We start from the raw sequence: 56,447 nt of genomic DNA, 5'->3' as shown, positions 1-56,447 counted from the left end.
TTCTCCTATCTTTCATTAATTTGACAGTTTTGGCCCGTCAAAAAAAAAATGTGACAACGAAAAATTCGACGTTAATTCGATCTCTTGGTCCGTCGAATTTTATGAAATTTGACAGCCCAAGGCCATCAAAATTGAGCTTTTTTCACATTGTGTGGTCAAGAGGCAATGTCATCAACAAAAACTGAAGGGGGTGTGGGGGAAAACTATGGTTAGTTGTATAGTTGAAGAATTTGAAGATGAGATGAATGATTTTAAGGAGAAATTCATAGGGTTTTTTTTATTAGAAATTGAAGAAAATGATATTTAGATCATTTTCAATTAGTATATGAGAAGGCCGGATTAAGAGGCAATGTCATCAACAAAAATTGAACGGCTTGTGGGGGTCAAACTATGGTTAGTTGTATAGTTGAAGAACTTGAAGATGAGATGGATGATTTTAGGGAGAGTTTTTTTTTATTAGAAGTTGAAGAAAAGGATATTTAGATCATTTCAATTACCATATGAGAAGGCCCGGTCAAGAGGCAATGTCATCAACAAAAATTAAAGTGGGTGTGGGGTAAACTATGGTTAATTGTATAGCTGAAGAACTTGAAGATGAGATGAATGATTTTAGGGAGAGGTTTTTTTTTTATTAGAAGTTGAAGAAAAGTATATTTAGATCATTTTCAATTAGTATATGAGAAGGCCCGGTCAAGAGGCAATGTCATCAACAAAAATTGAAAGAGGTGTGAGGGCAAACTATAGTTAGTTGTATAATTGAAGAACTTGAAGATGAGATGAATGATTTTAGGGAGAAATTCAGAGGTTTTTTATTAGAAATTGAAGAAAATGATATTTAGATCATTTTCAATTAGTATATGAGAAGGCCCGGTCTAGAGGCAATGTCATCAACAAAAATTGAACGGGGTGTGGAGGCAAACTATGGTTAGATGTATAGTTGAAGAACTTGAAAATGAGATGAATGGTTTTAGGGAGAGGTTTTTTAATTTGATGTTGAAGAAAAGTATATTTAGATCATTTTCAATTAGTTTATGAGAAGGCCCGGACAAGAGGCAATGTCATCAACAAAAATTGAAGGGGGGTGTGGGGGCAAAAATTGGAAGGAGGTGAGAGTGTGGGGGCAAATGGGGAGAGAAGTGAGGGAGTGGGGACAAATGGGGATGTAATTAGTTGAAAATACAAGGGTGTCTCAAAGTTTTGTGGGGGCAAGTGCCCCTATTAGCTCCGCCCCTGACCTGAGGTCACTTCAGTATTATTCTATAATATAAAAAAAGGGACAATGATCCCAAAGACTTATTTTTTAAAAATATGTATCAAAAAGTCTCTTCGGAAAAAATATGAACTCTTTAATACTCATTTTATCAAATATTAGTGTAAACAGGATTTTTGAAATGAAAATGCCGAAATTACCCTTTCAACAAATTTTGAGATTTAAAGAAATGTGTTTATTTGAGAATATTTGAAGTAATCCTATGTTTTAAAATTAATGACATATCTTTAACTAAGGTTATCTCTCATATAACAATGAAAAAAAAAAATCATTGTTTTCTCTATCCAAAACTAGTGGTTTTTAACTCACGTAGATAACGATGATGGAGATATGTATGGTTATCATCAACATCTAATTAATTTGATCTATGTATATTAGGTTTACTAAAAAAAATATAAATAATTAAAATATTATTTTAAAACTCGACTTGAATGTTCATCGAATTGGTTTAACTAAAAAAATAGCAAGTCTACTTACATGAGTCAAATAAAAGTAAATTGAATTTATACATAGATTTTAATAAATAAAAATATATTTGCTTATTTTTCACAAAAATATTAATAACCAAATAAATTGGTCAATTTTTTTATTTGATTCGGTATATTTTTAGATTAAATCACTTTGTAAAGTAGGGGTGCAACTTAATTCAGTTCAAACCGAGAACCGAACCAAACCGTGGAATTTGGATTGGTTTGATTCGGTTTAGATTTATATCGGTTCGATTTCGGATTTTAAAAATAAAAAATCGATGAATTCGGTTCAGACAATATAAAAAATCGAATCAAACCAAACTAAACAAAAAATCAAACCAATATTTATTTAAAATAAAATATTAATTTAATATATATTTGATTTTTTTTTTATAAATAAAAAACCGAACCCTCTGTCGTTTCTCTCATCTCTCTCTTTGTCAGTCTCTCTCGTTTCTGCGATTAGCTGCCAGCGGATGCCACTAGCTAAAAGCCTAAAACCCCTCATCTCTCTCTCGTCTCTCTCTTTCATCTGTGCGAGCAACAAACCCTCATCTCTCTATCATCTCTGCAACCGACTGCCAGCGACTAATCCTCTCTCTCTTTTTGCGGTTGCGACCTACAACAGGTTCCTCTCTCTCTCACTTTCTCTCTCTTTCTCTCTCTCTCTACGGCTAAGGCTGCGATTTACGACCAAACCATGGAACCGAACCGAACCAAAACGAAGTAAGGTCGGTTTGGGTTGGTTCAGTTCTAAAACAAATCAGTTCGGTTCTGGTTCTCATATAATGGAACCGATCTTGATCGGTTCGATTTTGATTTTGCTCTAACCCAAACAAAGTTGCACCCCAATTGTAAAGTTGTTAAAAGGGTATTTCAGGTATTTTTTTTTTAATCTTCAAAAGATCCTTAATAGGTGACTATTTTATTAAATGTGACTTAAATGGTCTGTATTATTTTCTAAGGGACTAATCAATACATATTCTCAATAAAGAATCATTCACAGTCATTGTCCTACAAAAAAAAAAAAAAAAAAGATTCCTATGAAAGTTTGAACTCATCCTCAAAAAATAAATTGAGAATTTAGTTGACTTAAGTTTTAAGAAAGAGTCGTGATAATCTAACACTCCTCTGACATAAGCCCCCTTCACAGAATCTTAGATCACTTTCCTTGGGATACATAATAAAAAGAATTATGATTATGCGTACTCCAAGGCAAATGATCTATGGTTCTATGATGAGGGAGTCAAAAATCATTATTCATTTCTTCTCCCCCCTCCCCAAAAAAAAAAAAAGTTATATATATATTCCCCCATTACAAAAGTGTAGATCATTTGCCTCAACATAAGCAAAACCGTAAATCTTTTCTTATGTATCCCAAAGCAAAATATGTACGGTTCTGTGATGGAGTGTATGTTAGAGGGGGGGCATCAGATTATCACAACTCCTAAGAAATAACACAACATCTAGACCTCATAAATATAAAATTTCTCAAGATATGTATTATTACAGGAGGTTTAAAATTCCAACCATTAAATGTTGTATATACAGGACCAAGATCAAACGTAGAAATTTTCGTTTTCGATGGTCAAAATTGACAAACAAGATCCGAATGGAACGAAACTAATTTCTATAGTTCCATATAGTGAAAAAAAAAAATATGTAGGAAGTGATGGCATTATTATCAAGGTTTCGATTTGTAATCGAGACCTTGATTTAGGTTTAGGTCAAACATATACTTACAAATAAAATCGTAGACTTGAAATTTTTATTTTAAAGTCAAAATTAGGCCTTTTAAGTAAAAATTATAGTGGATGACATATTATTGATTATATTTTCATTTATAAATTATCAATATTTCGTTAGGTTAGGTGTTATTTAAAAATAAAAATATATATTAAATTTATTATCTAAAATGGATATAGCAACAACCTACTAATCATCGTTGTAGACATCAATTTTTAAAAAATAGGTCGTATTCGACGACCATCTAACTGTCGTGGTAGACAAATATTTTTAATAGACGGACCTATAGCTACCACTAAAGACCCGTCATAGTAGACATGTATTTTTAATAGAATGACCTATAGCGACTGCCAAAGACCTGCCGTTGTAGGTAGATTTTTAATAAATAAACCTATAATGACCACCAAATAGTCGTTGTTGTAACCAGTTTTTAAATGGTCATAACATATAGCCATAACTAATCTATGTTAACAGTAGTTTAATTTAGTTTAGTTATTTTCATGTTTATGTCATTTTCTGTCTTCTCCTATTTATTTGTGTAAGTATATAATACACAAGGAGAAAAAAATCGATACACAAATAAATAGGAAAAGGCAAAAAAGGACATTAACATGAAAATAACTAAACTATTGTTAACAATATACTCTTCACTATAGGCTTAAGCTTCCCGTGTTATTTTGGCAGGAATTATTTGTTATACAGCGATAACAAATAACTATCACTATAAACCCTGTATCTGTTGCTGTGAAAAAAAAAAAATTCACCCTTTTTTCGGAAAAATTTAAATATAGCGGTAGTAGTACTGTCGTTATAACATATAGCAACACCACCCTATAGCAACAAGCAGCGATAGGTAGATTTGCCGTCACTATATCATACAACAACGGATTTATGGCCTATAACGACGGTTTTTTCCATTGCTATAGCCCTTTTTTCTTGTAGTGTCTTTGTACACTCCCATCAGAGAACCATAGATCCTTTGTTCGGGATACTCAAGAAAAAAGATTTATGGTTTTGTAACTGCCAAGTCAGGGATCGTACAAAAAGCATTTGAAATAAGAGTCAGAAAATTACGATTCATATTCATATAGTCAACCATAAATATTCAGGATTTGAATTCAATGATAATGAATGTGTTTTGGTGTGGGTGTCCTCAAAGTGGTGGGAGCCATTCATGTCTTTGTACATGTGGTGTGTGTGTGTGTATGTATGTATGTATGTGTCTGTGTGTGTGTGAAAGAGAGAGAGAGTAGCAACAGTGTAGCAGCAATGGAGGGGCAGCTTCTACTTATATAAAATGTAGCCATTGAGAATAACTTAATATTTAACTATATATAATTTCATCACCAACATCATTACCTCCCCTCTTACATATAGAGAGAGAAATTGAACTAAAATCTAAGATTTAGAGAGCCCACACCAATATTTCCTAGTCAATCACTCCATTGGATTTTAAATTTCTATCCATCCATCTATCAACCAATCTTGAAGTCGTGGGTCTCTTTCTCTCTTTGTCTCTCCTCTTCCTTTGTATTTATATTTTATTAGATAAAAGTTATCAGTACTTCCTTGGTCCATTGAGGATGATGCTCTCCTTTACACACCATACATGTAGTCCATCCGATTCATCAATCAAATTCAATCTGTGGTGATCTAGTCTGATCATTGAAGGCCTATTTTCGATTGTTCTAATCGACCAACGGAATTACATTCATTTGGATTTATCACGATGAAATGGCCCAATCTTGACTGACCTAAAAAAATGCAAAATCGTAACGATCGGGAGGTATCTAGCCACTGGATTTGATCACTTAGTGGGCCTAAAAGAGAGTGCCACACTTCAATTTCCCTTGACCCACAACGTGATGAACCTTCTTTAGAACTTGTCTTGTATTTTTATGCATAAAAGAATCTGCCTAACATTTTTTGGTACAATACTCCAAGTCTATGGTCAATGTTTGATTCGATACGTAGGTTGGCTGCTTAGGGTTGATAATTAATAATGGTCTAAGTGAACCCAAATTATTAGATCAAAATCCTCATTTATAGGTCAAAACCTCTATCTATAAGATACATTTATAGACCATAACCTTTATCTACAAACCCGTTTTGTTTATAAAAAGTCAATGAAAAGATAATACCCAAAATACCCATTACATAAGTGGAAAAAAAAGAGATATTCATGAAAAAATGATCTACTTTTGATGAATTTACGATTCCGGCTCACTGTTCATTTAAATTACCAAAACGTGAATGATAACGAATTCCGAGGTTTTTAAAGTGATTATTTCGTAGGCTAAAGGCGACAATTTCATTTTGAACCTGTGAAATAGTCACTTCGTTCTGATTTTTTTTAACAAAAACATGATTTTTCACTTTTTGATAATTAAAATGAATAGGGAGACGATATCGTAAATAACTCATTTTCAACTCATGAAATAGTAATTCACCCATAACCTCTATCTTCCTATGTTATTTGATTTTTATAGATCAACAACTTCTTATGGTGGTGGTAAATCGTTACGATTTTGCTCATAACAAACAATAATGGATCGTCCGCTTGAATTAAATCAACAAAGAATTAGAAAAACTTCGAATTCTTAATATCAATAAATGAGAGTACACTAGCATCATTGCCAAGAAAAAAAATTAATGCTTTGTTGGATTTGCAACTCATAAATTAAATATATAAATAAATAAAAAATCAATGTTAATGGTGTAGACACCCCAATTTGAACGGGCCTGCATTCGAAAGGACCCAAAAATAACAGTTTTTCAATAAACGGGGCCAACGGGCCTTGAAGGCCTGAAGTATTAAAATCTGATTTTTTTACCAAATCGAAGCGCCTAAAACCTCCCAATGGGTTAGTGGGCCCACCAAAGGGACCAGACAAGCTCCCATGCTCCGCTCCACTCAAAATACTGATCCTTCGACAAAATTAGCCAACAGGCCTCAAGGGCCCAAATCTCCGAAAAATGACATTTTGATTTAACCGAAGCCCCTAAGACCTCCCAATAGTCTAAGGGACCCACCAAAGGTGTTTAAGCTATCCTCCACTTGTCCCACCCTCACCGCTTCGCCTTTTTATCCAAGAATACCCGAATGATCGATAAAATTCCCCAACGGGCCCAAAAAGCCCGATTTGCTAACACGTGACATTTTTTATCAAATCAATGGTTTCAAAAAACGTAAAAAAAATTAAAAAAATGTGAGACTTGGGATGCCTACCCCTCATCTACCTTCCACCGCTCTGCCTCCGAATTCGCGAACACCCTAAACCCGTTCAAGGCCCCTAAACCCTTAACCCTCTCCTAAATTAGTTTCTCATCTTAACCCCCAACCTAAAATCGATCCCATATTACCTAAACCATAGAATAAACTTACCTTCAAAAATCCAACTCAAATCAAACCTCATCCAAGCCAAAATAACCTACAATCCTCCTAAAGCCCAAGCCCAATACATCAAAAACCCACAAACCACTATCCATACCCAACCCACCTCTAATCCACAACCCAAAACCCATCAACCCTTACCCACATCAACCAATCATCCTCTTCACACCAAAAGATGACACATGTCATCATCCTCACTCACCTTCCTCATCTAAACACCTACCCCCATCATCATTCTCTAAACAATTCATCTAACCACATCACTTCTCTCCAAAATCACTTCAACGCATACCCTACCCTAACCTAACCTATCCCCATTCTCTAACATCATCAACCACCCACATCACAACTCATACCCTACCCTAACCTAACATATCCTCATTCTCTAACATCATCAACCACCCACATCACAACCCATACCCTACACACCCTAACATTTCATCATTCTCTAACACCATCAACCACCCACATCACAACCCATATCCCTACCCATCACCTTCCTTAAAATACTCCAATAAAATCACCTCAACCCATACCCCCCTCATCATCAACTAACTAATCCTTATCCTTCTCTCTAATCAAACAACCACCATCAACTAATCAACCAATCTCATCACCTCACCCTCTCATCATGATTGTCACATGTCTTCATCCCCTTAATCCTTCAAAAACCAATCTATTAACCTCTTACATAACCAATTCTCCTAAATCTACACACCTCACCTCTTCAACCAACCTAACACTCCTTCTCTAAACAACCCTCTTACACCCCCCATCAATCATTACTCATCTCACCCTACCAAACACTCTACCCAAATGGATTTGGGTAAGATTTAAATCATTTAGGTTAAAATACAACTCATTTCCCTCATTATACAACTACTCTCACTTGCACTTCAAATTTCATGTCCTTCACTTCTAAAACCCATGTCATTCTCTATTATCCCAACCATTCACCCCATATAGCCCTAAATATCCTCCCAACACCTATAAATACCCCTCCCCTCATTCCAAAAACGGTTACCAAGTCTTGCTAAAAAAGAATTAAAAAAAATATATCTTCTCACCTCATCTCTTCTCCAATCTCATACTAATCCTTTACAAAAAAATATATTCTCTCATATTCACTAAGGACTTAAGAAGCATAGAAGAAAAAGAAGAAGAAAGAAAGAGGAGTGGCATTGAAGCTTCAAGGTGGGTTCAAAGTACAACCCCCCCCTCCTCTCTCTCTCTCTCTCTCTCTAACCTCTCATCCTCCATCTTCTATTATCCCCCCCTTCTTTTCATTTTATTTTAAATGAATTTAGGATGAGTAGTCCCCAAGGCTTAGATCTACAAGGATTATCTCCATCAATGAGATAACCCTATGATCGAGCCGAAAGCAAACCCCTATCTAGGGTACAAATACACCCACGTGACACATTATTTTTCACTTTTCTTAAATCAAAATGATTAAGTTCTTTGAAGTTACCGCCACTTAGCGATGAGAAAAGGGTGTCTAACACCTTCCCCTTTCTCCTACCGAGTCACTTACCCCAAATCTCTAGGTTTGATTAGTTCTTATCCATCGTGAATCAATACGTGCCAAAAATGTCATTTTTTTAGAAAATATACATCGAGTGATCATTCACACCCACTTACAACATGAATGGTGGCGACTCCAATTCTTAGTAGATATGGAATCGTAATCGCGAAAGTCACATATCTACAAATGGGGAAAATTATTTTTAATCCCCATACATAAATATTTAGACTGTTTTATTAGAAAATATCTCAACTTTCTAAAAAGTATAAGGGATACATTTAAAAAATGAGTCGTGTTAAGAGTGACCTCAGCAGGGGACATCTTGGCATGGTGGCGCACGCCACCACCACATCAAGATGCCCCCCCCCCCTAAGGTCACTCCAGCATTAATCTTAAAACATATTTATGAAAGGTATACATACCCTTTTTTGTAAATGAATAATGTTGAAGTGAATTCAGGCTGGAACCTCATATCACACTTCTTGACGTGAGACATGAAAGTATATGAGAAAGCATCTATGGTTCCTATCCACTTTCACATCAAGAAGTGTAATATGAGGTTCCAGCTTGAGGTCACTCTAGCACGAGTCTTTGTAAATATTTTTCTTTTTCTTTATACAAAAGGGTGTAAGTGTTTTAGGCACCAAATGACTTCATTTTCAACCTTGCGTTAAAAACCTTGATTTTTCTTAAAAACTATGTCTTATTTATGCCCTTTTACCTCAAGTATATTACTATTGAACTCACTCCCTCCAACATTGCACTCGACACTCGGCTAACGTAGCAATTTGTACAAAGCTATTGATTTTTTTCCTTGTATCTCGAGGAAAAATATGTGGTTCTGTGCACATTGCCACGTCAACGGACTGTTGAACGCAATATCCTAGGGAGTCAATTTAGGACGACACTATATTTTTAATCTAATTTTCAGCCTACAATCATTTTCAATATAGTAGGAACTATAACAAATATGCCAAAAGGCCTAGAAGTATTGGAACACATCCAATTTAAGCCCTTAACCACTTTGGCAAGTAACAAACTACAACGCATCGTAGCTGATATTCACAACGAATTTCACTATAGGAGGGGTCTTTCTCGTAACTAGTAGCTCTCTCAGGTAACCTTTTCCATGACTTGAACTCGAGACATAGGGTTGGCTCAATACCAAATGTTATGAACTTAAACCGATATGTCAAAAGGCTTAGACCTATCTGAACGCGTTAAATTTACGCCCTTAATCAAGTAACATGATCCCATCTTAACCTCATTGTAGAAAACCCTAGATTTTTCAAACCCAAAATTCTATCACCTTTCACATCTCTTAAAATTTCATCTTGTTGTTTTGATTTGAAAGTTGTGAAATAGATAGAATCTTAACGTTGAAGTTCAAGGAAATATATTATGCAAAAGAGGTTAAAGGCATAACTAGGGGTGCAACTTGGTTGGGTTTGAATCTTTTTGAGGTCAAATTGGAATTGAACCGACATAGGTCAGTTCCACTAAATAAGAACCATAACCGAACCAAATTCCTTCGGAACTAAACCAAACTAAAGTCGGTTCAATTTGTTTCTATAGGTTGCCAATATTCAATAAGTTGCAAGTAACATTTCTTAATGAAAAAATAAACATAAAATTTCATAAATCACTAATCTATCCATAAAAAGTTATTAATTTATCCATAGAAGATCATTAATCTATGTCCTAACTCCTAAAATAATTCATAATAATTATTATATACATATATATTTATTTATTGAATAAGATTTAGTTCGGCTCTATCTAAGTTTGATCCAAGAATCGAATCAAATTGATCAATTTTCATTTTCGTAACCTGGAGTCAAACCGTAACTTGTTTCAAACTGAATCAAATCACTTCAAAGCTATCGATTTGGTTAAATTCTCGATTGGAATCGGACCAAGTTGCACCTCTACGCATGACCATACCAAAACAAAAGACAAAAAAACAAAACATGATGGTTGCTTAAGTCATGAGAGTAGCATAAAATCAAGGAAAATTACAAAAGTGGGCCCAATAGCAATAATTTGGTCCTTGCAACATTCAAGCATCAGCTTTGAAAAATGGGACTGATAGTTACCGTTCCAAAAGAAAAAGTTTTTTTTTTTTTTTTTCTTTTTGGGGGCCCTCATCAATTCAAACATTAAAAATAGGGTAAATTACCATTTCATCCCTTGAATATGAGAAAATTTTTATTCCAGAACTTTCATTTTAATTTTCAAAACATATTTTTAATCGTCGCTTTACAAAAGAGTCATAATAATATGACTCACTAGGTGGCATACTCAATCAGCTCCATGACATATGATAAGTTCGAGAACCATAGATCTGTATGTCTCGAGATACATGATTGCATTTTCTCATAAAAAATAAAAAGTGTATCCCGAAACTTACAAATCCACAATTCCTGAACTTGTCAACATCAGGGAGTCAATTGAGTATGCCATCTGGCGAGCATATTATCAGGACTCTATAAAAACAGTTCAAAAAATAAATAAATAAATCCTGGATTGTCTACCCAAAACCCTTATATGATTGAAGGTATCTAGCCGTTGGATTTGCTAACTTTATGGCTCAAAACCTGATAAACGTGCATTTGAACTTTTGGCTTTTTTTACTTTTATTTATACCTTAAAGACTACTAAAAAAAATGTGGCACAGGACTCCCAGGTATGATCAATGTTTGCTCCGAATGGTTAAGTAGGTCCTACCTTATGGTTGATATTTAATAGTAGTCTAAAAAGCAAAAAATATTCTATTGCCACACCAACTTTGGTGAGAGCAAAGTTGTTGTGACAATAGAATCTCTCTTCTATATAACTGAGTCACCGAATCCCAGCTAACAGCAGTAGCAACACAGCTTCCTTTGCTCTTCACAGAACCAATCACTCAAGTAAGTCTCTCTCTCTCTCTCCTTTTATAATTGTTGAGTTATAATAATTGAGAAATTTTTTATTTTTTCAAGTTTTGTATTTGTTTATGGACATCTATTATTAGATTCATAGATTTAAAATTTAATTAATGCTATATGTTTGACCAATTACTAGTTTTTTTGGTTTTTGAACCATGTAAAGGTTTTTTTTTTTTTGGCTTTTTTAATGGTCTGATAGAGTTTCCCTTTCCCTTGGGCCTTGAAGAGGTTTGTATATTTCTAGGAACCCTTTTAAAATGAGGATTGGATTTAGGAGAGTCAACCCCAAGGGGTAAGCCTAATGGCAAGTCGAGCTTTGATAAGCTTCTCAGGAAGGGTAGGTCAAGTATTCAAAACCCCACAACAACCTGTTGCACGTAAGACTTTTCGAGGGGCAGTGCATGTGACCATGGGATTAGTTCCACCCGAAGGATTGGGATACCTGTGATAACCAAAAAAGCAAAAGGATTTAGAAGAGTAGTGACAACTTTCATGTTGGAGCTTTTTATGAGGTTTATCCTTGGTTTTTATTTTTTTAAAGTCAAATGGTAGAGTTTGAGTTTTTAAGTTTTCTTCATGGGTCATTGTGCTTTGTTGGATATGTTTTATAAATATATAAGAATTTTTGGTAATCTAAAGCTGCAATTTTTATTTACCAAGCTATTGAATCTTTCCTTTTGTGCTCTATTGTTGGAGTTGTTTTTTTCTTCTTCTCCTCTTCTTATTTATTTATTTATTATATATATATATATATATATATATATATATATATATATATATATATATATATATATATAATATTTATTTTGTTTTATTTATTTATTTATTATTATATTTTTTATAAGTTTTAGTATTCGAAAAATAAACAGCTAAATTCTTTAGAAATTTTACACCAATAAAATCAAATAAAAGAGTACTCGTAGTAAAGAGTAAAACATCTTGAATAGACATCCTTTGCTCAAAAACTTGAACATTCCTCTCTTTCAAACACCCCAACAAATTATAAAGCGAAGAAAACTCCATAATCGACTCTTAAAATCCAATGAAAGGGTGTCCCACTTCATCTTCAATCTCCCAATCATTAAAATGACATCTAAATATGAAATCTCATGAATCACCATCATCCAAACCCCACTAAGAAGAGATATGCATTTCCTTTTTTATGAAGAAATCAAATAAGGATTGGAATTTCACCTTCAAAGGGACTTGACTACACCAATGATCTTCCAAAACCAAATCATGTTACCTCGCTCAACCCTGAATCTAATTTTTTCTTGGACAACAGTACAATCTTTAAGATTCCTAGAAAAACCATAATGATCGGGGTATCTAACCATTAGAATTTTTTTCATATTTTTATGCATTAAATTGATGGTCCAAGAGTACAAAACTTCAAGTCCACGGTCAATGGTTGCGACGTGGATTGGTAGCTTGTAGTTGATAATTAATAGTGGGTTAGTGGGGGGCCCAAATTATTAAATCAAGAATTTTGTCCGACTGGCTCGTCCCATCTAACATTTTTCATACGATTTTAGGTTCATGAAGGTACCTTGTTTGATGGATCTTGTCGGGCCTAATATATTTTATTAAATACATATATATCTTAAGTGGTGACCACCATACACACCAATTATAAAAAAATCACTAAATAAAATAGAATAAAAACAATTGACGATCAAAGAACGATGAGGGGATATAAGGGTAAAAAAATGGAATTTGTTACACACACTCCTATGAGTTGTTGTAGAACGAAAAAAGACTTTTCTAACCTCAACCTACGGTTGAAGCTCTTCATCGACATGATCGGTAGGATTTAAGGAAAGAACGTATATTTCTTAAAAATCAATTCCGATCTTCTAGAGATCAATACACCTTTTCTTAGGGATATATTTTTCTTGGGAATCTGTAACATTGAAGGGTCATGTTGATGGGTTAGCATTTTCCAACAAAAAATAGTAGCAAGCACTTAAATTTAGTATTTATTGCACTTTATTTACACACACGTTGACAAGACCCTTGTTATAAATAGGAATGGTGTCGACACAATTTTATTAGGAAATAAACACATTGGACTACGTGAATAGTTTTATTAGGATTGATTAGAAGTCCAAACATGTTTTAAACACCAACTAAAGCATAGACACCTATTCTATTTTAGTAGGCGGTTTTGTTTAAGGAAATTACTTAAAAGACCCTTGCTGAAGGGTTTCTTTCTAAATAATTCCTAAGTTTTGCACGTTAGCTTGACATGAAATTTAGTAAACCTTTCTTTCTTAATTGTCCCTCGTACTATCAAGTTTACAATTTTTGTTGTCGAACTCACCACTATTTATTGTTGAGTTCACCACCTTTTATTTCCTGTCGAACTCGACGCTTTTTTAATTACTATTGAGTTCACCATTTTTTAAATAAAAGTAGCAAACTCGACACTAGTAAAATCCACCCATTTTCAATTTTTGAGTTTTTCAGACTAAAAATTTGAGATGACAGACTTGTTTAAATGATTTCAACATAAAAGATATAAAAATTAAGGAAAAGAAATTGAAAAAATCCCTAATTCTTTACATATATCTTCAAAAAATTAAAAAAAATTAAAAAAAAATCTTTTCTGATAAAATAGAATTTTCAAAACTTGATTGAGATGTCAAAAATTTAATTTTTAGATGAAAAATATGAATTCAAATAATTAGAGTATTCAATCATGAGAAATGTGGTAAATGAGATCTAGAACACCATTTAAAAAGAAAAAGTCCAGTAATAAATATCCTACCAACTTAGGTATTATTTAGAAAGAAGTACTTTTGGGAGGGGTCCTATAAGTTATCTTCCCTTTTGTCTACGAGCACAATAAATGCACTTTGAAAATTAGAATAGGAAGATATTTTGATAAAAAAAATAATATTTTTAAGGGTATTTTCGGTACAAAATCCACATTTTCAAAGAGGATAATTGGAACGGGAGACCGTATACACATAGAAAATTTATTTTCATACCAAAACTATCCTAAAAAATAATTATTACCAAAATTACCCTCAAATGCGTATTTGCAAAGTGTATTTAATGCACCCTTGATGGACACGTGTGCAAAAACCCATTAAAATTTAAAATCTCGCACAAAGAATTTTTTTTTTTTTGGAAATTTCGTACAAAGTTCGATGCAGGAGTAACGAGTGTCACACATTTTATGCCAGATATAGTACGAACTGAGATTTTTGTTTGCTTGGCTTTGCAACATTATATATATATATATATATGTAGAGGAAGAGAGAGAGAGAGAGTTAAGTTAGGGTTTCAGAAATCTTAAATCTGGGTAGTCGGTGAAGTGGTGGACCTCTTTAATCAGGTGAGGAAGTATCATCCAAGTATTTTTATTTTTATTTTTTTAATTTCTGATTCTTTCAAGCTATTTTTATTTTTTTTTTTTTTATTTATTTTTTAATGAAATACTTGCATATTTTGAGTGATTTTTCATGGAGATTAATAGAAATACTTCTCTAAGTACTAAGTAATATATGAATGTTAGCTTTTATGGTAGAATGCAGGAAAATGTTTAGGGAAGCAAAGTTTTTATTTTTATTTTTGTTGGTAGTTTGATTAGATGTGAAGGAAAAGTTGTTTTGTTTTTTTTTTTTTTTTTTTAAAAGAAGATTATGTATTTTTTTAAGTCCATCAGCGTCTTGAAATAATCATGTTGAGATAAAACCAATTTATGGGTTTACCAATTACATGTGTTTCCTTTCATGGGTATAGGAACAAATCCTCTGTTTTTTTTTTCTTTTTTTTTTTTTTATATATATTATAGTGTGCTAATTTTCTTCGCATTTCGTAATGTTGAAGAGATATCGTAGTTACCGACTAAAAATGTGTCGTGATCATTGTTGGTAGAATGTTTATAAAGTCTTACCTATTAAGAATGAGTCGAGATCCCATAGGGTGTCCCGTTTCTATTCGGTTGCGTGAACGGCTTGGTTAGGAGCCTGATGTGTTTTAAACACCAACTAAAGTGTGCCATTGGATCCTGAGTCATTATGAATGTGGATGAGATAATGTTTAGATGGACAATGTCTCGATGAGAAAAAAAGGGTCACTGGTAATGCATTATCCTCGATTTGTTGAAAATGTAGAATTATCCTCCAAAACTGATTTATTTGAAATTTTGAATCACTTTCTCTCTTACCAATTACCACAAGAGATGATAACAAAACTTGACATGGAAACCCTACAAGGGTTTTCATGGTTGGAGAGGAACATGAGAGTTTTTAAACAAGTGGAAGCCTCATCTCAAGAGCTCATTTTAAGTATTCTTGGGTGGTAGTTTTTTTGGAGCAAACACTGTTCAAGGGTGTTTTTTTTTTTTTTTGGAAGAGTTTGTTTTTAGATGGGAGTTTGTGTGTTCAAGTTAGACTCTTTTTCTTTTTGTGTTTCTTAGGTCGGTCACTTTGACTGCCTTGTTTCTATACATTATTTCCCTCTTTTTGAATGTAATTATACTTATAAAGAAAAAAGTTTTTATGAAGTTTATCACAATTTACCATTTGTTGGGAAATTCGGAGGAAGAGGAATACACATCTTGAAGAATAGGGGGCAATGGTTTGCTTTTTCTTTTCTTTTTTTTTATAAATAATAGAGTGCCAATTTACCTCACATTTTGTATCTCTAAGGTCAATGGGTAATTGATAGAATCAAGGTTTATAAATAGCAATTTCCAAAGGTAATGGGTTCCTTATGGAATGTTCTACTGTGGATTGGCATTTTCCTTTTTCTTGATATCCTCTAATGGTATTTCTATTGTAATTGATCATATCTTATTGTAATTGATTCTTCTAGGATCTTCCGTTTGCTCTATTTATATGAGTGAATTGGGAGAAGCACAGTATAATAAAAAAAACTCATCATTCTTCTTGTGGACGTAAGTCACAATGACCAAACCACGTTAAACTCTTGTTCTCTTTTATACATTCTTTTCATTTGGTATTGTGAAGACGTATGTATTACTAATAATGACTGTAAACATGAGCTCCATGTCTTTGAAGATCCATTTGTTTCTCTCTTATAAATTCTCCAACACATCACAAATGACGGGAGGCTCCACAAAATTCTTTTTTGCAATTGAAAGTTTAGAAAACAACTTTCTAATAGGAGCAAAACAGAATTAGGGAAAACCCAATTAAAACTTGTGAGAGAAATTGGACCAAATGAATCTTGAGAAAGAACAAGAAATAAGATGTGGTCAGTAGATTCCGCATTGGCTTTACAAAGAGAGCAAAAATTAACAAACACAATGCCTCGACGCATGAGCAAATCCACTATCCACATTCAGAATCTTTTTAAGGGCCAATGTCTGAATGAAGAAAGCCACTTTTGAGCCCCAAATGGGGGAGATGGGGAAAGAGGACCTTAACATATAATATTTAACTATTTCTTTCTTTATCTTGCCATTGTGGTGTTACTTAGTTTCAATTATTTTGGTTTTAGAACCATACACAACCATCTTTCTTAGTTCAAAGCCTTTGGTCTGTGATTGAGTTTCACTATAATTTCACAAGCTGGGATCTAAACCTGAAACTTCAATGCATCATGAACTCAAGCCGTGCTTGGATTCAATCAAGCCACAAATTATTAGTTAAGCTCAATATGAGTATGGCTTATTGACATGTTTATCTTTTTTGTGTTTCAGATAATGTTCAATATCGTGTTTCGACTAGTTTGGAATTTTCTCATTCTTATCCTCAACATATGGCATTTTATATTGGGCATGATTAGTATGCTAGAAAGCCATCTCATCTCAACTGGGTTAATCGAGAAGTACAAAGTTCTTAATTTAAATAAACTCCGATACCTAGCCATTGTGGTAGAGAGCGAGGAAGCTCAGGATACTTCAAGCATTGTCACACTTTTGCGTTGGTTGTCAATCATTGGTGTGAAGCGTCTCTGCCTTTATGATATGGATGGTAAGGATGCAAATCCTAATAGGGGTAACTGGCAATTACGTACTTATTTATCGCAATATAAAATTAACTTTATATCTCATGTTGAATGTACCGTAATTGTTATTTTTATTGTTTTAGGAGTGCTGAAGAAATCCAAGGAAATTATTTTGGAGGAATTGGGTGATGCAAGATTATGGAAATTGGTACTTCTCTAGTTTTTCTCTTTACCATTCAACTCATCTTTTAGTTTCACAACTTACCCATATTCTTTTTTTTTTTTTTTTGCTTATCGTCGGTATATCCCCACCCTTGGGATGAGACTAATCCCATGGTCACATGCACCGCCCCCTCAGAAAGTCCTCCATGCAACTGGTTGAGTCGAGGGTGAACCAGACCTTGGAGGGTGGCCCCAAGGAATTCATAGCTTCGTGGGGTTTCAAACACTTGACCTACCCTTCCCAAGGAGCTTATCAAGGCTCGGCTTGCCACTAGGCCAGCCCCTTGGGGTTAACGAACTCATATTCTATTTGTATAGACAAGTTTTCTTTCTTTTCGAAGACAACTATTGTGATCTACATATTATTCTCATAAACTGTTCTGCCCATAATCAATCTATAAAAGAAACCTGTATAAAATCTAAATACTTTTTTTTTTTTCATTTTGTTAAAATAATCAAGAAGTCAAATGAGTACATTGGGTTGTTTGAGTGAAAGTCTCTTTTGGATCTACCAATGCAAAACTTTGGTTAATCTTACCACGTTGAAAGTTTGATTAACTCTATACATACGTACATATATATAGGTTTGGGTTCCATTGACTTAAGAAATACGACTCAAAAAATAACTCAAGATCTTGATTGTGTAAAAGCATCCAACAGTTTACAATTATCCTTGAGATAAGCATCATTGGGATATGATCCCTATAAAATCTCAATGGTTGGATGTTGTTTGTGCATGGTCAAGATCTTGTGTTCTTTTATGAGTCAATGGAACCCGAGTCATAGATATATATACATCAACATTTTTCTTCCATTATCACAATACAATTCATGACTCACCAAATAAGTTACCTTGTTGAATGCCTTATTAAAAGTTTCATATTTTGGTGAGCCGGTTGTATTTCATGAATTTTCCAACGATATGTTGAACACATGCGTAATAATGTATAGAATATTGATCCATTTTTTTTTTTCATTAATGCGATTTATTATAGAGGATGTCACTAGTGATGACATAGTTTTCATCAATACGGTATCTCTTTCTTGCAGGAAGCGGATGAGAAGGATTCGTTTCTTGATCAGAAGAAAATGACTTTGGAATTTTCGTCATTCTCTGATAGCAAAGAAGGGGTTGCTAAAGCAGCCAACTTTCTTTGTTTGAAGAATTTGAAAGATTCTAGTTTAGTTGGAGTTCATGATGAGCCAGTCTTTACAGAAGCCAACATGTCCATGGCAGTTAGAGCTGTTGGTTTGTCTTCTTATTCTGATATTCTTAGTGGCTTATATATATATATATGGGAAGCGTTCAGAGACCTAAAGAGAACCAAACATTGTGCCAAACATTTTTCAATTTATGGGCTAGAAGTTTCAGAATGGGATGATTTTTTATGTGGATGATCTCTATGCTGAGTAAGTCATCCGCACAAAAAATCAAAAGTGGTTTACAAATAATTGACAGTCCACGATTCTTCAACTTGTAGAAGTGGTTTGATATCAAAATTCGGATTCCAAAAATGCCCCCATCTTAACATTTAGACTAAATATAATCAAGGGTTATTTTGATCAAAACCAAGAAAATCGCAATCACATTAGTTTACAAAATATTATGAAATCTTCAAAACCACCTCTTAATTAATTTTTAAATTACAAACAAACCCTTAACATCTATCTGCATTTGCACAAGCCGCCTTCTAGTATATGTAATTGTTCTTCAAATTTTATGTGGAAAGTTTCTAGATATATTTATATTTTTTTTATATCAGGTTTCGATGCACCAGATCCAGATCTGCTTCTAATTTTTGGTCCTATGAGGTGCCATCTAGGTTTTCCTGCATGGAGAATGCGATATACAGAGATAGTGTGAGTCTTCTTCACTTGTATGATCTATGAGTTTCTGTTTATTCTAAGAGCTTCACCATTTTTTTAAACTTTGAATGGCTTTGGGTCTCTATATTCTACCCAAGATGTTGTTGTATAGAGCATAAAATGGGTAGGATTTTATCTGAAACCCGAGTTTAGTGGGATTGGACCCTTGGAGTAGATCCGAATAAAAATGGGTCGAATATGGGTTCATGTCCATTGATCTGGGTTGGATATGGATCCATCCCTATATCCGTTTAGATCCAAATGATATATTGCTTTGAATATTATGTTTTTAATATTTCTCTTCTACTACTTTAATATAACATGAATTCTTATAACATAAAAGAATTATAATGGTAAAATAGAGTGGTATGAAATTAGAAAAGAAATAGAGCAGAAAAATGTTGAACGGTCTGAAATCTTCCAACCTGACCTACCCGAATCAAGTATTTCAGTCGGATCAAATCCAGATCTGGGCTTAGTGAAAGCAAAATGATTCGGATGTGGTTTTAGCTAATAGGATCCGAATAAAAAATGTGGATATGGATATAATACTCATATCCGGCCTGAACCCAGCCCATTTTAGATATTCTTTTCACTTTCAAAATTTAAACATAACGAATAAAATCACTAAATTTTATCCCAATCGAGATTCAATTAGGATGTGATTGAAGACTTGAAGATGTGGCCTTTAACCTATTAACATCACTTGACTTGTTTGAGTCTTGTTAGGATTTTAAAGGAATGGTAGAATAAGTTTTCTTGGACATCATTTATTTTAGAAATTCCTAATTCCTTATTCCATTTCTTGATTATTATAAATAAAAAATAATTCCTATATTTTTATTAGATAGATTCTATTGCCACACCAACTTTTTATAACAGCACCCCAATTCATTCGTAAATCATCATAGAATTAACACACATCTTTCAATTTCTTCCGCTGATGCACATTTTGATTGATATAATTCGTTTCTGTTGCTAAAAGACTTGTTTTCTAAAGATTGTATATTATGATTCGTGTTTGTTGTCTTTGCAGACATATGGGACCATTGAAATCTATGAATTATGGTTCCGTGGTAAAAGCCATTCACAAGTTCACGTACGTCAAGCAAAACTATGGTTAGTGGTTCATAACTACAAATCCCCTATAAATTTTCAAGCTCCAATATAATTTCATTACTGTTTATTAGAAAGTCGATCCAAGTTTCTTTCGTCACTAATGCCACTCGTTTTTTAGAGAACTTTTATTGGCACCCCAACTTTTACTTATTACACCCACCCCATTTTCTTAAATTATTTATCACACTCCTGTTAAATATTAAACACTCGTCAAACATTACAACGGTTTGGCGCAAATGATAATCTCAACATTGCAAAACATTATTACACTCGTTCAAACAATTTCAGTAGTTTACAATTATGATTAGAAATCTACCCAAAAAAAAACTATTGGCACCCCAACTTTTACTTATTCTCAACCATTCACTTATTTTCTTCATTTTTAATTGGGGTGTAGTAAGTAAAAGTTGGGGTGCAGATAGCAGCTCTTTTCTTATCTCTTCATATTTCATCTACCCTTAGAAGATTTATTTTTTATTTTTTTTTATTTTTTTTAAGTTTACCTTGAAACTGCATTCATTTTAATTGGGATATATTTTTACGGTTTAGAAACATTTATATGAAATCGAAAAAGCTAAAATTGTTGTGCTATTGACCTCTATGTTCCATCAGGTTCGTGACATGTACAGTGTGCATGCGGAACACGGGCTTGAATTACTGCTTCTAATGATGCAAGCATTTCTCATTAAGTTGGTAAGTTAAGTTACTACATTTACGTACATTCTTATAAATGATCAAAAATGGGTCTTGTTATGTCAGGTCTGTATTCAAGCCAAATCGCGACTTTTTTTATTAAATGGAGCACAACTACTGTGCTATTTTTATCCTTATTAACTATTTGTATTCTATTAGTTATCTACAACATTTTAATGGGAAAATAAATAAATAAAGTCTATAAGAGTGTCTATCATGATGTGCCTTGAGGTATGGTGAAAAGGAAGATCAAAAAGAAGAGAATGTGGATGAAGATATTGAAAGTAGTAGATATGAACACACTTTCAATAACAAAAGATATGGATTTGGACATAGTGAAATAGATAGACAAGATTTATTCAGCCAATCTTTCGGATAATTCTTTAATGATTATGATGATGATATTGTAGGTCCCAACCTTGGGGTTATGTTAATTCGAAACATGAATCTTGATACTGTACTTCATTAAAGATATAATTGAATGGAGGGACGAAAATTATTTCGTTCAAGGTAAAATATGTGCTATGGATTGCCATATTAACTAAAATATACAGAGTCTGTTCAACACACTCTGCATCTCCTTCCAACTACCGTTTTGGATAGCCAGAGCCCTTTGAAAAGTTTCCAATGCACTTTACAACTTTCTCTTCATTTTGGAAGTATAGTTTTCAGACGGCAAAAGAAAGTGAGATTTAGAATCTCCAACCTTTTGGCAGCAAAGGACAATGACCTTTTATCTAGAGTCATTTTGGATATAGTATGGTTTAGTGCATTATATCCAAAATGACTCTATAATTATCACTATTGACTTGTATTTGTAGATATCAAGGTTGTGTTGTTAATGGATCGAAAAGACTCAAAATCTCATTCGTTCCAATCCGCCAAGTCTAGATCAAGGAGTTGTGTTATAATTAGGACTTAATTTGATCCAATTTGATTACATAATCAGAAAAAAGAAAAAAAAAAAAAAAAAAAAAAGGAGCATAAATTAGTGTATAATTTTATTTAGATATATGATGGGTATAGCTGTATTTATATTTTATATATCAAAACAAATAGATTTTGATCTAAGCCAGAACAGATTCAAGTGTCATTAGATTGGATTCAGATTTCCCATATTGTGATTCGAAAAATACCCGACGCATTAAGTATCGGATTTGGATTTATTCTAGATCCAATCCAATTCTTAGATTGCTGAGATTGTAAACCAAAATTGGAATTACTTGCTAAGGGATCTATTAAATTTTAGATCACATTATTTTTAAAAATTAAAAATAAAAAAAATGTTGAAACATCATCGACATTCTACATATAGTATTGTATTGTTGTTAGACCATCACAAGCAGTAAAATGGGTTATCTTTTGAGTTGTCTCTTATTTTTCAAAAATGTGAAGAAGTTCCTAAGTTTATTGCCACTATGTTACCATTTAATTTTCAATTTATACCAGCTTCATATATGGTGAGCGCCGAGGGGGAATAATTGATATTTTACATAAGTTTGAGTATGTGGGTGCTTTTGTCATTTTATGTTAAGTCTCTCATGAAATACCCTAGTCAACCAACTAACTCATTTCAATTAACTGTTCATTTTAATTCCCAAAACTTGATTTCCAACAAGATTGTCACTTTCAAACGATCTCATTGATAAATTACCAGTGAGATCACAAGTAATGTTAAAGTCAAATACCCTCAATTTTTTTAACAGCAAATGATGAGATCGTTGATTATAAAAGTGACAAACTCGCTAGAAAACATATTTTAAGAATTAAAATGAACAGAGTATTGGAACTGAAGTTTTTTCAAATTCAACGCACGAAATGATAATTTACCTTTTTTTTCCTCCCCAAATTTACAGTTGTGCCGTAATCTATCTGCCATATTCAGGGCTGCATGGCAATTATAATCATAATAACAAAAAATGACGATTTTTTGACATAAACACGTCTTGCATCTCCGACAATTAAAACAATTAAAAAATGCGACTTTTTAATTTGTTACACAAAAAAACACGTTTTTTTCATAGGAAAAAAAATCTTTGTGATGATTCATAAATGTAAAAAAACATATGGGGCTTAATGATAATAATTTGATTTTATGAATTTTTGTTAGATATATATATTTTTCATAACTTTTAATAATACAAAATTTGTCTTTAATTTTTATCGATTTTTTCCCACCTTTTTCTCATTTTTTCCGACATTTTCCCTTGTCGGGCTTTTTAAATGGGAAAAAAATTGTTAAAAATTTAAGCATTCGAAACCCAGTTTCAAATGCCAGAAGCCAGCACTCATAACTTCAAACTTTGAAGGTCTGACGTAAGTGTGTCTACCATCATTTTCGAATGGTATGAATGCGTCGGAGAATTGGAGCAACTCCAATGACTCATTGAGAAGGCTGACTGTGCAAGACACTGCATTTCACGCTACACTGATGTGGCTGTGCACTCAGAACCATTGATGCTTTTCAGTCGTATCTCAAGGAAAAGTGTCTAAGGTTCCGTGCACACATCCACATCAGCGTAGTGTGAAACAGTGTCTTGCACAGTCATGTCAGCATTTTCCAGAAAAAAAAATCTTACTAAAGTCTCCAACTTGGCTAAGACATCTCCCCTTATGGGGGGTGGTGGTAGTTCTTCGGGTTGAATAACAATGTCCAACCATGCCAAACCTGCAAAATCCCATCTCACCTACAAATTCAACAGCAACAGCAACAGGACAAGAAATAGCTCTTCTGATAGTACTGCTACATTCATTCATTCATAGATGGATGGATGGAGTTCTAAAGAAATGAGATACTTTGGCAAAATGTACTCTACATAGCCAAAACAAATCAAATGAAGAAAAAGAATTGACAAATAAAATGTAATAAGCATGCAAAATTTTTCTTTTCCTCCTAGAAGTAAGGCACATAGCTAAATGCCTAAAACCACTTCTAGTTCTAAATATTAATTGGTATTTCCGACAAAGTTCGGCCAAACTGTTTTTGAATAACGAAGTTTCTGATGATTGGTTTCCTTCTATCAAACCTTCCATCCCTCTTGTCGCTTTTTTTCCGTCTTCAACTACTTCACATGTACATTGTCTCGATCTCAAGTAGGGAACATAGAATAGAGGTCGCAGATCTTCGCAATTTTTGCAAGTCTATGAAATGGAACCTACATAGATTAGGGTAACATATGTGTAAGAAAAGGTAAAGCGATAAATACATAGATATCGAATTGTCCACATTACTACAAAAAATCGTGAAACCTAAAATATTTTTGGAAAAGAGGAAAAAAAAATTTAGTGAGCAAATGAGAACACATGGCAGATGAGAAAATGTAGAAGACATGAGCACTTTATGATAGATTTTGGTCCTTTAGTAATCTAATAACCAAAGAAAGGGGGTGGTTTTATGATAGATTTTGGTCCTTTTGTAATCTAATAACCAAAGAAAGGGGGTGGAATGACAGGAAGAAAAAGAAAAATATATACTCACCCGAAAGCAACAAGAAACACAGAAAGAACTCACCTGAAACCTAATCACCACGACAAAGTCCTTCTAAAATACTACACACCCAATCCCACCTTCGCAAAGAGTTCTCAAAAAAAATCTTTGAAAATTTTACGCCAAAATAAACAAACCATGATAAAAACAATGATTTCTTGAAGTGAATGCTCTCTATCCTCAAAGATATGATAGCTTCTTTCCTTTCCAGACTCACCAACAAATGGGAAAAGGGGTTGTTGTACCCACAAAGATCTCTTGAATGTTGTGAAAGCATTTCCAAGCAACAGTGAACTCTCCAACAAGGAAAGAAGCTACTAAGGTAGGTTCCCAAGGACTCCAAATATAGATATGAAGAGGGACCAAATATCACTAGCTAAATCAAAGTGGATGAAATTGTCTGAACGTGTTTGTTAAAGTGGCTCTACTGCGGATGGATCCTCCTCTCTGAACTAAGTCCCTAAATCCAACTCTTGTCAGATCCTCCGCTTAAAGGTTGCATTCCTGGGTTCAAAAGGAGCACTCCTTCTATTGTATAGGAAGGGTTGCCGTCCACCTTACACGTTGGACAGACGTTTGCGGTAATGAGGAAGTTAGAATCATAACCATTATATTTAGTTCAATTCCAATTCTTGTCGGTTCCGGGTCTGGTTCCAAAATAAATAGAACTGGAACCGGAACCAGAACCGTCAAAAATCACGGGTACCCATCAGTTCCAGTTCTCAAGAATCAAATGAGAAAAAAGTATTTCCAATCCTTATAAAACTTTTTTCCTTTCAAAAATTAATATATTATCAATAACTTATTAACTTAGTTATAATTTGTTATACTTAAGATACAAATTAATGATTTTTTTTATTCAAAAATAAAAATTTATCTTAGTTAAAAGTAATAAATTTTTAGAAGAGATCCCATTTTAAGTTCCAATCGATAATTTATATGAAAAATTGAAAATTTTAAATAACATGCATTTATTTTGAAACATAAAAAAAAATATCTTAAATCATCTATAATATGAAAAGAAATGACAAAATAAATCGGTTTTGGGTACCCTCGGGTATCCATTGGACAGAATCTAACAGTTCCGGTTCCTATCAGTTCGGTTCCATTTTAGACCTGGCTCTAATCGGTTCCAATAAAAAGGGAACCTGAACCGGGGTTTTCAGTTTCGGTTAAATGCGTACCTACCCCTAAATGAGACCCCTCCAAATGATGGTGTCCAAGGTAAGAATCTTGCTCAATACAACTGACCAAATTAAGAAAGAGATTTTGGATGGAACTCTAGGATCCCACAGCTATGTAAAGGACCCATGAAGACGACAACTGTAAAATAGTGGAAGGATCTCACACAGAATATCCCTCACAGCTCACCTCCCACACCCTATGACCCTCATTCTTCAAGTGACTGGATACTACTAAAATGCATCTCACTATACTGGCAATAGAATCCACCTCCCAATCATTGAATGCTCTTTTGAACCCAAAATCTCACGCCACTTTAGACTCTGTTGGCACTTTAAATTCTAAAATCAATAGTTATTTCTTTAAAGACATCGCCAACGAATCAAAAGAACTGCTCCTTGAGAGGCAATGAACCACAGCAATGATCTTGCCAGTAGCAAATTCTATTTTCGCTCCCTACGTTTAACATCACTTTCCAGAAGGCTAGAACAACCTTAAGAACTCCCTTCCACAGCTTGCATTCATACGATGACCGAACCAACACATTCTCCCAACCAAACTCCTCTTCCCCGAACTTGGACATGATGGCCCTTTTCCACAGAATATACTGCTCCAAACCAAACCTCCACAACCACCTTCCCAATAGGACATAATTCATCAGCCTCAGGTTCCACTTCTTGGGAAAGCAAAAGCTCCTCCACTTAAATCAGTTGAAACTTCATATTCCCCTCTAAGAGCTTATTCAATTTTACCTTTACGCATCTAGAAATTGAGAAGTGTGAAAATAGACGGGAACGCTTTCCAGAGTACTATTAATCAGAATCATCTTACGTCCTTTAGAAAGAGATCCCAACGTCAAAGCATTCAACCTCCTACCCAACCTTTCGATCACAAAATCCCAAGTCGACGCCCCTTAAGGGAAAGAAATGTAAGAGAACAGAAAACCCAACCTTATAACCTGCCAACTTCAGTATTGATCACACCATGGTTTAATTTGCAAGACATCTTGGGTGAGACATTCCCGTCATGATCGAGACCTAAATGAAACTTCGACCCCAAAACATTCAATGTTTCAGAATGTGTCCTGTTAGACAAGACAATCTCAATTTAACTCTTGACCGAGACATTGCCTAGAGATAAGATTTTAAACCGTGGCTCACACAGGACACCAATGCTAAATTCCTCCAAGACAATTATTTAAATGTTCTAATAGAAGAAACGGTGGTTTCATTCCTGTCTCATTACCATTCCCGCCTCCCAATGCCACTTAAAAAAAACAAAAAACAAAAAAAAAAAACAGGAGTGAGAGGACAGCGAAGTCAGGGTTTGGTAAAAATTCAGCAAGGGAAAACCTTGGAAAAAACCAATGGCAGTCAGGAAACCATTAGAAAGTTTAATAATAATAACAAATTCAATTAATTAATAAAATATAAAATTCTTTCATATATTAAATGATAAAATAATTCTAAAAAAGTACTAAATAAAAAATAGAAGATTTAAACAAAAAAAAATGAGAGATTTTTTTAAAAACAAAACGAATTTTTGAAAAACAAATATGTGATTACATTGGCAATTATTAAATTTCTAATGTTAATCATGAATTTAAACAAAACAAAACAAAAAAGAATGCCAAAGTTTTTCACTAGAGAAAGCAAGAGAGTTTTCCATGTCATACAATGCAACAGACAAACTTGCAACAAAGGTAACCACCAAGAAGAATTTATATATGAGAAATGGCAAGTCCTTGCAAACACCAAAACCACTTTTCTAAGTTCTATACATCAACAATGCAAACCCCCAAAGTGAAATTCATCACGCATCAAAATTCTAGGAAGACATTTCCTTCATCTGAAAGGAAGAATCCAATAGCAGAACAAGGTAATCTTTTTCTTTTCTTTTTTTTTGATAATCAAATACTTGCATTCACTCTCATGGATCACGCAATAGTTGATGGTGATAATATCTATCAAATTGACTTCCGTTGACTCAAGAAAAAAACACAATCTCGACCATGTAAACGTCAAATCCAGTGGTTGGCATTTATACGTATCCAAGTGACACATCCTGCCGATATTTATTTAAAGGATAAAACCCATTTGCTTGATTTCATTCTTATGCAGTCGGGTTGAGTGCTTTTTCAAGACGCAATTTTAGTAAGTCAACAGACATACATACATACATAGCGGAAACAAGATTACTTAAGACTAATTATCTAAACCAAATTAAAGTATTTAAAAGGTAACAAAAAGAGATTAGTTGACTAGATATTCTAGAACACATGAATTACTAGTAGAGTCAGGGTGACCACACTAGTTCTTAAGGACAAATCGGGTTGTCGACTAAATCCCTTTTCACTCTTAGCAGGAAACATGCCTTTCCACAGATGCCAGAACTTACGGCTTCTCACTAAAAGCGTGCCAACAGTTGACAAATGGATTCTAAACACCTTTCCTTCTAATTTCTCAATGTTAACCACTAAAACTGAAACAAGATCTTTAACAATTAAGTCTAAGCCTAAACAATGGTTGGGTGGATCTTACTAGTTGGATGCATAAAACACACATAGGTTGATGATACAGGGTTACGGGTATGAACTCGAAACAAAATGAAAGTAACAATACTATAAACGGATAAGATAAGAATTAACAGAGATAGACTTAAGATATAAAAAAAAAAAACAAAGAATAAGTTGACAATAATTACACATAAAGGAATAAACAAAGCTTCATTAACAAAGAAAGTACACAGATTATAAAACACTTAGCTTGGGACTACAAGCTTTCACACAAAGCAAACTGATAAACAAGGACCTACCAAGCTGAGAGACAAGCTTGGGAACACAATTCTTCCTCTGAGGATTTGTGCTCTTACCCACAAGAGGGACTTCCAAACTTGTGTTCCCTTTCTCATGGAAGCTATTCATTCATTTATAAATCCATGGAAGGAATCTATGACACATTGCTGACCTCCAATGACAATTATTACAAGACACAAGTGGGCATACCTACTTTTATGAAACGACAATATAAGTGAAAACAAGACATAAAGTAAAGGTTGGACACGAGGACTTATCGTTTACTCTTCATCACTGGAATCAAGAAATCTCTTTTTTGATGTCTCTCTATAAGATTTCTTTTTGGGGTCTTCAAGATTTTTGCATTAGATTTTCTTGTTGAGTGGATATCTTTGTTGTTGTTGTTTCCTTGGGCCTTCATCATACTTGGGGTCAATGAGGACCAAAGTCAAAACTGTAGGAATGTGTTAACTCTCCTCTTTTGGATTCTACAACTCTTGACATTCTATCTTTTGTCCATTGCATTACTTCTTCGATAGTATCCAAAGCCTAGGAGTCTTGAAAAACATCTTCTTTATCGTTGTCTTTGGAGGGCGGATAATACCATCGTGTCTTGAAAACTTGGTAAAGCTGAAAAGAATGCTCTTTTTCTCTTATGTCGTAATCGCATTTGAGACTCCAAGGGAATTCCTTTTTCCAAAAACGATAAATCATTTTATTAGCAGGGCCATAGCTCAGATCCATAATTTTACCATGATGTATTTGACTTGCAATGTTAATCGGGAGGCTGTCTAATGGTAGTCCAAAACGTGGCCACCAGTATTCATCAAACCATGCAGGTCAAATGCCAAAATTGAAGTTTTCCCTAGAAGAAAGGACTAACTATGGGTCCTTCCTTCATTTTCAAGATTAAATGCCTAAAAAAAAAGCTACACGATATTGAATGGAGTTGCAAGTAACATCTCCTTTAAATTTTCATGCATCTCCCATTAGTCAAGCATCTGTTCTTTCTTTCAATGAGGTCCAAGTGAGAATCTTCTTAAAGATGAATGCAAAGTGGGCGATAGTATCGTGAGGACCATAGTAATATCTGATATAGGCGGAGTCCGTTACGATAAAAATCTTGTGAACCATTGCCCATCCCAAGACACTCCTTTCCCCCCTCATAAAATTGACCTAACAAAGAGTTAGCAACATCCCAGAGAGAGAGAGTGAGAGGGTCATCTAGGCTTAGAGAGAACAACTTCTCCAACGAAAGTGTCAATATAGTAGTAGGAAGAAGTTCAAGATTTTTTTGGATCTGTGAGAAAAGAGAGAAGAGACTTGCGATGAGTTGTTTCTTGGTGGTGCAAAGGAATGGAAATGGGTTTGTTGTTAAGAGTACTAGTGAAATGGTCAAGGGAAAAGGTGAAGGACGAGAAATGCTTGAGAAAGGTTCGGTCAATGATGACATCAAACTCGAGGTTGCTGATAACCAACAAGTCTAGGTGAAGCTTAGGGAATGGACTTTGATATTGAAGACCTGAGAAAGGTCTTTGATTGGGAACATGTCGATTGAATAGATCTTGCGGTGTGTAGGTTTGCGGTACCGTTGTGGGACAATATCAGGCTTGATGCAACTATGATTGACACCAGTATCAATGAGGGCTAAAACACCATATTGGAGTTGGCCAACCCAAAGGTCAAAATGAATGATGTATCTATGTTCAGTTAGGGCCCCAATGAAATATGCAATTTGCCGAGGTCACCGGGTTCGGGAAAAGACAATGTAAAACTAGTGTTGTCGGCCAAAAGGAGAGATTTTTGTAAAAGGGAAACCTCAGTAAGGTGCTCAAGGGCAATGATGCGTTGCGTAAGGGTTTCGATAGAAGATTCAAACTCATTGCGAGACACAAGCTTCCTTCTGTGTGAGTGCTTGAGAGTTAGGTACTCGGCATCCTTTAGGTAGAAGAACTGTCGAGGATCTATGGGAGTCGTGTGACATTCGTGGAATATACCAAGGAAGCAAGGTTCTTGTTGGTCAGGGTTGCATGTGCAATCTTCTAGAGTAGGACATGAGCAATGAATGCTTCATTGTTTGGAGTCGGAAGAAAGTAAAACGTTGTCGGAAAGAAATTTGACTTGCTTTCCATTACAATCTTTGGCGATATGTCCTGGCTTACTGCAAGAGCAAGAGTAACAAGTTATCTTAGTCTCACGTTTGATCGGTTACGAAAGATCGTCATGGGCGATGCTTTGATGGGGAATTTCGGTACTAACAAGTATTTCACTTCTTGCGGAGTGGTTTGGTATCGCAATACCCAAGTTGTTCACAGATACCTGCATGCTCTTTATGTAAATATTTTTTTTTCGTTTTTCTGTTAATGATCCCGAGAAAAGTACTCATTGAGTTCTTTGTCAACAAAACTAAATAATTGCCATAGGTTATAGAGTTGATATCGTGAATCTTTATCTTTTCACAAACTAGTTTAGATAAACCTTTAGGGAGTTTGGCGATGAATTTCTCTTTCCAGAAAACAGCTAGTGGTTGTTCAACTTGAAAGACACGATCCACAAAAGTAGATTTGTACGACGTGTAGTCTTGTAAGGTAGGGATCTTGATGCTCATTAAAGTTGTTTGATGGTGTGAAGCTAACAGAAAGTTCTTTCCATAGAAATGGATTTGACTAGTCGCAAGGTGCACACACATTGAGTCATAGATAGGACGGTTGTATGTATCTTGAGTCGGGTCGTCATGTTCGTCGCGTTGTTGAGACCAGAACATGGAATTCTTTATTTGTTCAAGGACAACATTATACCACCAATCGCAAAGAATCCCAACAAAGCCTTGGGTCACATTGTTGAAAGTAGTTCGTTGGTTACCTCCCTTTTGTATGACCACGTTGATGCAGGTTGTCATAAGATTGATGATCACCTTGATTTCCTCGGCATTCTTATCATCTATACACCAAGGATATATAGAAGAACCATCGAAACCACTAAAGTTCGTAGGACAAGATCCTTGTGAGAAGTCTATTGGTACGAGTTGATTCTGCTAGCAGAGGATATGAACGGGAGTACTGGTATCATCGCCATCAGACGAAATAGAACAAGTTCTGTCAATTAGAATCCCAAGGTGAAGGTCTTTTGTTTTGCTCTTTTAGGCATGCTTCTGGGTGAATCATAGTTGGATACGAACTCAAATCTATCTATAATCGTTCTATGAACGGAAGGGTTAAAAGAAGAGGGACTAAAAGAAGGAGCTTCAAACATGGGTGTTTTGCCTAGACGAGATCAATGAGAAGGCTTTGGAAAGTTGGTTGGGTTGAGAAGGATGCCTGTGCAGCAAAGTTGGAGTCACACTGAGTTGGTGTTTCTCTGGTGATAAGCTTGCTTGTTCAGGGGAGACTGACTTACCTTCAAAATTCTCAGAGTCGGACTTGAGAGAAATGACAGTAGATTTTTTAATCTTCTCAATGGAACTCTTAAGATCTTGGATATCATGATGAAGATTGGGGCCAATCTTGTCATAAATTGCCTTAAGAGCGGTGTTTGTCCAATTCAACTGTTAGTGCAGGAGCTCATTCAGGTTTACTTCTAAAGCTTGGCGGACGTCACACCGTAGGAGTAGAAATGATATCATCTTCGATCTTGATAGCAGTGAACAGTACGAAAATAGTATAGCCTAAGCTTTCCATCTGTAGTCTCCCACCAAGACGTTCTTGCCATGGCAATAATTGAAGAATCTTGACTTTCAACAAAATCCATGTGTGTGATATTTTCTTTACGATAAATCCAATAATTTATCCATTTCTCTTTGATAAGCAATCGTTCCTCTAGAGTAAAGAAGGAACGCCAAACAGACCGGCTCGGATCTTCTTTATAGATCTATCTCTTGAGGAACATGTCTAAGCTTTGAAACAATTTTCTTCTTTCGAGCCATTCGCCCGTGAACAACCAAGCTTATTACAAGAGAAACACCAACTCAGTGTCTCTTAAATTTGTAGCCTAGCCATCCTTCTCAACTCAACCAACTTTCCAAAACCCTCTCATCGATCTCATCGAGGCAAAGCACCCATATTTGAAACTCCTTCTTTCAGTCTCACATTTACTTTATGTCTTATTTTTTACTTTTGTTGGCGTTTCGTAAAAGTAGGTATTCTCATTTGTGTCCTTTAATAATTGTCATTAGAGGTCAACAATGATATCATAAATTCCTTCTATGGATCTATAAATGGATGAATAGCTTCCATGAGAAAAGAAACACAAATTTGAAACTCTCTCTTTTGGGTAAGATCACAATCCTCAGAGGAAGAATTGTGCTCTCTCAACTTGGTAAGTCCTCGTTTATCATTTTTTTTGTGTGAAAGCTTGTATCTCAAACTAAGTGTCTTGTAATCCTGTAGCCTTGTGTGCTTTCTTTGTTAATGAAGCTTTATTTGTTCCTCTATGTGTGATTACTGTCAATTTATCCTTTGTTCTTTTTATATCTTAAGTCTACCTTGTTAATTCTTATCTTCTCCATTTATAGCATTGTTACTTTCATTTTGTTTCGAGTTCATACCTGTAACCCTATATCACCAACCTATATGTATGTTCTGTGTATCCAATCAGTAAAATCCACCCATCTATTGCTTAGGCTTAGACTTGATTGATTAAAGATCTTGTTTTAGTTTTAGTTGTTAACCTTGAGAAATTATAAGGAAAGGTCTCTAGAATCCATTTGTCAACTATTGGCACGCGGTCAGTGAGAAGCCCTAAGTTCTAGCATCGGTGGAAAGGAATGTTGAATGCTAAGAGTGAAAAGGAATTTAGCCGACAACCCGATTTGCCCTTAAGAACTAGTGTGGTCACCCTGTCTCTACTAGTAATTCAAGTGTTCCAGAAAGCAAAAACAATAAAGTTGCAATAGGAGGTGGCAATTTTAACACAACACGAAATTAGTGGGTTTGGGTGAGGCCTAATTAACTTTGAAGTATTATTGTAAAATTTTAAGGTTAAAAGGATAAAAGATGAAAAACAATCAAATTAGTTAAAGGGATAAAAGAGAAAATATAGTAAAGTTATAGGGGATGATGGGGGAGGGTTAAGGGTATAAAAGTGAAAAAAAAATTCATGTTGAAAAGGTATTATTAAAGAATTATGAGGTTAAAAGGGTAAAAGATGAAAAACAATAAAATAAGTTAAAAGGGGTAAAAAAGAAAATATAACAAAGTTAGAGTAGTGAAAATAAAGTTGAGGGACAAAGAGAAAAAATAGTAAAGTGGTTAAAGTGGGTCCCACACAAAGGTTTGTGTCTCACAACTGTACCAACTCATTTGTATTTTAGTATATAGACATCTATGAATGTGTTTTATTATATAGATATATATGGATCAGGATCAGGGGGCAGAATTTATATACATAGGGGAGCGTTCGGCTGACAATCTTAGAATGACAACATCGGCTGACAAAATTTGTCCTATATGGCTTAAAAGTTTCGGATTGGGCTGAGTTTATGTGAGGATGATCTCTACGGTGAGGAGATCATCCTCACTAAAAATCAGCCCAATCTGAAACTTCTAAGTCCATCAAAAGTCATTTACAAATTTTCAGTACGGTTTACAAATCTAAAATAATTTTGATAGGATTAGAAGTTTCAGATTGTGCTGATTTATAGTGAGGATGATCTCCTCACCATAGAGATCATCCTCACAAAAAATCAGCTCGATCCGAAATTTCTAACCCACATAGGACAAAAGTTTTGGCTCCGTTTTGTCATCCTAAGATTGTCAGCCGAACGTCCATATATATATATATATGATGTTTTTTACAACACCGCTCGGATGCCGTCCATTTTTTCAATGTTTTTTTACAACACTACCGGATGCCATTGGATCTTGTAAAATGGATGGTATCCTGGTAGTGTAAAAAATGTTGTATGTTGACTGTCCCTCAATCCTGACCCTATATGTGTGTATTGTGTAAAGCTGTGAAACAAAGGGTACCATTACCTCCTGTATATTATGCATTTTGCTGGACTTGCCGATGGATTTGTAGTATCCAATCAACATAGCTACCGACTCCTCCAGTTTGATCCTCAAAAAGGTTTGCAAGTAGCAATGAACCTTCTCTTGGTTGTTCACCTTGTCTTACAAGATGGCATAACTGATAACAGGATGGATCACTCTCCCTAAATCTTTTCAGTATGCCCATTAGCTTTCTTGACACCTCATTGACAAGCCCACAAAGGTTCACCTGGATCAATAGAAGAACACAAATTAGAGATCAACTAGAAACTGACTGGAACTTAAAAAGCAAGGCCAAAAAGAAAACTGAACTCAAGAAAAATGGATATTGCATAAAATCAAAATAAAATAAATTAAGACAGAACTACAGCTAAACTCATGATAACCGTTGAGTGTTCCAATCACTCCTCGAAACATAGGCACAGGCTGGTGTCCACATAAGAGAGTAATAATTGTTGCATCAAGCAACAAAACAAGCCATCCAGGTGCATGTAAAATAATTAAATAATACAGTTGGGACTGGAACAGCTCATCAAAAGATAATTAAATGACAAACAAGAGGCAGATTGATTTGTCCATTTATTCTTCAACTTCAGAAAAATAAAAGAAGGAAATCTACATGTACATTTATGATTAATGCTCATCATGGTTAAAGAAACCAAACAATTGGAAACAAAAGTAATATACGGCTTGCATGAAATTGTATCTCTTCAAGACATGGTCATTGGATGATATCTCTTTGAGACATGGTCCAAACAAAAAAAAAATGTATGTCTCCAAGACAAGACAAACCAACGGTTATGTACATGTGGTTGTGATCTTAATCATTACATCAAACAGGTGATTCTTGGAAAAAAGCACTTTAAATTCCAAATAAAGAGGACCCTAAATGCAAGTGTGATTGTAAGAAGTTCAAAACTTCTCATCTTAAATTAGGCATTGTTGGAACCTATCTTTAGAACATCTGGGTTGTAGTTCGACGATTTATAATCCAGTCACAATGTCAGGATCAGGCTTCATTTATCATGAAGGCAATTTCTCAAGACTCTTTATCCACATGCAATCAAGATAAGAAGAGCAGAATTATAGTCTAAATGATGTTGGCAAACATCGAGCTTTTATGTATTGTCGGATCATCATCTTCTTTCTTTTGTGTCATTTCCTTAGTACATCATATTTTCCAACAAGACCAATGAGAACGAGTATTGGTGCAAGTTACGGGTTCTAAAAGGGCAAGAAAAAGGTCGAAAATGACGTGAAATGTCATAGTAAGAAAAAAAGAAAAGAAATGACTGACGACATGTCCTAAGAGAAGATACAACCCTAGATAGAAATAAATGGTGAGATCAGAGTCACGTAGTTTCCTCAAATTTTGGGATAAGTAATGGATGATGATGATGATCGATCTAATATACTTTTATGTTTTGTTTTAATAAACTAGAAATGTCCAGTCACAAAAATGTTGAACTGTGCAGGTGTATCACTATTCACCATATCATACATACGAACGGTACTTACATGCCAAGGCAATATTATTTTCTCATTTGAATCATAGTATTAACTGAATCAGTCCAATATTTTTAACTAAGACATGTGGTGCTGGAAAATCTTAGGAAGTCATTTCGGTATCTTTGCATTTTTTATCGCATAAAATGGGGATTATAACACTTGCCTTGGAGAATGGGATTTTCATCTCTTACTTGTGGGGATCCAAACCCATTACTGTTGGACAGCCCAGAAGTGACTTCTGATATGACTTCAAGAGAAAAGCAACTATCAAAAAAAAAAACAAATCACACTAGTAAATACAACTCAGAAACACTAAGCAACTACTCCAACTTTGGAGTTGGCTCTACTCTCCATTCTAGGTAACAAATAAAATTGTTTATTGATCTTTAGAGCTATTACAACCGTGACATGGGCTATAACATCCAAAAGATGAGTTCAGATCAGTCCTACGGAGCCTAGGAAGAAGAGATCTGACCTTCGAAGGATTTAGGAGAAGTGATCTGATTTCTGGTGGGGTGCAAGGGCCCTATTGATGGTGGCAACAAACCCTATGACTAAAAACTGTGTCGGCAACCCCAAAAATGGGAGGCGGCCACCCTATTGGTTGGAGATCCTAGTGGGACAGCACCTAGTGACTGAACAGTGAAGGGTGACAGTCCCTGTTGGCTGGAAAATGGGGGGGAGAACAGCCTTAAGAGATCTGGAAAATGGAGGAAGATAGCAATACGGATCTGTAAAATGAAGGGTGACAGGCCTAAGGCTCTTTTCGAGTACGGTTCTCTTCGATTCTTGATCCCTCACGATCTTCTTGTGCTTTGATACCATGTAAAGATTTAATCTAGGGTTTAGAGAAAAAAGGGAGTGAGAGAAGAAGAGAAAATTTTCAGAGAAAAGATTATTTTCTTTATTCCTTTCCTTCTTATTTATATGAGATACATAGAAATAGGAAAAAACCAAGAAGGACAAAGATAAAACATATATATATATATTAACAGTTAACCCACTCATGGGAGTGGGACAACCCAATTTTCTGCTCTTGTAATTTTTGAATCTAAAATTCCTTCTAAAGTAGCTCCATTTGCGTGAGCAGTTTTTCTAAACAAGAGAAGATCCTCACCATTGATGACCTCATTTCTCAGAGGAGAATCACAGTGAATATTTGCTTGATGTGCAAAGGGTTCGATGAAGGTGTCGAATCATTTCTTGATCCATTATAATGTTGCTAGAAAAATGTGGTCTTACTTCACCATATTTTGTACAATTTGAAAGGATTTTATTCAAAGATTTTTTTAATGGGACATGTTGCCTAACCCTACCTATTTCTAGTGTTTTGTTACTGCTCCTTTCATTTAAAATAAATCTATATTGCTAAAAAAAAGTATAGAACTTAGTAATCCCATCATACAAATCAGAAAATCAACACAAATCATTTCATAGTCTAATAAACATGAAGTACCATACCTTCGACAGATTGGGGAAACCAGACAAGTCCATTCCAAGTAAATTGGTAGCTATATTAGATGAAAGCATTCTGCCAAACCAAATAATGAAGCGAAGCCCGTCGAAGTAAATATAAAGGCCTCTGGAATCTAAGTTCTCTGAGGCTAATGGTAACTTCTCTAAGTTCCCCAAGTCATCAACACCAATTGGTGCCTGTAAACATGAGATGATATTTAATAATTAAGAATTGAAAAAAGATGAAATAATCTATATAATAAAACACAACGGTGAGTCCCACTCTAACTACAATTGAGGGGTATAAACGTTTCATCCAACTTCAGTGGAGTGGGGTCCACACTACCCACTTTATTGCCTCTTTCCTTTTCGCTCCCTTCAACTTTACTCCCCTCCCCCCCCCCCTCCCCTCCTTTTTTCAATAATATCCCTTCAATTTTACTATCTTGCCTCTTTTAACCCCTTTTTCAATAATACCCCTCTAACTTTACTATCTTTCATCTTTAACCCCAAAAAGATGCTTGTGTCATAGGCACGGACAAACTCTAGTAGAATACTACAAAAGATCACAAATAGAAGAAGTGCCTACCTTAACAAGATATTTAATAAATTAACAATTTAAAAACAGAGCTTCCATCACACACCAACTTTTGCTAACACCACCTCAAGATGTGTGTTAACTCTTTGTGATTTATATATGAATTGGGGTGGTGTTAGCAAAAGTTGGTGTGGTAATAGTATCTCTTTAAAAAGATGAAATAATAGAATACTACATAAGATCATAAATGAAGAAAGTGTCCTACCTTAACAAGATACTCATCTATCCGAATCAAGCTAGGATAGAGTAGCTTCAATATCCTTTTAACAGGCAAAGTCATCATGGTATAACCAATAGCACAGCGATCGTCAAGCTGGGCATCCGCATATCCTCCACGAAGCGGTACGGATTTACATAATGCTAATCCATACAAAGGTAAGAATCTCAATGACTCTGGATATATCATCCTTCCCCCCAAGCGATGCTGCACGGCATAGAGATTTCGATATTCTCTAAGGGCTTTCTCGATCTTCAAACGCACAAAGTTCCGTGCATCTTCAAGCTTATTGGACAATGTTTTCTCAATGGCTGCAAAAAACAAAAAAAAAAAAAAAAAACAAATAAATAAATAAACAGTTAAAAATCCCATGCAGAGTAAATTTCACAACTATGCATAAAACCAAAAGAGATTTCAATCTCACCAAGCCTACTAAACAAAGAAATAATGGCACCAGTATCAGCTTGGCGGTACATCTCCCCAAGATCCGTGACCACGGGTGCTGCTGCTGTAAGAACTCTGATTCGTCTCTCACCCAAAGATGAGGTGTATCTTATGCTAGCTAAGGTAGCACCACATAGTAGTAAAAAAATTGCACCAATTATTTTTTTAAAACTTCACCATTCTAATAGCATATGGTAGAGCTCTTCAAACACTACCTAATGATTTACATATCTTTTTTCTTTGGTTAATTAGACCAAATTATATTAAAAAACCGACCGGTTGACATAACCAGCCACAGTAATACAAGTCTAATTAATGGAATTCCTACATTATCGTGTCTTAGGAAAATTGTCAAGCCACCAAAATCTAACACTAATCCCCATGATTTTGAGTTAGATCTCGAGGCATGATAAACATTTCTCATATTTTGGGCTATGTGCACTGCCACATTGATCCAAATGACACCTCAGCCCTCTAGATTTCATGGTCTAGATTGGGTTTGAAAAAAAAAATTCAAAAAGAACTTTTTTTTTGTCATGATCTTGACTTCGAAATGGATGGCAACTAAACTCCCAAATTTAAATTTTAAATCCAATGGTTAAAAAATGTCATTTTTAATTATTTTTTTAAAGTTCATAAAATTTTATGATCTCTATAACCATGTGGTACCCGATTGTGTTTTTGGATGCCACATGGACGTGCGTTCCATATAGATAAGTGGTCTCACACATGTTGCCAAGGAAGATGAAAAATTAAACAAACAAAATCCAGAAACTTTACCTATAAACAATGTAGGAACGATTGGTAAGCAATAACACTTTACCTATAAACAAATATATCACTTACCTTTCTATAATTGATAATAAAAAAAATGAAACACATAATATAGGTATCATTCAAGAAGTGTATACCAACTACAATTGTTTATTCAAAATTGAAGGATACAGGAGGGCAACTTGAAAAAATACGGTCGGAGTTGTCAGCAAAGTATCTTCCAAAGCCAACTGCATCCCGAAGGCTTTATCACAGTCTACAGCAGGAAGGGCCAACAAATCTGTGGACCTTAGCATAAAGTGCCCATGATAAGTGGTAAACCGCACCCCTGAAAAGTAAGGAAAAAAGGATTTCCCTTCACATCAAAATGGGAACTAAGAGAGTTTTTCTAAGACGGCAACAAAGCTTGAACTACCAAGAAAACAGTAATGCTATATCCATTGACCTTTTCCACATCTTACACGCATTACAGCCTCCCAGGCCATCTCCCTTGTAAGGTCCCTCGACAACTCATATCTCAACTTCTCTTTGTGAATGGCCCCTTCGAAATTTGGATAATAGTATACCTGACCACCAGTATATTTTGCTAGAGTTCCTACAATAGGAAAATAAAATTTGTATAAGGATGAAACTCATAGAAGTTAGATCACTCACAAACATAGTAACAAAGTCAGCATTCAGAAAAATTCGGCAACGGAAAATTTCAGAAAAATAAAAAATAAAAAATTCGGCAAAATTCAGAAATAGCCGTGAAAAATTTGGAAATAAAATAAAAATACAATGTTACTAATAGAATATTAAACAAAATTATAAAATTTCTCAATAACATTATAGAACTGTTATTGCCACTCCAACTTCTGCTAATGCCACCCTAAGATGTGATGTGTGTTAATTATTTGGAATTTACATATGAATTGGGGTGGTGTTAGCAAAAGTTGGTGTGTTTAATTATATATATATATATATATATATATATATATATATATAATATATTTTTTCAGAATTTTGTAAATAAGTCAGTGAATTAATTGCGATTTTGTCACTATGCTCAAAATAAATATGAAACTTACCTAGGGAAGCTATATCAGTATACTTGTCACTGAAAGCATATACGTTCACCCCAATCTGGAACTTGGTAAGATCAGCTGCCATTTGCTTGTAAAATGGATCTTCTGGTATTCTTAGCGCATGTTCTTTATCTGTTCCATAAACGCGAAGGTCATCTCCACGTAACCTTAATCGACCAACACCAAGAGACGGTAGTGCTGTCTGAAAGATCAACAACTTCCCTCCAAGTTGGCTCTGTTGGGGAAAACAATCTGTGTATCAGTGTGAAGTGATTCAATGACCAAATTTTTTTTAAGGTGATTCAACAACCAAAATACTGCTCCCGAAATTGTTAATATATATATACATATATATATATAAGTATAATTTATTCCAAAGAAAAGGGAAGAATGTACATATGTAGTCGAGGTGACCAACCTTACAGAAGAAAAGAAGAAAAAGAAACACTAGGAGCACAAGGTCTCCTAACCAAACACAAAATCTTCATAAAAAAAACCCCTTAAACTCAAGGAACAATTTGCACTAAAAAATAAAAAATAGCAACCCCAGAATGCTAATTAACTAAATCCATGTGAAAACAGACAACATCAATTAGCAAAAAATTCACACCCATAAATTTAGTGAGAAGACAACGCACCATGACCAAGAATGCTGCTTTAAGAGCCGGCCCAAAAGCAGATTCTAAATTTACGTTGTCTTGAAACATGGAGGGCAAGCTATCTAGGAACACGTCCACGACACTTCTTGATTCAGACAAGTTAACAAGGAGATCATCTGGCAATGGTACAAATATGTCATCCAGATCTGACACCACCAACATTTGAGGCTGCGTCAAAGATGACTGTCACCGGAAGGAAAAAAAAAAGGTGAGCATATAATTCAAGAACCTCGTACAAAAGCATCAGTGAACACATGAAATATGAAGAAGATGCAGTGTTCCTATATAATTAAGGGGTTGGGATCCGTCAAATCATGAATAATGACTCATGAGAAAACACATGATCCTCTCAACCGTTTAGATACAAAATCCAACAGTTGAGATTTATGCATATCTTGATAAGACATCTCAGAGATACTTAACATGAGGATAAAACTCAACCATTGGATTTTGTATTTAAACAGTCGGGATCATGTGCTTTTTTCATGAGCAATGACCCATCATTAAGGGGGAGAAGGATTAGAATGCAACATTCCCCATATAATCAGTAGTAAAAAAAAAAAATTTAATCACTTGCCTTCAAATTATAGAAATGTAACGTACTGTCAAAAGTTAAGAACCCAATCTGTGTTCTCGGGAAGCCAGGCAGCTCATCCAAACAAGACTTAATGGTCTTTGCCACAATCTGTCAAAGAAGGTAGAAGGTGAAAATTGGCTCAAGTAAACCCAATTCTAATTATAACCAATATTTCTTCTCTTCTTTTTCCTGTTTGTTGACCAAAAATAATACCTAAATGCACCATCTTCGGCAACTTATCTTCTCTATCATTGGAATCACAAGGAATATTTTACACGCACCTCATTTAAAATCTAGGCAAACTATATCAATATTTTTTAACTGAGTCAAAAATAAAAGAAGGAAAAAACTGTATGAACTGTACCCCAAGTGAAGGCAAGTTTATGGGTGTTGGTTGTATGAAAATAGTAAAATGTGCTCACCTCTAGCATACCACTTCTAACAGCTGATAGTGATACATCGATGACGAAAAAATACAGTGGTGGCATTGGAGGTCGCACCATATATTCAGTCGGAGCAACAAATTCTACACTACCCTTCATAAGCTCAGGCCGTTGATCAGCATCAATTCTTCTACCACTTGCATCCAAAGGAGCAAAATATTCACCGGGAACTGAACATGAAAATTGAAATGGATTAGCATCAACCAGTGAAGAAAGACAATGACCTCGGAAAAATTCCTGACCAAGTTTAGTTCACTCTTAGAAGTGCCAATAAGGCACATGAAGGGGATGGGGGAAAAGAAGGGGGTGGGGGAGGAGCACACGAGAAGACAAGAAATGAATCCTCCAATAAGAAGCATTTCTATGAGACAGCAGAACACTAAACAGAAATCACTACAACGGAGAATTACAACACAATTGGATCCTTAATGGTGGGAAGGTTCCACTCAACGTCTCATTTCCAAGACTCTTCACCCTATCCAGTGTAAAAACATACCAATAAAGGATTTTATAGTGGAAATGGATGATGGATTCACGATCGGGGTATAGATATTGTTGCTAATTGCTACAATGGTTTAAAATCCATTTTGAGGCATTTTCTCGGCCAAGGGAAAAAAAACTAAATTGTCTTGACCGATGTATTACTAGGGACATCTGGCCTGACATTCCGAAATTGTGCAAAATTGTGAACCACATTTGCTATCTTTACCAGTCAAAATCAATATTATCCCCGTATTATCTTGGATGGAAACAATCTGTATAATCGTTTGACAATAAAAGAATATTCATTGTTTATTCATCATATTTGGCATTGCATTTCATTGACCCCTCTCCACTCTCTCACTCTCTTCCCAGCTCCTTGAGTTTGGGATCCAAAGTGGCATAAATTATGACCAAAGTACGACAAAAAAATAAGTTGCTTTCTAAAGGAAAAAATCAAGACTACAAGTTTTTTCAGCCACAGACAAGTTTTACATATGGGACATCTTGAAAGTGAAGCAAAAAAAAAGTAAATTATTCTTTTAGGAATATTATTCAAAGAATGAGCACTGACATAAAACTTGTGATATATGCATAAAGAGAAAGTCTGATACATGGAAACATATAATACTTAGATGGATATCTACCATCGTTGAGCAAAGAACAGATGTTGCAGCGCCACTTTCTTCCTCCATCTGTAAACATCACATAGGGATTCACATATGTGCGACATCTTCTACATCGAATTATGCCACATGGTCCAAAATTTACAATGGGCACTTCCTCCTGAAAAATGAGAAAAAGACAGTCGATAAGTAAAAAACTTACATGAAACATCAAAAGAACCAATAACATATAAGAACACCAGTATCAAAACCTATGCCTTTATAAGTTTGTAGTGTTACTGACCCCATCAGGAGCTTCGGCTAATGGATGAACCACGGCTCCAAGAGGCAAATGCCACCTTGAAAGCAATGATTGGGAATTTGGTATGGCACTAGTTGTGAGTCGTAAATATCTAGGATCACAATTCAAGGGGTACATCTCAGCAAAAGACTTTGGCTCCTCATCACCATCCAATGGCCTCGGCAATGATCTTGAATCAACTCCAGCATCAATTGATCCTGGGATAGACCCAACAGAGAGAGAATGGAATTCCTCCACTAATCCTTGAAGGGCACCCCCCATAGGAGGTCCTCCACCGGGTTGTTGCATTTGCTCCCTCAAATTCAGGCCCATGAGAGGTGCTACGGGTGGAGGTGGTGCATAACCTCCATGGTGAGCAAGAAAAGGAGTCTGAGCTGGCGAAACTTGTGTAACTGAATTGGCTTGCCTATAGGGATATCCATGCATAGATGACTGCATAGTTGATTTGGGTGCAGAAAATGGTTGCTCTAATGCAGACTGGGGTACACTTTGAGATGGCAGTCCCATTGGCACCACAGGAACCTGAGGCTGTGGACGATAGGAAACAGGTGGGGGCAAAACTTGTTGACCTGAAGAAGGTAGAAAAGGTGGGCCACGCGAGGGAGGCATAAGGGGTTGTGCTGATGAAGGAAACTGTGGTGGTGGTTGTAAATGTTGATATGGACCTACATCTTTCGAAGCATAAGAGGATGGTGGGGGAGGCACAGATGGACCATCAAACCTAGCTGGTGTAGGAGCTCTATAACCAGAGGGCTCTGACCCAACTACGGGCCCGGAGGATAGGAAGGGCATTACAGTCTGGGGAGGAACGGCGAAGGGTGAGGCAGTAGGTCTTCCAGGAAAATTTTGAGGTCCGGGCTTTTCATTTTCCATGGGTTTCATGTTATGATCTCTTTATACTATTATTAGTCACAATCCCATGCACCAAACTGCCAAAACAGAATATGACAATTGACAAATATAATTTAGATCATAAAAGAGAAGAATAATTTACTAACCAAACCATCAAAAATATCAAAGGAGACTAACAAATACTAGATACAGCTCACAAGAAATGTCAGATTGTATGAATGACAACACATTACATGGGTTTGCTTCAAAATAAAAATAAAAAATCTACCCATTGATTGTCACTATGACACTAAAAAGCAAGATACATGGAAAATTTTCCTGAAAATCCTTTTGCAAATAAAAAATAATCTCTAAATAATAAAATAAATTCCCTTGTTTACAAATTCCATGTACACCACATGCAGACATTTTTATTAGGGAAAATATTGATTGTATAATATACTTTATTTTTGACATTTTAATAATAACAGGAAATTAATTATATTTAGAGTCCAGAAAGAAAAGTTATAATTTGTGAAGAATGTACCATGAGAATGACTATGAAAAATAGAAGTGTGCTTCGAGGTACCATATCAAATTCCCACACATATTTTTGTTTGTGTTTCTTTCTTTTTCTTTTTTCTTTTTCTTCTTTTTTCTTTTTTTTTTTTTTATGCAGTATTCAATTTCAGCTGCTCTATCTTTCTTCAAGGATTGAGAAAGTCCAAAGAGATTTCTAAAGGGTGGATTATTTTTTTTCTCTGATCAAAATAAGGAGGAATTAATAACACAAAAGAGTATCATTTGGTGGAGTAGAAAATTACAAGTTGTACGAATCTAGGGAATTTGGAGTTAAGTTAAGATTGATCCACATGAATAATAAAGCCAACATACAGCAAGAAAAACCCATATAGGAAACCTTTCCCAGTTCAGAACTATAGTACTAAACACAGCTACTCTCACATTAAATTAAACCCATCAAAAGAAGTATCAAAACTTCTCACAATCAATATGGGTACTTTTGTTTCCTTCAAAACCCATGGAGGATAAACTTGGAAAATTGATTCCATCCCCAAGTTTAAAGATTTGCATTATAATACAAATTCCATGAATAATTGCTCAAATAAAAATATTTTGGAATCAAAGTCAAAAACAGTAAGTATGCCACTTTCCAGAAAGATCAAAAGCACAGATTCGTCCCTAATTAAAATAAAACAATAATAATTAAAAAATGAAGAAAACCTCGAATTGGAACCTCAATCCAATCTATAATTGCCAACAAAAATATTTTTTTTATTTAAAGAGATCTGAATTTCTGGACAAAACCAGAAACCCTATCTTTAAAATTACCATTAAATCTCTTCAATTCCGCCCAAAAACAAAGCAATTGAAGATGAAACAAGAGATAGAGAAAATTCCACCAATCAATGACTGAACAAATACTCTAATTCGACAATTTATAGGATTATATGCATCGATGTGGATTAAAATTACCTCAGATTGATCACTACAGATAGAATATCGAGATCTATATGTATATGTGTGGATCGCTTAGAGATCTCTAATTCTTGTGTTGGAGTTGGAGACAATTTATTTGAAAACTCCAAAAGACCTGAAAGTCGTTTTCAGAATTTAGATCTAACAAGCGGTGAGAGTTGTTTTTCTCTTTTTAAGAGAAAATTACTTAAAGAACCCTGGCCGAGGGCCTTTTTTCTAAATAAATCTTAAATTTTGATCGATTTCTTAATAATCCATTTAATAAACTTTTCTTTTATTAACAGTCCCTGACCTCATCTCCCCCATTTCCACAATTGAATGCCCTAATCATTCGAATTCATCATTTTCATAAAAAAAAATTGAATTTTTGGCATTTCAATTGAATTTTGGAGACTTCATTCTATTAGAAAAAATTTAAGAAAAATAAAAAGTCATTTTCAAGGGATTTTTTAAAGTACAAAAATTAAGATTTTCTTTTTGTTAATTTTTAGATGAAAATTAATCAAGAATGGTTCTTTTGGGTTGCAATCATATAAAAAAGTTGTTATCTTAAGTTATTAGTTGATCTTTCTATATATTTTAATCGAAAAATTAGAAATTTGAAAATATACACCCAATGTATTGGGGGTGTATGTAGCACAAATTTGTTTGCTACTTTCACCCACCTAATTATTTCTAAAAAAGGTTTCAAACCTACCGATCGAAAAAAAAAAAAAGATGATGATTGAGATAAATTTTTTGAAGACGATTTCACTTTCTTCAATTTATTAATTGATATTGTTGGGAAAAAATTTCTTCAAAGATTTTGTTGTTAAATGGCACCTAGTTTGTAATTTCGAGGTGGCTTATAATTGAATCTTGAGGCCATCTCGTCCTTTTTTTATAAATAAAATTTTTAACTTATAAAAAAAAATATTGTTGGGAAAATGAAGGTTTAGAAAAAATAAGAAAGTCAAAATTGTGGGACTTTGAGGCACGAAAAGATCATTTCTTTTAAGATTTTATTTATCCCCACTTGTAAACGAGTTTGTTAATAGGTTCCCAACAAAGTAACCTCTAGGATACAACAAAGGCACGGTGAGAATTTACAAACAACAATCTTGAAAATTCTCCTATGAAACAGTATGTAATATCGGTTTGATAATTTGAGAAAACTAAAATACTCCACTAAAGACATGTTTGATTGTGTGGAAAAGTTTTTGCAATGGAAAATGATCATTTTCTTGTGTTTGACACAACCAAGAAATTAAATTGGCGAGGAAATTGATTTGCCCCACACTTTAGATTTTCCAAAGCGGAAGGAAAATATTTTCTTACTCCTTGGAAATCAATTTGCCATCTACACGGAATATTTAAAAAAAATAACAAAGTCAAAATTGTGAGACTTTGAGGCACGAAAAGATCATTTCTTTTAAGATTTTATTTGTCCCCACTCGTAAATGAGTTTGTTAATAGGTTCCCAACAAAGTAACCTCTAGGATACAACAAAGGCACAGTGAGAATTTACAAATAACAATCTTGAAAATTCTCCTATGAAAAGTATGTCATATCGGTTTGATAATTTGAGAAAACTAAAATACTCCACTAAAGACATGTTTAATTGTGTGGAAAAGTTTTTGCACTGGAAAATGATCATTTTCTTGTGTTTGACACAACCAAGAAATTAAATTGGTGAGGAAATTGATTTGCCCCACACTTTAGATTTTCCAAAGCGGAAGGAAAATATTTTTCTTGCCCCTTCCCCTTTGGAAATCAATTTGCCATCTACACGGAATATTAAAAAAAAAAAAAAAAAAAGACCATGATATTAGAAAATCCGTTGAAACTCTTTACACCATTCATGGGAAACATTTTCTTTACTAACTTAGTAAATATTTGAATCTTACATTTATGAGTCACCAAATTCTATTATATATCAAATCCCACATTTGAAAAAAAAAAAAAATAAAGAAGAAAAAATCATTTAATTTTTTTTGTTCTATGAGAAAAACAAAAAAAACTGAAATAAAATTGCATTTTTTGTCACACATGAAAAAGTCACTTTTTTTAATCGTTTTAAGAGTCAGTGATGCAAGACGCATTTTTTTGTTCTTTTTTCCATTTAAAAAGTGTCATTTTTTGTTACTATGCATAGGAGTAGCTCAAATATTTTGAAATAAACATGTTTCTTTAAACTTCAAAAATCATTGAAAGGGTAATTATGATTTTTTGCTTCAAACATTATTTTTTAAATTAATATTTGATAATCATATTTTTTTGAAAATGACTTTTTGGTACATATTTTCAAAAATTAGGTCTTTGACGTCATTATCCCTAATTTAAATGCTTTAAATTCTGAATTCTTGCTTCATTACACACGTTTGAGGTTTCGACTTCATCATATAGGCCTCATAGGTTATTATTCAAAATTTTATTGATATTTTAGTGGACTGTTCCCTATTATTCCTAGATGAATCAATGAGTTTCAAATTTGTATACTGAGTCACTTTAAAATTCCACCGAGTCAAATTTGTTGTTTTTCATCTCTTAAAACCACTCCAACTTTATTTTTTTTCACTTTTACCCCCTTGACCTGAAAGAGAATGTCTGTGCCGTAAGTACTATAAGAACTTATTGAATCCTTTTAAGTAGATTTCTATCGAATTTATGTTGATGAATTCGATATTGACCTACCGAGTGAAACTTCATTTGATTTATTTAAGGTCTATTCGTTACAGTTTGCAGTTCCTACTTTAGGATTTGGGGTTTGGGCAAAGCATAAGCCTAGAGCCTAAGAAGCTACTTTCAAGAAAAACTTGTTCGTTACAAAAATTAAAAAAGTACTAGACTTTGAAGAAAAACCTGAAATTGAAGTTTATTTGACAATTCCCAAATGTTGGATTCTGACAAATTGACCAGATTGTCCTTACATATACAAAAACTATCAAATGACATATGAAGACCACATATGAAGACCACAAATATTAAAATAATATTAAGTAATTATAAAATAATTAATAAAAATTTTAATCAACTAACATTTCAATTAAACATGCAAACATGTTTAACCAAACAAAAGATTTTATATAGCAGAAAACATCTTTGAATATCTCAAAACCAAAAGGTGAATCTAAAAAATATAGCAATGCGTTCCACCATTAACAATTTGAAGATCTCAAACCCAAAATATTCTGATTGACAAAAACAATCAAGATCTAACATGTTGGTTCAATGAACCTTACATTTTATTTGATTTTAAGAATCATAAAGAGAGATAGAAGCATAAATCTTACAAAAATTAGAGGTTTTTTGAATGATTTTGATGAATCTGATCTCGCATGTTGATGCCCTAACCCTCAAAGCCCTTTCGGTTCCATGAACATGCACGTTGTGTGTAAATTTTTTGTTTTGAAGGATGCTGGAATTTGATGTAAAGGTGAAAGGTATTTACATATTTTCCAATGAGCCGCACCCTGCGAAGCACCTATTTTGCAGCTCCATCTTAACACACATAACTGCTACGTTTAAAAGCCGAAAAAGCAAGTATAACCCAAACAAACGTTGGTCCAACAGCATTATTAGCTTAAAAGCTGTAAAAGCCACAAAAAAAGCTTAAACGAACAGCACCTTAATTTTTTTCCCTACCGACATTTTCAAACAACCCCTAGATTAGAAGTCGATGTTTCCTCGATCCTTTCTAACTTACTTTGCCAGATCTAAGCATATTACTTGTTGTATCACGAAATCCATGTTGAAACTTCTGTAGATGCAAAGAAAAAGAAGAATGAAAGAGAGAGAGAAGAGAAGAACACTCACACCATCACCGACACCAACACCGACTATGGTTTGGGATGGTGGGTGAAAGCAATAAAACTAAAATTACTGCTTTCGATAAAGTGGGTGAGACGAGCAAAAATGTGGGTTCAAATAGCACACCCCTAACTAAAAAGTAAAAAACCTGTAGATACACAAGCCTTTTGCCAGGTTTATTACAGATGCATAACCCCAATTGATAACTTCAACAGTTTAATGTGCCAAATAGAACCAAAATGTCATACATGATAGATGTGTCTACTTGTGGCTATTATACTTACATAGTTATGTTTTGTTCCTTCAATTTCAAACTAAACGATGTTCTTATAAATACAATCGAGCTATACGCACTATTCTCACAACTAATCCTACACTTATCGTGCGCGTCAACCAATAAACAACCCATCTGCCCCGCTTGATTCAACTCATAATCAACTAAGTTACAATGGAAAGAAAAGATTTTAAACTTTAAAAATGTGATCTAAACTTGAGAGGTGTGAATCACGACGGAGTATTAGTGGCTAACTTCTTTGGTGGTGGGTTTCCTCCAGAGAGCATCACATAAGAATAGAAACATAGCATTGCGGCACTGCCATTCGGAAAAATTAAATAAGTGAGTTTACGTAAAAGGGGTGAACGTCCAAGCTCAAAACAATCTAATCGAAGAAAACATTGAAACCAAATCTGGGGGTACCTTATAACCGCATAAAAGCCTGCGGGGAAGAGTTTCTTTGTCTGCGTACACAGCATTTGATGATATTTAATGCAAAGCAAACGGTTTAAATTATGAGTCGTAAACTAATGTGTGGTGATGAGATGGCCTACCAAAGTGTAGTTCTGAAAATGCTTCCAGAGAAGGGCCACTGATAGTGCTGCAAGGTCAAGAAAGTGGAGCTAAGTAATATTATTGTAGAAATTAAAAACCTGATAAGCTTAAAAACAGAATTTGAACGGTTTCTTCAAACAATTGACGAAATTCCAATCGGGCACAAGATTCCTACCATCAAGGTTTTAACCATCTCTGTCAGCTTTCCTTGATATTAACCTGTATTAGGTCTCACTCCTAGATTCCATTTCTAATTTTGTCATTCCTTGTCTTTTCCACTTATACATGTTACAATCATTCCATAAATATATTGTTTCTTGATTGTCTAACATTCAGGTCCATAAAGCATAATTGGTTTCATCATTGTCCCATAAAACTCTTATAGTTTTATTTGTAAGCAACATAATATTTTGAAAGCACATTTGTCATTTTGGACATGCAACTTCAATTCTGTGGGATATTTCCTCTTCAATATCTCTCAAATTTTATTTATTTATTTATTTTTGGGATAGTTAAAGAACAAGGAAACTTCATTAAAAAGGGGGTCGAGGTGACCACCCAAAAAAGTACAAAAACACAAGATCTATCAAAAGAAACACCCCACACTAGACACTATTCCATGACTAGATTACAAACCCTCACCCACCTTACAAACAAAAAAGATGCCCCGGAATTCTTTAACAATTTACACCACAAAAACAAAAGAACTAAGAAGGCCAACTCAATATCCTGAGGACTTGATTCCTTACCTTCAAAAGTATGATTGTTTCCCTCCTTTCAGATGCTCCAACAAACCGCAAGGAAAGCAAGCTCAACAAAATGCATTTTGAATTAGTGAAGTGATTCCCTCCAACCCAACCTACTCACAAACAACGCTTGCACTGAAGAAGGGAAGCAACCCTCCACCCTAAAAAGAGACGAAGAAATGAGACCAAATCTCACAAGAGAAGCGACAATGCAGAAGAAGGTGATCCGCCCCGTCCCCTCCTTGCAAAGAGAGTAAAAGCCCCCCTCCTAATCGAGTTATCCAGCGTTGCGAGCCTCCCAAAAGTGGAGGACCAGATGAAAATCGAAATCCTGGAAGGCACCTTACCTTGGCAGATAAAAGAATGAGGGAACCCAATAGGAGAAACTGGAAGCCCTGCATGGTACATGGACCTTATGGAGAAACAACCATCCCTTCTACCAACCCAACACCTACAATCCTCAACATCCTCAATGACTGGTGAAGACTCTTTAAGTACCCAATTAGTCTCCCCAGACTCTCCACCTCCCAATCGTTGAAGGCTCTTCTGAGACCAACACCCCAACTCCCAACCAACCATCCCATTCCCACCTTCCCTACTAACAAAATAAGAGATAACCTTGCCCTTTTTCAAGGACACCTGAAAAAGATCTGGGAAGTTTCTCACCACACCACCAATCCTCCCAAAAACGAAAATGTTGACTTTTGAAGTACTCTCTGTCTGTTTTTAATTAATGCCTCACCTTTTAAATTTCTAAACCAAAGTTGCATTACATGTATACTTAGTCTTGGTCCTTATTTCAAAACCTTTGGTTTCCAAGCTAATTTCTCCATTGTTCTAGTGCTGCCTCTGCTCCTCTAGTCTCATCAACCAACACTACATCATATGTACCACCGAGAGGCCTCCCATTTGTGAACGGTTGATTCATCCATAACAAGGGAGACAAAATCTTGAATGCCTACTTGCAAACCCACTATTCCTCACTAGTTCTCTTTAAAACTGTGTCCTTACAAGAAATTTCTACACTTACAGAAAGTTTTTTAATGAATAAAGTTTAAAGGATTTTCAAAACAGTAGAAAAAAAAATTATTTCAAGGAAATACATTCTAGGAAAAAATTTCCCAAGCTTCCATATATAGGAAGTCAGCATCTTGAACATATTTAAGCCATGGAAACTTTTGAAATACCTGCTTGACCCAACATGAATGGTAAGCTGGATTTCCCTTGTCTCCAAACCTTTAAGCTAAAGGTGCTCAAGGCCAGTAAACCACCTCCATAAAGCACACTGATGCCTAGAGTTGTGGGATTCCTGGAAAAAAGAAAACCCACGATCCCTCCAATTAAAACTAGCCCACCTGTGAAAAAAAATATCCAACATTTATACAAGGAATTGAAGCTAATATTAGTCTGTCCTACTACAACACACAAATAAGAATCTGAGTAGCACAGTTAAAAACTGAACTGTGCTATATATGTTGAAGCACAGGAAGATTTTGTCACAAGTCAATTCGATTCACAAAGTTCAGAGCAAACTGATCTAGTAACTAAGAGGGTAAATTACACTTGACCCCTACGGTTTGGCATAATTTTATGTTAACCCCCTAAAGTTTTGACAACTGCACTTAGCTTCCCAATGACAAACGTTGATATAACCTTCAAATGTCATTTTATTATTTTTATCCTCTTACTTTATCTTTCTTTCATTGAAAAAAAAAATAAAAATGCCCCCATTTAAACATTCTCACTCTTATGCATGAGCCCATTTTTTCACAAGGATATTTTTGTTAATGACAAAGAATGATATTTTAAGAAGGGTGAATAGTCTTTACAAAAAGTTAAAATAAAATAATAATAAATAATAATAAAAAAATACATTTTAACTGTTTAATTGACGGAAAGGGGGTAAGTGAGCCTGTTACATAACTATAGGGGAGGTAAGTGTAATTGTCAAAACATTTGGAGGTCAACATAGAATTATGCCATACCATAGGGGTTGAAAGTGTAATTTACCCTAATTAATATTAAGGAAGTGCAAAAATTATCAGTTCTGTGACTAAATTATCAAAGTTACTACCAAGTTTCAGTTCAAGAGATGGTTTGACTCATGTTACTGTACCTATGAAGACCAGTATTCTTTTTTTTTTTTTCTTATCTTATTTATTATTATTTTTTGGCTAGGCAAGCAAATGAAGAATGGCAATCAAAAGTGAAGGATGATAAGTGAAGTTGAATAGGAAAAATGCAAAGATGAATACTAAGCAACTGAACATAAATAGAAAAGTGTAGGTTACAAATAGAAAAGCATACGAAGTGATCAGTGAGAGCATGTTCAAAGTACAAGAAACTTGAGTGCTTGAATGGAAGTCCTTTAAGAAAACTTAGGATAGCATTGTTATTCTTCACTGTTAGCCATAACAATTCAAATGATAAGGAGTTTATGGGAGCCTAAAATACAATTTTACAGTTGGACAGAAAATGGAGCTCCTTGAAGATCGTGACAACTAATGGATCCATTTTTATGGCTGACCAAAATATGAATTACAGATTATGTTTTTGAAAATTATCCTGGAGAAAGAAAATATTTGTTCAAAGATTTTTAAGGAAATCCATTTTTTTTTAATTGGGAGAAGCAAGTTTTTGGTCTAGGGAACATTTGAGGATTGGAATGAGTTGTGAAAAGATTTAATTATGTAAATACCCTTAAATCAATGGAGGAAAAGTGAACGTGAAATTGGAATGAGGGCAATTATGTAAATACCCTAAAGGTATCATTGGGAGAAATTATACGTAGTGTGTATATATATCACTATTGATAAAATAGAAGGATGAACCTGAAAGAATGACACTGATGTGCAATTTTCCATGTAAATGAAAATATATACATAAGTAATGTAAGACATGTTTGGTTAGCCAAAGGCTCATCACTTTAGACCAAACACAATATATATGTAGGATATTCGGGCACTACGCTGAAGAATACTCACCAAAGGGAATCCCCAAACAGAAATCGTGGATCTTTGCTGCCTTTTTGGGAGGGGTGACACCTTGTTCATCTTCCATCGCATCCATCCCAAGATTTCCATCAAGTGGTTCTTCTTCAGTACTTGGATATGATTTCACTGTCCCTTCTACCTGTGACTTTGTTGAATCAGCCACATGTCTTAAAGTGGTTTTTGTCTCTGAAGTGGGAGCTTCAGTGCCACTTCCTTCCAATTGCATACAAACTGAAAACTGGACAATAAGATTCAAATAAACTATGAGTAGAACTGGATAATAAGATTCAAATTAGAATTAATACAACCAGTAAGTTGTTATGATAAACATATCATAACAAAGTCATGGAACTAGTAATGTCCAAAGAACAATATACTCGAAATTCAAATCTCGAGAGTTAAATTGTTACAAAAACTTCAACAATGAAAATAGAATAGATTTTTTTTATTTTTTTTGCCTTTTTATAAGTAGAATAACAGCACCAGCACCACTGGTATCATCCTTATTTAAGATTATAAACATAATTCATGAAATATAAAGAAGTGAAAGCAAAGCATATTAATTGTCATTTGAAAGGTTAAGCAAGTCTCCACTCTCCACTAGTGTTAGCGATGTTATTCTCTTTTAGGCAAGGTAGTTGTTACACTCTATTTATCTCTCTACGGTTTACGTACTCCCCAATTTTTCTTCTAGTGTTAGTGGAGTTATTCTCTTTTAGGCAAAGTGGTTACACTCTAAATGTTGTTTTCTGTTTTAAGGATTAATCCACGAAGTTGAAGGTGCGAAACTCTGTATGTAGTAGGCTAAAAAGTCAACTACTACTATGCTAAACCAATCATGAACTTTAACAAAGTTTAGATTCGACAATTATTCGGTGTGGGTAAATGGGGAAATTTTTGGGAATATATAAATGATGTTTTTTTATCGATATATACAAATGATGCTGTTTGGGTTTCTAATCAAAATCCATCATCTTCAACCTCCCAAAAGACCCAATCTTTCTTTTGACATTTCAATATTAAAGAAAATAAAATTTTGCAGAAAGGTATTTTTTTTTTATAACCATATTCTGCAATTAATCCATAAATAGCCAATTAATTCATCAATCCCTTATTCAGAGAATTTTGTGACTATGTTCTGACCAAACCTAATTCAACAAATTATGAAACAGGTAGATCAAAGAATTAAAATGGGGGTTTAAATTTGAAAACCTCGGATACTATTAAATCTTGGTTTCTTTTACAAATTATAATGTTCCATCAAGTAAATTTTAAGAGAAAAAATCGGAGAAGAAAGAAAAAAAAATTGTACCTTGGAACGAAAGGGGGCGACTAAGACTGATCGTTTTCGAAGATTTAGGTTTAGATCACGATTGATCAACGAAAAGCAAGAAATCTGTGAGAGAGTTGTGGACGACATTTTTTCCAGTGTGTGCGTTTGTATGTTAGAGCGCGTCGGGGATTTCTCCTGCAACAAATACTAGATACAGCTCAGAAGAAATGTCAGATTGTATGAATGATAACACATTGCATGGGTTTGCTTCAAAATAAAAATAAAAAATCTATCCATTGATTGTCGCCATGACACTAAAAAGCAAGATACATCGAAAATTTTCCTGAAAATCCTTTTGTAAATAAAAAATAATCTCTCTAAATAATTAAATAAGTTCCCTTGTTTACAAATTCCATGTACACCTCATGCAGACATTTTTATTAGGGAAAATATTGATTGTATGATATACTTTATTTGTGACATTTTAATAAATAACAGGAAATTAATTATATTTAGTGTCCAGAAAGAAAAGTTATAATTTGTGAAGAATGTACCATGAGAATGACTGGAAAATAGAAGTGCTTCAGGGCACCTTATCAATTCACACATATTTTTGTTTTTGTTTCTTTTGTTTTATTTATTTATTTATTTATGCAGTATTCAATTCCAGCTGCTCTATCTTTCTTCAAGGATTGAGAAAATCCAAAGAGATTTCTAAAGGGTGGATTATTC

At 34.6% G+C, this 56,447-nt stretch overlaps 3 protein-coding genes across 4 annotated transcripts in view; 1 reads left to right on the top strand and 2 right to left on the bottom strand.

Annotated features, from left to right (window-relative positions):
- The first annotated feature begins 14,512 nt into the window (after positions 1 to 14,512).
- LOC147383973 (uncharacterized) lies at positions 14,513 to 21,298 on the top strand. The gene is made up of 7 exons (XM_086426435.1): positions 14,513 to 14,675; positions 17,010 to 17,283; positions 17,401 to 17,465; positions 18,530 to 18,728; positions 19,243 to 19,339; positions 20,382 to 20,464; positions 21,077 to 21,298. Exons 2-7 carry the CDS (start codon positions 17,013 to 17,015, stop codon positions 21,082 to 21,084), a joined length of 723 nt encoding a protein of 240 aa, XP_086282561.1. The 5' UTR covers positions 14,513 to 14,675; positions 17,010 to 17,012; the 3' UTR covers positions 21,085 to 21,298.
- A 2,572-nt stretch (positions 21,299 to 23,870) lies between these two features.
- On the bottom strand, positions 23,871 to 46,229 carry LOC147383972 (protein transport protein SEC24 A-like). The gene is made up of 14 exons (XM_086426768.1): positions 46,083 to 46,229; positions 43,740 to 44,686; positions 43,478 to 43,616; positions 42,330 to 42,520; positions 41,908 to 42,015; positions 41,310 to 41,513; positions 40,675 to 40,906; positions 40,050 to 40,199; positions 39,776 to 39,932; positions 38,811 to 38,938; positions 38,375 to 38,697; positions 37,578 to 37,769; positions 34,593 to 34,836; positions 23,871 to 24,312 (listed from the first exon to the last, which is right to left on the bottom strand). Exons 2-13 carry the CDS (start codon positions 44,637 to 44,639, stop codon positions 34,603 to 34,605), a joined length of 2,958 nt encoding a protein of 985 aa, XP_086282894.1. The 5' UTR covers positions 44,640 to 44,686; positions 46,083 to 46,229; the 3' UTR covers positions 23,871 to 24,312; positions 34,593 to 34,602.
- A 3,848-nt stretch (positions 46,230 to 50,077) lies between these two features.
- Positions 50,078 to 56,447, bottom strand: part of LOC147383971 (Transmembrane proteins 14C) — a 7,320-nt gene continuing 950 nt past the window's right edge. Inside the window, exons 2-7 of one of the 2 annotated variants that reach the window (XM_086425782.1) lie at positions 55,755 to 55,922; positions 54,434 to 54,680; positions 52,637 to 52,804; positions 50,703 to 50,749; positions 50,572 to 50,612; positions 50,078 to 50,466 (exon numbers count right to left, since the gene is read on the bottom strand). In XM_086425782.1, coding sequence (XP_086281908.1) covers positions 50,379 to 50,466; positions 50,572 to 50,612; positions 50,703 to 50,749; positions 52,637 to 52,804; positions 54,434 to 54,680; positions 55,755 to 55,862 — 699 coding nt within the window. In that variant the 5' untranslated portion in view covers positions 55,863 to 55,922 and the 3' untranslated portion in view covers positions 50,078 to 50,378. The remainder of the gene's footprint in view (positions 50,467 to 50,571; positions 50,613 to 50,702; positions 50,750 to 52,636; positions 52,805 to 54,433; positions 54,681 to 55,754; positions 55,923 to 56,447) is intronic. The other variant, XM_086425781.1, reaches the window with a different exon arrangement.

This window comes from Akebia trifoliata, chromosome 15, assembly GCF_017979445.1.
Source record: "Akebia trifoliata isolate Shusen 1 chromosome 15, ASM1797944v1, whole genome shotgun sequence".
Lineage (NCBI taxonomy): Eukaryota > Viridiplantae > Streptophyta > Magnoliopsida > Ranunculales > Lardizabalaceae > Akebia > Akebia trifoliata.
The sequence above is the reverse complement of the archived record's forward strand: the minus strand, read 5'-3'. Positions and strand labels throughout refer to the sequence as shown.

What these genes read in the sequence shown, in the direction of transcription:
- LOC147383972 (XM_086426768.1), bottom strand. Translation starts at nt 44,639, where the DNA reads ATGAAACCCATGGAAAATGAAAAGCCCGGACCTCAAAATTTTCCTGGA. An exon ending in AAGCAGCATTCTTGGTCATG is followed by an intron (nt 40,907 to 41,309) that starts GTGCGTTGTCTT and finishes TTTCCCCAACAG; the next exon opens with AGCCAACTTGGAGGGAAGTT. An exon ending in TTTTTTCAAGTTGCCCTCCT is followed by an intron (nt 38,939 to 39,775) that starts GTATCCTTCAAT and finishes AGCTAGCATAAG; the next exon opens with ATACACCTCATCTTTGGGTG.
- LOC147383973 (XM_086426435.1), top strand. Translation starts at nt 17,013, where the DNA reads ATGTTCAATATCGTGTTTCGACTAGTTTGGAATTTTCTCATTCTTATC. An exon ending in CATGGCAGTTAGAGCTGTTG is followed by an intron (nt 18,729 to 19,242) that starts GTTTGTCTTCTT and finishes TTTTTATATCAG; the next exon opens with GTTTCGATGCACCAGATCCA. An exon ending in ATGCGATATACAGAGATAGT is followed by an intron (nt 19,340 to 20,381) that starts GTGAGTCTTCTT and finishes TTGTCTTTGCAG; the next exon opens with ACATATGGGACCATTGAAAT.